The sequence below is a fragment of the Elaeis guineensis genome, chromosome 13, assembly GCF_000442705.2.
Source record: "Elaeis guineensis isolate ETL-2024a chromosome 13, EG11, whole genome shotgun sequence".
In the NCBI taxonomy this organism is placed as follows: domain Eukaryota; kingdom Viridiplantae; phylum Streptophyta; class Magnoliopsida; order Arecales; family Arecaceae; genus Elaeis; species Elaeis guineensis.
In genome coordinates, this window is record NC_026005.2 from 18,797,270 (window position 1) to 18,858,217 (window position 60,948).

Here is a 60,948-nt window from a genome sequence, read left to right on the forward strand (position 1 = left end):
CAAATCTAGCTCTTAGAAGTCAGTCTTAATGGGAAGAAGTCAAGAGAACACAGTAAGAGGACTCTACCAGAAGAATAAAGGAACCTCCACATGCCAAGAAAATAAGGCATTTTAGAGCTTAGTGCTGAAGAGAAAAAAGAAAAGGCCACTTTCATCCTTTCCTTATTGAGCTCTCTTTCTGATGCTCATGCAATATTTTTTGAGATGCAATGGAATGGAAATGAACTGAACTGCAACAACTTTAGAAAGGAGTTTGAACTGGGGAATACAGAATGTCTTAATCTTTATTCTCCTGTTGAATATATTCAATTTCTGCTAATATTTTGAGATCCAATTTCCCTTGAGAAATTAGAGATTCAAGGTTTCAGATTATTTGAATGATAACTTTTTATATTTGGAAGCATGAATGTTATGGTGGACAAGACAGAAGCTCGCTCCAATACTAGGCTTCAAGTTTAGAGCTAATCAAGCGTTCCGATAATTATGACAAACTTTTATTCAAGTTTAGAGCTAATCAAGCATTCTGATAATTATGACAAACTTTTATTGGCCACTAGGGCCTTGACATGGCAAGGGCTGAAAGTCAAAATAAAAGATAGAATAAGCAATGTGTATCTTTTATATGCATTTGGACTTGAATAAAGTAGGGCATACTGGTTGGTAGCATGAAAGAGTTAGGTAGTGCTGTCTTGCAGATCACGAAAGTAGCCTGCATCACCATTCCGGGATCGGCAGCAACAGATAGCTTCCTTTAGGCTACTGAATCTAGAATGCATTCATGGAGTCCTGATTTGCTGAGAAACAAAATTATGCGGCCAAATTTGATAAAGCATTTGACAGCCAATCAAGTAATGCATATTCAACATAATGATTGTTTAGAGTCAAATTAGATTAATACAAAGTAACACTATCTTTTTCACCAAAGCGAGTTTCTTGTCATGCAAACCCTTGAAGAAAAGAGAAAAAGGGTTTATGGTATATGTAGTGGTAGGGGAATGTAGGAATTTTCAAGGCATCCAATAGCAAAGAATGTAGCCAAGAATAGAGCCAGGGAGTGGATGAAAACCTTACTTCTGGTCCTTGGAAAATCAGGAAAATAGGTTTGTGCATCTAAAACCTGCTAAATATTCTCGACTAAATGTGCTTGTTTTATTCTCCTTTCTGTCAAATGGCAGCAAATTTCCTTTCATACCATAATTTTGTAGGTTATATTAGAAAGTTGAGCAAAATGAATATCTTGTTTTAAAATATCCAACAACCATTGGAACTAGATATGCACATGAAATCAAGAGCATAACAAGATATGATCTTTCAAATAGAGCCGGGTGCTCGAGGTGTGCAGCACAGTTATATGTTTTTTTTTTTTTTTTTTCCTGATGAATTGGAAAGCAGCAGAGCTGAATATATTAAATAAAACTGTACATGAGACACAAGGCTACTTCCTCTTTTGAAGAAACAAGCAAAAAGATTAATCAGCAGAGGTGTGACGAAAGGAACAAAAAACAGAAAATAATAAACAAGAAATCGAAGAGCTTAATCAGCAGTCAACACTGAGTTTTCAAAGAAAATAGGGCTTCTTCCTCTTTTTGCTGATAAATGGAGTATGAGACCAACTTCCGTCATGCGGAAAGACATTAGCCGAGCATTCACACAGTCTGCAAGTAGGACTTCCTTTCTAGAGTTGCAATCTAGGATCAATCTATTTTCAGCATCATAATGGAAAGTGACCAAAAAACAGCTTCAACATATTTGCAGCACAGTTATATGATCCAGCTTCTTGACTATATTTGAAATATTCACAAGAAAATTATTTTGAAAAGACAGCAAGCTTTAGGGACATGCATTGCTGGATAGATCAGTCAAGATCCTCTTAAATATGAATTACTTTGATTACAAAACTCGATTATTTGGGCCCATGGTTGAGAGCAGTGTCTATGATAGAGCAACTGATCTATTTATTTATTTATAGGTAGAGAGCTATGAGTATGCGCAGTGACAGCAGGCTATTGGAGCAAAAGAATGAAGAACATTTTGTTGTGCAGTAGAATATAATAATAATAATGATTACAAGATATGGAATTAACATTTTTGCATGATGAGAAATTGCAGCAAGCACCCTTCTGTTCATAAAAAATTAATGAAGCAAGCATCCAATGGCTACAAGTATCATCATCAACAGAGGATGGTTGGTGTGATGTTAATATCAAAAATTGTTCGATTAAATTAAGACTATACTTGTGGTCTGCATCTAAGAGCGATGTGTGCTACAAATAGAGCTTCAGAGTTCATGCACCAACACATTTAGGACAAATGAGCAGAAGTGCCACATGCAGGTGAATTAAATACATCTTAGTTATGCAACAGGAAAAATGAATCATCAACAATGTGGCATAGGATTAATATATCTGCAGGGAAAATGGAAATGTGAAATTACAACACCAAGCACTCAACAACTAGGATCACCAGCTCTGAGAGGAGGCAAGTTGGTGGCAGCTTCCCTAGATTGTTCCTTTGAATCACTCACACACACCATGCACATGTGTATTTATGTCAAGCTTCACATGACTCACATGCAAAACCCTAATCTCCCGGGCGGGCAGCCGGTTTCGAGGAGCAACCTCCTCTTCCAATCCAAAGTCCTACAGCAAACAATTGCCCATCCACAAACAGAAAAACATGCCATTAATAAGAGGATGCCTCCCTAAGTAGAATACCTGTTTCTCCTAGGGAAATGGCCACCATAACTCTCGTCGCCCGTTGCTCCCAACCATCTGATCGGCTGATCGAATGGCTCGTAAGTTCCCGAAGACCGTAAATTCATGGATCCTGTCTGGATGGCTGCCTTATCTCGATTGGGGACTCTTAACTACTATAATTGTATAATCATTAATTGACTCTTGATTTCTGTTATCTTGGTCTTTTTTTATTGCATCTATAAACGTGGCATGGTGGAATTCTAGAGTGCCAATTTTCAAATAAGTAGGAATGATGTGTTGTGCCTCCATGGGGCTCAAAGCAGGCAATGGAAGATTTTAACCCATAACATTTGTTTATGGACAATGATTGATATCCTGCTGGTAGAGTTAAGTGCATGTGCATATATCTGACAAACTTTGGTGCTCTATGTTGAGATTATTTTAATACTAATAAAAAGGAAAGTTGTATTGTGTGAAGGCAATGGTTCTTCAGAGTTCAAACTTCTTGGCTAAGGAGATGGATGAGAGTGCCAGGTAGATAAGTAGCTAAGCCAAGCTGGTGGTACCACTCCCCTCACATGCATTGAATACCTCATTGCCATCTAGCAGACAAAATCACCAGTTCTTTGGTGGGCATATCAAACATAAAGGAATGAGAATCTTCCTTATCATTCTCTTGCCTCCTAAAATGGACCTTTTTTGTAAAAAAAAGACACTGCAGTTAATCATAGTTGGAGCAGACAAGAAGTGCATCAAGAAAAATACAGGCATAATGCATACAAACGCTGCTCGTTAGATGGCTTAGCAGACCCAAAGTCTGGCCTATATATATTTGCAGTGGAAATAAATAAGAGAACGGACATAGAGATCATGGATAACCAATCTACAGTAATTGCATTGGGATGCATGCAAGTGGCAAGAAGATCAAAAGATATCCAAAAACAATATTATTAGCAATAATGCATGCGCAAGTGATTTATATATATAGTTCGCAAAATATTTTATAAATGGTCGTTTAACAATTTGTGAGTAGATCATGTATTTTTCTTGATAATTGAATAGTTCTTGATTATTTGCTTTACAGAGAATGATTCGAAGAAACGTGCAAGCACGCGCGCGCGCACAGAGAGCGAGCGAGCGAGCGTAAACCCAAGGCATGTGGCTTTTATAAGAACATGCATGGTACTTAGCTTCCGTACTTTCCACTATTTTGATTGTATAAGGTACCTATTATTTTATTATTAACAGATCTTATTTCTAATTCCCCGACCATGTGACGGCTTTAACACGGTAGCATGGTTGGAGCTTGTCTTTCCTCCACAAGCCCAAGCTATCACACGGCAATGCACCAGGGGGGCCAAGCCATAAAGAGCTTACCTTCCAATCGCTAATATCTTTTATTTAATCAAAAAAAAAGAAAAAACACTATGTCAGTATCATTCGGGATGTTTCTTTTAATCACCAAAAATAGATTTTATGAAGCACGAACATGCCTACTCATTTGCCACAAAAATAATAGCAAGACCCATATGATGTATGTCAACATGAGCTAATTATTCAGAGAGATTATTAGTTAGAATCGTTCTGTTATGCACGTCTTAAATCATTCCAAAAAAATTATCATATCATTTATTATTAAAAATATATATATTTCTATCCAAATTGATTGGAACTTTTGAATGACAAAAAATTTACTTTAATCACCAGCAATTTTCTGATTTGAATGAAAAAAAAAAAAAATTTTTTTGAATGATATAATAATTTTTTATTAAATGATTCAAATTATATGTGATAGGACAGTTTTAACTAATAATTTATCAATTAATTGTCCGAGTTATTCTGCAGCCGAATAACAAATCCTTGCCAAAGTCTACAATTCAAAAGTTGGCCCACATGCAAGAACGATGATAGTAGAATGCCACGTGGCATTCTGGAGTTTGACCGAGGCCACCAACCACATGGCAACCATCACACGTGGGTGAGACCATTCATCATATTATTTTCTTTTATTTTTTTTTTTCAGAGTACCAATCACACGTCGACGGATGCCTTGGATCATCCTAAACTCCCTCCGCCCTGGTTTGAGCCGCGGTTTCAAGCGGGTGAATGGGGCGGGGCTTGTAGCATTCATTACTCGTTATCATGTTATCTCCTAGTTTGACCCTAAAAGCTCCGGGTATAGGATTCGGACCCAGATCCCATGAACGCACCATTGAGTCATGAGAAGTAGCTAAATCAGAATTTTGACTAGTTCTTGTCAGGTCCCCTTAGTCTCTTAGATCTGATTACTCGGTCTCTGCTGCAATGCTTCAAGGTCTACGCAACGATTAATGGCTCAAGTTGCAAAGGCCTACATCATGATTAATGAATCAACTTGCAGGGTCTACGTCATGATTAATGAATCAAGTTGCCAGGTGTATCATGATCAATGAATCAAGTTGTAACTTTGCATGTGTCCGCATTTTGAAAACCATTAGATTCGTCCATTAGCCATGTCTGTTTAGTTGTGCTGCGCGACCTATCTCCATTTGTATCAGTTATACCTAAGCAAGTAGTCTAAACTTGAAATTTTTGCGTTTTTACTGTGGCTTCTCACTGGTTGATAAACAGCCTGGGGAATCTGGAACACCAAAACAGGCATTTGTTATCGGCTTATCAACCCACCAAATGCCCTTTTTGTAAACTGGGATATCCCTATTTTCTATGATCTACCAATGATTTTTGCCAGTTACCAAAAACATAATCCAAACATGGAGAGCAGAAAAAATGCAGTGCCAGAGTTTTAATGCTTATATTCTGCCTTCTGAGGCTGCTTGTGTCCCTGAAACTGCTTGTGTCCCTGAAACTTTGCAAATATTGGAGAACCCACGGTTGGGCAGTAGCAGCACCCCCGTGGATGAAAACTCAACAGCAATCTATATGCTCATATGCCATGCTAATGATCCATCTGAACCTGCCAAGTGCTAAAGTATCCACATCCCTTGGTATTCTTTAACGTCCACCAGTACAGAGAAGTTCCTGACAAGTTTGGATGTCAGTAAAATGAAACCAAATGGCTTGAAACACATACATAAAAGATAACAGATAAACTGCAAGTTCTTTTGATTGACAAGTTATGCATCGGGTATAGAATGCTTTGTCATCCAGCGATCACAAAGTCAGTTTGTCGCTTCGGAACCGACTCAAAGGAGCATGCCGTTGACATGCATAAAAGCAGCAACACCTAAGAGAAACTTGGTTGTCTTGACTCAAAATTTTAGCGCAGTTGCCCATGTGCCTTGAACACTTGGGTGCTTGGTGACATGCCTCGTCCTAAGCTTCACGACCTTCCTTCCCAAAGCATTCCTTAGCCTGCTTGCATGCAATAGTATGTCCTCTGGTGTCGTATTTTTGACACAGATCACCCGCTGGTTATGATTCTCTGCACATTGATAAAACCATTTATTGAGAATATATCTTATTCTTATTCTTACACCAGAAAAATAGTGTTTTCGGGCCAATCATCCCACTGAGTAGCAAAGATTGTATTGACCGTGAACCATATTGATCCAGATGAAAGTAGTATTCCATGTGAATAACTACATGATACGAACCACATGGTACATTGAATATACAAACAAGAATATTTTTTAGTGCTCATGTAGTTAGTTTCGCAAAAAACCTCTCAATGCGCCAAGCATCATTCAGCGAATATTGCAAAAAACTTATCATGAAAAACTTCTCTTTGCTTTAATGGTAAGTATAATAGTCCATCACTTTCTTTCTAATAAAAATACATAAAAACTCAAAAACTGGGCGTTCCACTCAGTTGCATAATCAGTTTAAAAGGTATTTCAGTTCATACTCAAGTAAATGTGACATGTGTATAAGTACTCAAAAAAAACCAAAGAAAGAAAGAGATCTTACTATAGAGGCCCTTCAAATGAGGGTGCTGACCACGAATAAGCTCTGTTACCACCTCTAGATGTGGATTCTTTTCCTTAAATGTCGGCAGATGAGTTTCCATAAAAGCCCTGGCATTCCATGTTTCTGATTAAATTTGGGGAGGTTAAATCAAAGACATAAGACCTTCTTAAAATGTTTGGAATAAGAGATAACACCAGCATCACAAACCAATGTCCATGTTACATGGACATTGACAACTAACTCCAAGAATTGATATCTAATAAGTATCCAAGTCAAATACACATCAGACAAATGGATACTTATCAAAATTTATTAACTTCAACTTTTAGAAGTTGGTAGAGAGTTGACTCCAATAATTAGTTTAACATGTTATAATAATGCTTAAAATTAGGTTTTGTTCTTCCGTAGAGATAGGATAAGAATGCACCACAAAATAGCTTACAAATTATCATTTTGCTATAATCCTTAAGCTAAATAGGAAGTTTAGATGAGAAACATGTATATTGGAAGACCTTAACAAATAATATCTTGTGAAGTTTTCTTTTATGTCTTTTGAAATTTTCACACACACACACACATCCACCTATCTCCTTTTTCTCTTGCCAAGTTAGACTTGTACACGTCTGAATCTTATCCTCATGTCGAAATCCGTTCAACAATTAGTCTTTTGAGCTAAATTTTGTTGGGTTTGATTGAGTCCATTTGGATCCAATCTGGTAAAGTATAATTCTACAAGATCTATTTGTGACCTGTTTGGGATGGATCTGTATCAGATACCAACCTACATGCACTCACACACATACCCACGTATCTCCTTTTTCTCTTGCCAAGTTTGACATGTACATGTCTGAATCTTATCCTCGTGTTGATATCCATTCAACAATTAGTCTTTTAAGCTAAATTTTGTTGCATCTGATTGAGTCCATTTGGATCCAATCTGGTCAAGTATAATTCTGCAAGATCTATTTCTGACTTGCGAATATGAAGGGTCTGTATCAGATACCAACCTAGATGCACTTTCATTAGGAGCAATAGATCTTTAAAAAGAAAATACATTCCATGGGACTGCAAAGCAGGCATACTTGGACTGTCCTTGCATTGCCTTCACTACATGTGTGTGTTGAGTATACAAATCAGACCACTAGACACAACCTCATGCATACAATGAAAGATCTGCATGACAAAATTTGACGCATAAACACAGAAACAATAGACCATACATGTGGAGAAATAAAACACTAAGTCCTCCAAATAATAGGAAGTGAATTAGGAAGGGTACATGTGGCTCAAGCCCCCAACTTGAGTGTCCTTGTCTTTAGCCTATTCTATGACCGAATAAACTCTTCTCCCAAATTACGCAAGAATTCATATTTGTCTATCAAGTTAGGATTACCTACCTCCCTGAATTACATCAGCTTCCAGATCAGATAGACCTAAAGAAAGTTTTATGAGCTTCCTATCAGTACGATGTATGGCACCAAAGAATACAAAGATTATACCTGATCCCCCTGCTACTTCCTCCCCAGTCACAGTAGCTAACTATCAGTTTCTGAAGTTGCCAAACACCTCGCAGTGCCATTTATTTTCAAGTTGATCCACCAGGATGCTAACTGGGAAAAGAAAAAAAAAAAAAAAACCAAAAAAAAAAAAAAAAATGTATCGTGAGAGACAGTATATAGTGAAAGAGTCATCAGCTCTTTAACAAAGTTCTAAATATCAGCTTGAAAAATTGTGTATAAGGCTGAAAAGTGAAATGAGAGGTCATATGTGACTACACCAGTTTTACTTTTATTACAACTAACAAAACTTTTATGTCTACCATAATTCACAAAAAAAGAATAAAATTCCTTCAGCATAAATTTAGGACTCATTACATGAGTAACTGAATCTTGTTATCATGTCCTCAACTCAATAGCTCAAAGATCTGAATATATGAAATTGGTTTTCTAGCTCCTATGTAACAGTGTCGAAGAAAGAAGTAGGTTTACTATCCATGGATTTAGCAAGATTTTTCTAAATAATACAGATTCAAAAAAAAAAAATAGAAAAGAAAAAACCGCAATTTATACACCATATTTTCAAGCTTTCAGATGAGAATAAAGTTTTTTTATTCAGATTTTTCCAGTACATATAAATTAATTAAAGAGCAAACCCCAAGGATGATCATAAAATATAACATTACTCACCATTCCCATTCTGTCTATCCCATCCTGTCCATCTCCTCTCCACCTCAACATCCAGAGTTTGATATTGACTCATTAAACCCTAAACCTAACCAATCGAAAACCCTAATGATACCATCCAAATCATACAACACTCCTTGAAATAAGTTAGAAAAAGAAGAGAATCCTCGAAGGGATCCGAATTTACTTTTGATTCAGAGCTCTGACGTCGACCCATTAACACCTGGTTATGTGCTTGGTGGAAAGTGGTCAGAGAAATTAGTTATACAAGTTATTTTGTGTTCATCGGTGGCTGGAAGAAGTTTAGAGGGTGAATATATATATATATATATATAGAATGATTATATAGTAAAAAGAAAGAAAATATTCAGTGATTTATATTAATTTTTTCAATTTTCTCTAATATCTCATTGCCATAATTAAATTCATAGTGTTTGTTTTTTGAGACAAATAAATTCATTGATTTATACAATCATGTAACCTATGGTTCTCAATTCTCACACAAAATGTATAGTCACATTCTCAGTTCACACAATTTCACAAATCCACAATGAAAAAACCACTTTACTCATCATTTAAACTTCATGGCCATTCCAAATCTCCCCCTCACGGATCTAAACATCTCTATGCGTGCCACACGATTGGGATTCACACAATCCCATACTGACGAAAAACAACGAAAAATATAGAAAAAATCAACGAAAACAAAAGAAAGGTGGAAAAATTAAAAAGCAAAACCTTTTCCGCATAGATTTTTTTTTTTTTTTCGGAGATGTGGGAAGCACGGCGGAGACCGGTGGGAGGTGGCGGCGAGGAGAGCAGAGAGGAGATCAGCGTTAAAGAGATCTGTACGAAAGAACGCACCTGACGAAGATTGGAGAGGGGATGGCCGACGCCGTAATGATGGGAGGAAGGCGACGACAGAGACCAGCGGGGGGGTGACGGCTAGGAGAGTAGGGAAGAGGTGGGCATTCGCGAGGGCTCTGCAAGGCGGTGGCGGCGAGGAGGTGGGCGTTCGCTAGGGCTTGAGAAGGGTTTGAAGAAAAAGAAAAACCAAAATAAAATACTGCCGCTAAAGAGATCAGTGGGAAAGAACGCACCTGAGGAAGATTGGAGAGGGGATGGCCGACGCCGTAATGATGGAGAGGAAGGCGACGACGGAGACCAGCGGGGGGTGACAGCTAGGAGAGTAGAGAAGAGGTGGGCATTCGCGAGGGCTCTGCAAGGCGGTGGCGGCCAGGAGGTGGGCGTTCGTTAGCGCTCGAGAAGGGTTTGAAGAAAAAACAAAAACCACGACACGTGGCGTTCTAAGAGAGCCCTGGACTCTCATTTATTGTATTGTATAGATTGTATAGATAGATGAGTAATTCTGCATTTTTTTTTCTGTTTTTGTTAGGCATTTACAACAAAAATATTATAGTTTTTGATGGAATATTTATGGCTATGCCTTTCAGTGCTACAATCCAAGATAATGAGTTAGCATGGTTTCTAAATTCTTTTTCACGACTGGGTGCTTGATTGTGCGGCTGAGATCTTATAGAAAGTTCTAAGATCAAAAAATTAGACTTTTCTAGTGCAAGCACAATTTTATGCCTTCATATTTTTCCATTTAAAAATTTTCATTTTTTATTTTTCCCATCTTCATGAATTAATAACTGAGCATCTCTTGAAAATTCAAAAACTTTAAATGTTTTAAATCAGAAAAAAGATGAAAATTTCACTTTTGCAATCAAAAACTTCCAAATGCAGCTGTAGAACTTCAGCTGTAAATGTGTATTGAAGTTTATAGGTGGAATGCAAACCAAAGTTAAATTCTTTAACTTGCAAAAGTGCATTGTAGGAAAACTACCATCCAATCCAAGTAACGGATACCGGATGAACAACAACCCTAACTTCTTAAAAAAGTTACTTTTTAAAAATATAATTTTAGAATATTTGGTTGAGCATAAAAAAAATAATTTATTACAGAATAACTCATATTTAATTGAACATATATTTTTTTAAAAAAATTATATAACATTTTTATTATATTTTTAATAGATATAAAATTATACCTTTTTACTCTCAAATTTTATTTAAATAATAATATTATATTTATATTAATATAAATATAATATTTATTATTATAATATAATATTAAATCATAATTGTTGGGTATAAAATACCCACAGCCGAAATCCTCGGCGGAATCGACTACGAACAGCATGGCTCCGCCCGGACTCCTACGGGAGCCGGGCTCCGCCTTCGACATCAACTGCAGCACGGCTCCGCCCGGACTCCTACGGGAGCCGGGCTCCGCCTCCGACATCAACTGCAGCACGGCTCCGCCCGGACTCCTACGGGAGCCGGGCTCCGCCTCCGACATCAACTGCAGTACAGCTCCGCCCGGACTCCTACGGGAGCCAGGCTCCGCTCTCGGTATCAACTGCAGTACAGCTCCGCCCGGACTCCTACGGGAGCCAGGCTCCGCTCTCGGTATCAACTGCTGGTAAGCTCCGTCCGGACTCCTACGAGAGCCGGACTTCACCTTTAACTTTGATTGCAGAGGACTCCGCCCGGACTCCTACGGGAGCCGGGCTCCGCCTTCGACATCAACTGCAGCACGGCTCCGCCCGAACTCCTACGGGAGCCGAGCTCCGCCTCCGACATCAACTGCAGCACGGCTCCGCCCGGACTCCTACGGGAGCCGGGCTCCGCCTTCGACATCAACTGCAGCACGGCTCCGCCCGGACTCCTACGGGAGCCGGGCTCTGCCTCCGACATCAACTGCAGCACGGCTCCGCCCGGACTCCTACGGGAGCCGGGCTCCGCCTCCGACATCAACTGCAGCACAGCTCCGCCCGGACTCCTACGGGAGCCAGGCTCCGCTCTCAGTATCAACTGCTAGTAAGCTCCGTCCGGACTCCTACGAGAGCCGGACTTCACCTTTAACTTTGATTGCAGAGGACTCCGCTCGGACTCCTACGGGAGCCGGGCTCCGCCTTCGACATCAACTGCAGCACGGCTCCGCCCGGACTCCTACGGGAGCCGGGCTCCGCCTCCGACATCAACTGCAGCACAGCTCCGCCCGGACTCCTACGAGAGCCAGGCTCCGCTCTCAGTGTCAACTGCTGGTAAGCTCCGTCCGGACTCCTACGAGAGCCGGACTTCACCTTTAACTTTGATTGCAGAGGACTCCGCCCGGACTCCTATGGGAGCCGGGCTCCGCCTTCGACATCAACTGCAGCACGGCTCCGCCCGGACTCCTACGGGAGCCGGGCTCCGCCTCCGACATCAACTGCAGCACAACTCCGCCCGGACTCCTACGGGAGCCAGGCTCCGCTCTCAGTATCAACTGCTGGTAAGCTCCGTCCGGACTCCTACGGGAGCCGGACTTCACCTCTAACTTTGATTGCAGAGGACTCCGCCCGGACTCCTACGGGAGCCGGGTTCCGCCCGCAACTTCAGCTCCGAGAGGGTTCCGCCCGGACTCCTACGGAAGTCAGACTCCACCCACGACCCCAGCTGCCAGGAGGACCTCTCCCGGACCTCCATAGAGGCCGGGCTCCGACCGCTGCCGAGTTTCAATCAACAGATCCGCGCCCCCTGGCAGGCCACCATAACGGCCGCGATCCTGCTCCACTTCCTGTGGTGGATTCCGCGCAGCTCCATCATTCCCTGACAGGCCGCAGTAACCACCGCAGCTCTGCTCCACTTCCTGTGGCGGATTCCGCACAGCTCCACTACCCCCTGGCAGGCCACCATAACGGCCACGAACCTGCTCCACCTCCTGCGACGGATACCGGGCGATTCTCCCATCCGCTGGCAAGTCACGACAACGGACGCTGCTCCACCCCTCGTAACAGATTCCACGTGGCGAGCCACGGTGATGGCCACGATTCCGCTCCACTACCTCTCGCAATAAATTTCTCCTGATTACGGACGGCCCACGATCCGACGGTTACAGACGTCACCATCAATCCGTTACCTCCTCCACCTATAAAAAGGGGGGATCCAGATACGTTATTCTCTAAGCTCATTTCTTATCTCAAAACTCTGCTAAATTCTCTGTTCGAGCACTCCATTCTTGTTGAGGCAGAGAACTGACTTGAGCGTCGGAGGGTCTTGCCGGAGCAACCCCACCTCCGGTTTAGACTTCCCTTGCAGGTCCCGGTGGCGACCGCGGCTTCCCCGACTCCAGCTTCTCCGGCGCAAGCAGATTTTTGCACCAACAATAATAATTTATTATATTAATATATTACTAATATGTATATATTAATATTATATTAATATTATAATATAATAATTTTTATTAATATAGATATAAATATTAAAATAAATACTATATTAATATTAATAAAAATATTATATTAGTATAAATATTAAAATAATATTAATATATTATAAATATTAGAATTTTAGTCTCGGATCTTAAAAAGATATTTTTGAAAAAAAAAAAAGAATCATCTATTCCCATGGAAAGTCCCAAAACCCACCTCCTCTATGGATTTTTACTTTCCATAAAATATGGAAAGTATCTTTTCATGAGAAGAGTTTTTTCTATTATCTCTTATCTTAAAACTCCAACCAAATAAGAAAACTCCTCTCTATTACTCAAGAATTATCTTCCCTCCTCCACCTTTCATGAACCAAATGGGTCCTCAATGTTTGCCTTCCATGATTTATTATACATCATTAAGGTTGCATTTGGTAGCCGGTAATCTGTGCAGATTGCTGGTAATTTAATATGATATTTTAGATGACTGCATTTGGTATGCTTTTTGAATGATAATCCAGATTGTCTTAGAAAAAGATGGCTATTCAGATTACCATTTTTTTGACAATATTACAATAAAAATTTTGGACAAAATTATCCTTCAAAAAAATTACACAAAACTCATTTACCTTTGTCTGTCCATGACTCCTCCGCCCTTATCCCCCACCCTCTCCCCCCATGATGACTCCACACCCGTCCCCACCACCCCCACAACTCCACACATGCCCGCCTTTTCCCCACCCCTCCAATGCCCGCAGTTCCCCACACCCTTTGGCCTGTCATTTCTTCGCACCACCACCACATCCACATGACCTCGTTACTTTTCACCAAAAAAAAAAAGAGAAGCACCATGACAAAATTATTGGAATGTTTTGAAAGTTTGATTTCACATTAACGACAATCTGATTGTCATATCAAACATGTCAATTAAGATTTTCAGTAATTCTACTATAATATTACATGTATGTACCAAATACAGTAATTAATATTACTGGCAAATTAATGATGGCAATCTATCCTCAAGGCAATCAACGTTATCTTCTAAGATTGACTGACGATGCACCAAACGCAACCTAACCATTTCCAACTTCTGGAGATGAGAAAAAGTAGTTAGAAAGTTGCATAGGTCCAATAAATATAAAAGAAGAGTCTTGCTATAGTGCTCCATAATATTATTTTACTGTCAAGGGCATTTAAGATATTATACTATTATTATTTATTTTATTTTTTTAAAAAATAATATTTTATTATTTTTAATTATTTTGCTTCTTCTTCTTCGTTTCTTCTGGCCGCCACCCACCTCCCATCGCCGCCCCCCACCCTCCTCCTCCCTCTTCGCTCGCCTCCTATCGCCACCCCCCCACCCCGTGGCAACACCCACAGCTTCTTCATGGCACCACCCACAGCTTCTTCATGGCCACCCCACTGCTCGCCTTCTCATCGCTCATCTCCCCGCCACCGCATGCCGACTCCTCCTCCACCCACCTCTTTGGTGCTCGGCCCCATCGCTACACACCACTCATTTCTCCGTCACTTGGGCCCACCACTACAACCGTCCTCTTTACTCCTCCTCCATGCACCTCTTTGCTACTCAAGCAAGCCGCCGCTACCACCCATTCTCCTCCTCCTCGCTGTAACTACTAGCCTCTCCATCGATTGAGCCTGTTGCTCATCTCCCCACCGTCGTTGATCGCTTCCCCACCCCCTTCCTCCTTCTCCTACGTCGCTTGGGCCTACCATCACCTTCCTCCTCATCTTCCTCCGTCTCTCGTCTTCCAGGAGCCACCTCTCTACCCCCTTCTTCCTCCTCCTCCGTCGTTCGAGGCTACCGCTTACCACCCCACCACCACACACCAACCTCCAGTGGGAAGGGATAGTGCCTTGTCGTAAGGAGGAAAGAGAAAGAAGAAAGAAAGGATATAAGGTGGGACTCACTAATTTTTTTTGTTTATGGACTGCACCTAAATTTTATATTATTTATCGCACCATGCACAAGACTAGTTGTTGATAAACAGATCACTACTATCCATCTTAAAATAGATGATTAGAAAAAAATCTATAATAAAATGACTAAAATAAACTTTGGAGCACCGTAGCAAAACTCATAAGAGAAACAATATACAGCCAATTCCAGAATCATTAGCCTGATGCTACATGGAAATATTACAATATCGCACACTAATCTGCTCATCTAATTTTTTTTTGTTTTGCTTAAGACTTGACATTGTCAGCTGCAGCAGCACCAGATTCTACCAACTTGTCAAAGTCAATTTCAGTCGATCGAAACTTGAACTTGTAGCCACTCTGGATCCATGAATTGATGCACATCACCGCTTGCATACTGCCGTAAGGCAAACAAAACTGTTGTTTGCGTATTTCATTGCCTTTGCTGGTAAACAACTCTACAGGCTCAATTGAAGTCCCCTGAACAGCTAAATAATCACGGGCCATAGTGGAAAGTCGTGGATATCTTGTGCTATTCACCTTCCACCAATCTAGAACATCTGTCGCAATTGGTGCAGGAGGTTCTGATAAATATTGGGATAACTCATCTGTAGCAGTATTCATGCTCACGCGGCGCCTCTTCCGTGCAATCTCCTCGGCAAAAGAAACAACATTGGCTTCTTCAGTAGTATCTTGGGTACCAAAACCATTAGCCATGGCTGGGAATTGGCTGCTGGAGTAGTATCTGGTGAAATGGCTCCTTGCTTCCTCTAAATTCTTCTCAGAGTTGAGGTTCTCAGGGATGAGCTCCTTTTTGATTCTAGGATCAAGAACTGCAGCCATGAAGGTGAAGAGGTTATAAACTTGGGTGCCAAAGCTTCTAGCTCTCTTGGCCATGTCATCAGCAACGGTCTTAAGCCACTCTTGACGACAACTATCCCTGCAAGAACTGATTAACTCGAAGACATGATCCATGAAGAAAAGTACTAGACCAACCGTGGGTACTTTACAAGTGCATAGGTTGGTTGTGATCTTATAGAACGGCTCCAGGTACGAATGTAAAATACTAATAACAGATATCTCTGTCGTGTTCAGCAACAGGTTTCTACCACCAAAAGCTTCTTCATGCTTCTTGATAGTGCTATCCACGGAATTGGGGGCCTGCATGATGCACATAATATTAAGTCAATGATCGAATAGTCTGAAAGAAAAGCATTATATATATATATATATATATATATATATATATATGGGACCATCAATAGAAGATATAGTACCTTCCGCACAATGTCAAGCATTGTGTAATCACCGCTCCAGCTTGTTGAAGCATCAAGTGGGAACTTCCATGAACCTTCTTGATAAACTGCTGTCAGTTGCTTAAAGTCCTCGATGATTTCTGGATACCTATTCAGCTCAAGGACAAATTCTCGAATCTTAGATAGTATTGACTTTGGAGTTCTCAGGCCATCTTCTATTATTTGGTTTAGGGTCCGAGCAGCACAGGGGATATAGCAGAAGGGCAATTTACGAGCATCCAGCTCCTCTTTGAGTGCATGGCAGGCTTGAATTGCATGCTGATTGTTGTCAGTTGTGCAAGATAAGATCTTTGTCTCAATATTAAATGTCGTGAGTACCTTCATTAGAGCATGTAAGATTTCTGAACCAGTGCATGGATAAGGGATTTGACAAACATCAAGAAGTATCTTGTGCAAGGACCAGTTGTCATTGATCCAGTGACATTTAACTGACATATAAAATACTTGCTCATAGGAAGTCCAAAAATCCAGAGTAATGGAAACCTTAGAGTTCACATGTTCTAGTGATGCCCTTACATCCTCCCGCATGCTTCTGAAAACTTCAAGAATGACTGCTTGGACCTTTTCTTTCGGCCAAATTGTAACTGATGAATTGAGAAACTTAAATGAATTCAGAAGTCCTTCATCCTCCAAGGTGGAAGGAGGAAGAGAGGCTCCAATGAGCCATTTAAGCAGCAACCAGTTGAGATGATCCAGATCAATTGAAGGTTTAGCTTGAGGTTGAGGCTTCTTGCTTGCAACAACAGTCTGCGAGACTTGTTGACCAGCATCGCCCAGTCGATCATAGCCTGGATGGCGGTGACTGAGATGCCTACCAAGATTTCCTTCATAAATCACAAGTCAGTAAATTATATATGCATAAAAGAAGTAACTTTTGGAAATTACACAAATGAGATGATTGTATTCTAACATCCAAAGGACCTATCAACTATGAGTAGCTACTCACATCAACGGCTTTTCTTGCGGCAACTGACTTTTTCCCCAAAAAGTCATAGACAACCATAGCCCATTTGATGAATCAAGACGACCAAGAAAGATGCAATGATTGCACACACAAAACAACTCATTGTTTTAGAAAATGGTTGGAGTATACAAGTGATCAAGGGACCATACGGTGCATATATAGTATGCAGGCACATATGCATTTACTATTTTTAACTATTTAAAATAAATACAATATTAAGTACGATAAAAACAAAAAAAATGATAGTAATTTTTATGGATAAATAGTAGTAATATTAATAGTAATAACTAACAATTAGTTCTTATTACTTGGTATCTAATACAAATAGCAATAATTATTATTTTTGCACTATTTATACCTGAATCAAGCCCACCTCAAACCCATATTAACCTAAGCATCAGCTTGAACCCGCTTCACCTACATGGTGTTGCTGCGCTTTCCATCCCATTCTGATGAGCTAGAGAACTCAGCATCCCAACAAACTCAGCCAGGGGAGGACGTGCCACCAAGCTTGTTTGGGCAAAGGGCAAATGCATGCGTAGGCATGCCAATGGTGTTAAACTAGCCAAAAAGATATTAATCAAATGGAGGATAGAGAGTAATAGGGGTCCAGATGCCTTGATCTTTAAAGAAATTCACCACCATCATACCATTCGAAGGAGATAGAACTAAATAGCGGTAGAGCATTAGGTTATGACAAAAGGGTGTAATACTGGGCTACAATAGAAAAACTAAGTTACATCTACTCCTAGGATAAAGAAAAAGTAATATGATTGGATTGATTATCAAAAGATCCCTCGCACATAGTACAATTCTAATATTTATGTAGAAACACGATAACTAAAGCATAATTGAAATAAAATATCCCTGTAACCATCCCTATCACCACGATCTTCAGTGGTCTTGATAGTTCGCTTCCATGATCTCCAACGCAATGTAACCACAACCTAGGACACTCCATGCCTTTTGGCTTCCTGTCTATACCGCCATATGATTTTAAGCCTTCAGCTTGCCAATCTTTGTCTTGGCCAAATCCTATCTGTTCGGTTTTCATCCCATACTTAGCATAATTCGCCACAACCAAACTCCACACTCTCTAGCAAAGGTCTTATGACGTCCACTTGTCTGACTCCATCAAATCTGATCCACATGGACCTTGCTATCGACTGCCATCTGGACTATTGAGATAGGGTGTGAACACATGGGCTCACAAAAAGAGTGAACCATATATGCAGCACCAAAATGCTAAGTGGGCTCGCATGTGCACTTGTACGATACTGTACAGGCCAAGCATGTGGCTGCATAATGCTAGGTTGCCCAGATTTTTAGTACATGTAAGGTATGCTGCACATAGTACTGCATATAGGCAAAAAAATGCAGTTAAGGAACCACATATGCAAATGCAAGCACATATGTGATAGTATGCACCACATTTTATAACACTCAAAACTATATAAAAATCAGGTAAATTGTGCATATCTTCGGTGAGTTTGAATATCTTTTGCCTATGAAGGAACATATATTCATGAAAGCTAGAATCAACTATGAACAAACATATTTTAGGTGATTCCAGAAAATATTACCATAAAAAGCTAGCTTCTCTAGATATTATAATTTAGTAGAACCATTCTTATAAATGACAAGCTCATGTTCAATTCAATTAAAAAGAAAAGCAGTTCAAAATTATTCAAAAGTTGTAAACCCAAAAAAAAAATTCACCTGAATCCTTTTAACTACACAAGGAAAATATAATTTCTATGTTACAAAGAAAGTTCCAAAGAATGGTAATTACCAGTTGCAGTAGCTATAGAGTAACTTTGCTTACAAAATTTGCATCTGCGACTCTTTCCATCAGGAGCAGTTTCAAAAAATTTAAGATACAAGGAAGTCATTGACTTTTTCCTTGGCTTCACCGGTGGACTGGGATTTCCTTTGTCTGAGGAACCCAATCCAGATTCTATAGGTTCTACACTGGGAACAAGTGTCATATCCATCAAGGTTTTTGGTTCCATCTCTGTAATAAACAATACGGGAAAATGAAATCAGAATACCTTGTGACAGCTGAAAAGTAATAAATAGAATACAACAAAGGTTCATGCAAATACGCAAAAAGAAAGATTTAGATAAATATGATCCTCCTTAATTCTAACAACAGTTTGTTTAGAAAGCATTCTAATGATACAGATTTAGAGGCTTAACGTATTTGATAAGCTGGTTTGCGCACAAAGATAAAAAGTGTAATGCAATGATATAAAATATTTTTTCTAATACATAAAGTATTAAGTCACATGACATGTGAAGAAAACATGGTTATTACATCCTCAAAAGCAAAAATTGAAATCCAGAAGATACCTTTCATGCCTTTAAATGTATTATTCCACTCCATCAGTCCCCTGTTTTCAAACAAAGCCCTGCACATCAAAACCATTGAAAAAGTTTATTTGAGAATTTTAATTTTGAGACAGCACGCTGATATTAACTAAAATGTCTGTAGTAATTAAAATTTACAGAGAGATAGAGAGAGAGAAAGGGAAGAGCATTCATGTATTCTAATAAGACCTTAGATATTGGAGGCTAGTTCTCTAAAAGAAGGTGTAAAACCTTGTACCCTGTGATAGAAATCAAACTAAAATCACCCATCACCCAGGATTCCAGAATTAGACATAATACAGGAACCAGAAATATAAAATACAAGCAGTCAATTCTTCATAACTATAAATTTTCCTTCAAAGGTTACCTAAGAAGCCTTAACCTACACCCAACAGGTTATATGAGAGCTTAATAGATCAAAGGATTGTAAATATCATAAAGCATTCACCCCCGGAAAAAAAAAGGAAAAAAAGAGCGCGCACACACACACAAACACCAAAAAAAAAAAAATTAAAAAAAACAAAAAAGGAGAACTGTAAGTACCTTTATTAGAAGTAGACATGTTGAGCAGAATTAAAACTTTCACCCATCAAAACAAATTTAACATCACCAGTAAAGATAAAGACAAGTTGATTGTTGATAAAACAGTCCTAAACATGTGCAATAGAATATATGAAGAAACTTAACATAGAAATTAACATGAAGTAGCATACATTACATCAAATGTGCATAGCAAAGAAAAGAAGCTTAAAAAGATTGGAGAAATTTGCAAGGAAAGAAAAAAGTAATCAGAGTATCAGATTTCCCCAAATAATATATTCACCTTGGGTAGATTTGTCTACACATGTAAAGTCAAACCATGTATTGAGCATATCCGCCTCTAGCACATCATACTGCTAATTTGTAGACTATAGTACAGGTGATACAAAGTCAGTACATACAGACACAAGTTAAAATCAGTAAACACCACCTATATTGTGTTGATTACAAGCAAAATGTCATATATAGTGCAGCAAGATTTGATACAAACAAACCTTTAATCCTCATATATGAATCAAAATGGAAACCATCAATCAACTTCGTAAAGGATTTATGAATTGGCTATCAAACAATTGTCAATCATCTTTGCTTCAGCTTGCAACTACCCCTTTAATATTATGCCCAACCTCATCATCAATAATTTGAGTCCACTTAGATATTTATGTAACTAAAATATATTTAAAAGAAAAGAATAGGAGGAGGAGGAGGAGAAGATGGAGAATATGGAGGAGGAGGAGGAGAAGGAAGAGGAGGACATTAAAATCTCAAAGATTCTCTCAGATCTTCTCAACAAGAACAGAAACAAATACTAGAGGAAGATAGATATAATGGTTAGCTAGACTGAACTTGAGTTTCCCGAAACAAAATCTCTTACACTGATGAGTTTGCCTCAAAAGGGTGGTTTTAATGTAAATTGTAGATGATGAGCCCATAGCTTTTTTGGGCCTTCCTAGGATGCATAACAAGCCTAGCTGAAGGTCCTTTTTGCACAAAGTGGTAAACCACTGCTGGTGGAAGATCAGAATTTATCGAAAATGCTAAAGCTGGTAGCGGTCGGTGGGAACAAGGGTTGCATTAGATGGTGGTGTGAGAGCTAACAGACTTTTAGTCAGATCCTTCCGCAACTTCCTCAATTATGGTAGCACTAACCTCTTGACATCCTTGCACTTGCCTAGCCTCAATGGAAGTCAAATTGTTATCTCTGTTGGCTAATATAATTAATATCATAACCAGGGATTATTTGGTCAACACAGCAAGGAAAGGAGAAATTAACTCTGTGCCCTAACCTCAACAACTAAATCTTGCATCTCCATTAGTGGTCCTTTCTTCGGTTCTTTGAAACATACAAAACTCTTAGAGTAAGAAAAACAAATAATAAGATTCTAATTTGGACAGGAACTTGATAGTTTTTGCTCTTCTCTGGAATCTAAAGTGAGTAAAACAACATCAGTTCAAGAAGAAAAACACTTATCAAAAAGGATGTAAAGGGTGATGCAATATCACTGAATCTGCATTCTACAAGGCAATTACCAATTTGAAATTTCAAACAAGCTAACCAGGTCTTTGGATGTCCAACATGCTATGCAAGGACAAGGACAGCATACACATACAGCAATTATCGCACTATGAGAAAAGCAGCAGCTCTTAGCCAGCGACAAGTGCAGTTGATAAAGGGAGCAAAGGATGGGAGAGATAGATTAGCTAAGTTGAGTATCCCCTAATCCCTACAATATCAGTACACTTCCACTCGGTATAAATTTTCAGTGTCCCCTGTAACAATAAATGTGTGAATACTTTACAAGGACATTCTTTTCCAAAAAAAGAAAAAGGAAAACAAACGCAGCAATTCACAATACAAAGGACAAAATACCAAATTCCAGTGCCAACTTCACAGCCATCAAATATGTTAGGAAAAAAAAAATGAAAAAAAAAAAAAAAACACCTGCGAATTAGATCAACAACAAATGATCATGCGAATTGCTGATCTATTATAATAAAAACTTACAATTACATTCAATACAAGCTTTTTGGTATCTTTCTCATGGCAGTAATTGCATAATAACATTTAAAAGAAGATTTTTTCTTTTTACCTAAAAATGCAAGCTAGAAGCGTAGAGCTTCGAAATCAAGCACCATCCCGAACCAGGGTAACAGATTACTAATTCACTCCAGAAAACGGAAGGATAGGGTTTCAAACGACGAGGAACGCACCGCGCCATCTCCCGCCGGCGAACAACCGTTCCGACCGGATCGGCGGTCAACGAGCATCCGGTTCGTCCGTCGGGAACGGGGAAGAGAGGGACGGCGTGGCGCCGAGGGAAAAGAATCGCGGGAGAACGAGGCGCGCCGGATCGGAGCCGATCGGAGCCGGATCTGAGCCGGATCGGAGCCGAGGAAGGAAAGAGGGGAGGAGAGTCGATGAGAGAGAGGGGGCAGAGCCGACGACGCCGGGGGAAGTGATGCGAGCGAGCGTTTAGCCTTTTCTTGACGCCCTTTGGACGGCTTTAACGGCGTCGCTTCTTCACGCCGTCTCTCTCTCTTTCTCACTCTCTCTCTCGGGCCGGTTGACGGCCACGTTAAACGAACGGTTAGCTCAACGGCTCGGCTACACTGGAGATTTAGATTTCGTGCTAATGATATAAAGATAGCTAAGCTATAGCCAAGAAAGCCGGCCACAATAAATGAAAGCTAAAAATTGAAGCCAGCTGCATAACTGCATGGTGCAGTTCTTGTTACAAGAAGCATATACCCTTTTCTTGCTAGTAGTGACTTTATCTATGATAAAGATGGATGGTTGTACTTAGAAAAATAAATTCTCTTTACTCCATATAATTTTCATCATTATAAACTCAAGAATAAATTGAGAATGGAAATGAAACCCAACTGCACCAATTTGGAAGAGAGATCCATGGCTTCATGCACAAAAATTCAGTGAAACATAACTAATATTTGGCTTATCTTCTGTTACATAAAGGAGTGAATCCTTCCAATTTATTCTTTTAAGTCCACATCTTTATGAGAGAAAGGGGAAAGCTGAGAGTTATTTAGAGTCTAAGGCTTACTTAATTTATTGTAGCTAAATCTTTTTCTTGGAGTCCCATTGCTCTAGTCTAATAAGAATTATTAAATAAACTTAGTCAAAGATCTTCGAAATCTTCATGTGAAAAAATAATCAAGTCTATCATCCCTTAATTTATCTCTTATTGTTTTGAAAAGATGCATTTTGGACTTTGTTTACCAAAAAGAGTTGTGTTTTGGACATTCGCTATTACTCTCTTAAAAAATAACATTTTGAGAATAAATAAAAAATAACTGCAACCTTGATGCATAAGTCAAGATTTAGTGTTTTGTAAGAGAACAAAAACATTACGGGTTTAGACCTTATTCTATGTATGGGATATGAACTCCTTGATTTCTATTAAAATCTCCCAACGCAAGTAACACCACCAGCTAGGCCACCACGGAAGAGAAAAAAAAAAAAGCCTACACAATGCCAATGTGAAGATGCAAACCACTCAAGAAGATGTAGAATAGAAAGAAATCTTTTTTTTTTTTTTTGCTAGAATACATTGATTTTGTTCCATATACATTTTAGGAGCAACACAAAGCTTAATGCACAAATGTTCAATTAGACATGTTGATAATAATAACATATACAATTATTTTTATTAATTTTTGATATTTCAATTATTTTGAGATGGTAAATAATTTGGTGGAATACATATTGCACCTATTGTTTCAATGAATTATTTTCCATCATAAATGCAGCTTTAAGCCATAAATGCAGCCATTGCTTATCATGTTATCCTTCCAATATGAGATCTTCTTCACTCATTAAAATAGATAATGAATATCACTATTTAAAAAAAGAAAAATATCAATAGGCTGGCCCGGCTATGTCAAACCTAGGTCAGATTCAAGCTCCACGTAATAGATTAAGCAAACGTATAGTTTGGCCCAAATCGAAAGGCCAAGGGCCTTATGCCTGGCCAACTGTGCATAATATTTGAGTAATTCTTTATACACTGGCGGCGGTGTAATAAATCCGATGCGGAGCACACCGTATGCTGTGATTGGACAGCGTGGCATCTATATGAAAGATGGGATGGGATCTTATTCTGCGCTAAAAAGATAGAGGCACGCCTGTCTCCAATAGTGACCTCTACTTAATGTCCGTCACAGTCCATTTTTTCAAATTTTTACGAATGAAAATATCCTTTTCCTCTGTAAGAGGATTTTTTTTGGCTTGTCATGCTCTCTCGCTTTGCTATTTCAAATACTCCCCTCTCTCTCCATCCTCTCCGACGCTCTCCTTCCTCTTTGAGCTTCGAAGAGTCCCAAGTCGATCCTGCTCTGACTGTTGAAGGTTTTAGGTAGTATCTTTTTTTCCTTAAATTGCTCGACAATGGCAGCATGTTGGGCCAGTAAATTTTCAAATAGTTTATTTATTAAAGCATCTCCATGGATAGTTAGTTAATGCCTTGGCTAGGTTCCATATCTTCGATTTTGACCTTCGATACCCAACTTTCTAACATCGAAATAATTTTTGATGGTGCATTTTCAGATAAATATGACATCACACCTCTGAATTATGAATTTTCATAAATCGAGTATGACATCATAGAGCTAAGGATGGTTGTACAGCCGATTGTGACGTCCTGTGAGCCGATTATAACTTTTCATGATCCTTCTATGACATCTTAGAGCCCATACATGACATCCAGTATCTTTTTTTTTGTAGGAGAATGATATCCTGTGCTTCCTTCATGACATCTTAGGTGCGGATTATGACTTATTGCAGTCATAAAAATTCTGCCAATATTTTATAATTTTTGATACTATTTTATGATTTTCGACATTGTTTCATGACTTTCTGCACTGTTTCATGACTTCCGACACTGTTTCATCACTTTCTATTCTATTCTATGACATCCAGCACTGTTTCATGACTCTCTGCATTATTTTATGACTTTCGATATTATTTCATGACTTCCTTCACTGTTTCATAACATCCGGCATTTTATGACTTTCGCCACTGCTTTATCAATTTCTCTCCTATTTCCTAACATCCGATATTATTTCATGACATCATGTACTATTTTATGACTTCATCCACTATTTATGACTTTCTACATTATTTTCTATGACTTCCTTCACTATTTTTTGACATTCGATAATGTTTTATGACTTTCACTAATATTTCATGATGTCCAGCACTGTTTCATGACTTCCAGCACTGTTTCGTAATTTTCTACATTATTTTATGACTTTTGAAATTATTTCATATCTTCATGCACTTTTTTATGACTTCCTAAACTATTTTATGACATTCTACACTGTTTTATAACTTTCGATAATATTTTATGACTCTCTACATAATTTTATGACATCCGTCACTATTTTATCAATTCTTCCATTATTTCTTGACATCCAGTACTGTTTTATGACATCATGCACTATTTTATGACTTTCTCTATTGTTTTATGATTTTTTCAACTGTTTTATGATATTATGCACTGTTTTATGACTTCTTATATTTTTCATGACATTTGGCACTGTTTCATATCTTCTGGCGCTATTTTATGACTTTCAGCATTGTTTTATGACTTTTCAAGATATTTTTCATGAGATTTGTGAGGTTTTTATGACTTCAAAATAACTTCCTATGTATAATGAATGATATCTTTTACATAATGTTACATCGTATTATCTGTCTATGCATTCTATTTGCGTTGTCTGACTCCAATGATCCTTGTGTATATCTTCTACAGAGTATGATGCAAATAATAAAGTCGATGAAACTATCGGAGGTGGTTGTCTCGAGAATCCACCTTCTTCTAGTATATCACATACAAATTTGGATAATGTTGACTCTCATGTTGGAATGAAGTTCGATTCAGCAGTCGAAGCATACAATTTCTATAATGGTTATATGATAGGTGTATAAATTTGTTCATAGAAGTATTAATTTATGGATCAAATTATCTTTATTCTTTTAAACTTGATATTTTTTCATATATTTTATAGAAAAAAGCTACACCAACATGAAGAGTCTGATCTACATGCTTAGAGGGATCAAACGAGATAAAAAATAGAGTTAAAATGAAATTAAATTCAAAGCCGGAAGTCAATTCAATCCAATACAAAACTTGTCAGAAGAACCAATTATGTAATTAGAAGTGGATGAAGTCACAAACTTGAAACCTCTCACTTTTGAAGACATCCCACAACTCTTGTATCATTGAAGACTTGTTAGAATTGGATTCAAGTCTAAAGTAAATAACTAGAAGATTTGGGCCCGAGTAAGCAACCACATGCCATCCAACAAAGACAAGGGGGACACATGCGGTATTTGGAAGAAAAGAGGGGGGCCATGTTGGTTCTAGAAGAAGAATCTTTGCGGAGCTTATAGGCTGTTGGGTGGCTGAGAATGCGGTATGCATTCATTTGGAGGTGCAGACACGGAAAGGACGCGAGCAACGAGCGAACGTGATAATAAGGCCCAGGATGCATGGTGAAGATAGAGATGCTTTTAAAATTTTAAAAATAAAAAAATAAAATAAATAAAAATAAAATAATCCTAATCATTCACCTACTCTCTCTTTTTAGTCCCACATCTAAAAACCATAAATACTGTTTCTCCCCTAATAACTATAAATAAAGGTCAATGCCTTTATTCTGGGGGAACTCTCTTCACTCCATAATTATTGTAGGGGGTCTGTGTGACAGGCAGACATACTCACCTTTAAAATTTTTTAGCCATCTTATTTTCACTTTCTTCCACCCTTCTGACACACGAAAAGGAGAGTCAGCCAAGGAAAAGTTGATCTCAAGTCAAGAGAAGGAGAGAAGTCTAGTTCTATAAGAGATTTTATTTTCTGTTCAAACTCCAAGCCTTGTTAATGGCTTAGGAATTAAAAATTTTTATATCAAAATTTTTATTCAAAAATAAATTAGTTATTTTCTTTCTATTTAATTTTTATAATTTTAATTTCTGCAATAGGATAGTTTAAATTTCTGCATCTTTTAATTCTGTAATTTTTAATTTTTGTAAGTTTAATTCCAGCAAGTAGAATTAGTCTTTATTTTATTTTTGACTTTAAATCAACTATGTCTGGCTAAGTAATCCCTCTGGGGTTTGCGATGAAGCTAGATCATGAATAGAAGTCTATTCTATTCATTTTCTCTTTTCAAGCTTTTAAATTTTTAGAATCCTTCTCTCTTCATCTCTCTCTCCAAGAGACTTGATGGGCTATCGTTGGGTCAGAATCCCTTCATAGTCCATGCTTGATTCGGTGTAAGAGGAGATGATTGATCGAAGGATCATAATTTTTTAAATCATTTCTTCTCTTTTCATGTGGAAACCTTGATGGATTATAGTTGGATCAGAATTCCTTCATAGCCTATACTTGGATAACACAAAAGAAGTGAAGAAAGGAAAGGTCTCTTAATTAAGGTGAGAACAAAATATTTGATGGATCATAGTTGAGTTAAATCTTTTCATGATCCATACTTGTTCATATTTTACACCTTGATCAAGGGACATTATAAGAAAAATCATAGGAAGGCTCTCTAATTCATTGGTCTAGCGGATTCAAGAACCCTAGATCTTTTAGATAATTTATCTTCATAATTAATTAGTTTATTACTTTGGTAGTTCATAATTCAACAAACAATCTCTTTCCTTTTTCTCTAAAGCTCGCCTGAACAAGTATTTAAATATAATTCAAAATTTAATTTCTCCTGGGATCGACTCGTACTCGTCGAATGTGCTACATTGCATACCGTGCGCTTGCGATAAATTTAAGACATATCAAGTTATTGACGCCATTGCCGGAGAATTGACGTATTTAAATTGTATTTCAGATTCTTGTTCTTCATATTTTTAGTTTTAGTTTTAGTAATTTCTTTCTATCTTCTAAGTTTAATCAAAATCTGTCCTGACATAAAGTTGCCCTGACGTACTGGAAGTTACGTTGTATGGTTGTCCTAGGATATATTTTGATTTACATAAAAAAAAATTATTACCTTTAATTCTTAGATTTTTCTTTTAAGTGCTGCTTATTTGCTTAGTTAATTTTTCACTTTTAGATTAGAATTATCTCATTATATTTAGATTGCATAAGTCTCATTTTCTTATTAACTAATTTAATTTTTTTTTATTTCTTTCATAACTCACTAATCCAAATATTAACATTTACTTTAATTCTGTAATTAGATCAACATAAAAAAAATACTAATCGCATAAGATTTAATTAATATAAAGAAACAACTAAACTTGAAAAATCTTTCACTTTATTTGGTCACCTTGCTTTCTTTGCATTGTATTTTCGTAATATATCTTAAGGACATCACCCATTAATCAGATAAAATGGAAATTTGATCACCCTTCCTTAGCCCACAAATCACCTTCTTGCATCTACATAACCTAATCCTTAAATAAAATTAATTAAACGTCAGCCTTAGGAACATTCAAGCTCATTAGGACAAAAAAACCTAAGAGTTAGATTGGATTCAAGTGGGTTAGCCTGTCAGTGTCTAGAAAAGTGGTTAAGAACTACGTTCCGAAGAAAGGTTGTTATCTAATTAGGTCCGTTGCGAAAGTATGGAGAACCTTCCACCAATCTTACACTTACCTGACTGATTCGGTTAGTCAATTTTGATCTTGGAGTGCTCGAAGGTGACCTTGACAGTTAGGAGCTGTCTAAAATTAGGAAAACCTTAGTCAGTACTCTTTTTCTTTTTTTTCTTTTCTCTTCTTTTGATTGAAAACTTGATTGAAAAAAAATTAAAATAAAAAAATAAAAAAAAAAATACTTTCTTCACTTCCTTCGTGGAAAAGGGTGTCGGGTCGACTAGTAAGAATTAATTAGATTTTTGTTTCAAACCCAACAACTTCTATAATGGGAGAACCAAATCAACCCCAAACCCTTAGGAATTTATATTATCCAGTCGGTTCCATCCAACCTTCTTGCATCAGGTTGTCCCAACCCACTGCAAACAACTTTGAAATTAAACCTCAAATTATTAACATGCTTCCAAAATTCACGAGAATAGAGGATGGATACATATTCATTAGAGAGTTTGAAGAGGTTTGTGCAACTATGAGGCTGCAACAACTGTCAGAGGATGAGGTTAAACTAAGACTGATCAGTTTTATACTTAAGAACAATGCTAAAAAGTGGCTCTATAGTCTTCCAAATCAATCTGTCACAATTTGGGAGGGTTTTGTAAGAGTGTTCCTAAAGAAGTTCTTTCCCCATCACAAAATAGCTAGGATTAGGAATGAGATAAACCAATTTTACCAACTAGCTGAAAAATCATTCTGAAAATACTTCGATCGCTTTAAGAACCTCTTGACCCAATACCCACACCATGGAATAGAAATCTAGAGGCTATGCCAGATAATTTATGAAGGGCTAGATTCAAATTCTAGAACTATGCTAGAGTTCATGTACCAAGGTCAATTCATGTATAAAGAACCCACTGAAGCCTGACAATTTCTAGAAGACCTAGCTGAGAAAAATTTATGATGGAAAACAACTAGAAAATCTGAGAAACCAACACCTTCAAAAGGAATGCATCAAATTCAAACTTTCCTAGCTGTAGATGCCAAAATAGAAACATTAACACGTAGGTTAGAGGCCTTAGAGCTACAAAAATCAGTCAGTGTGAACCAAATTTTTGCACCCATATGCAATGCATGTAGTGCACCCGATCATGTCCTTGAAGAATGTCCCTTCCTGATGAATCCAATAGAAAATAGATGTGCACAGGTAAATACCACATACCAGAAACCAGTGAACAATTTCTATACACCCACATATAACCCAGGTTGGAGGAATCATCCAAACTTTTCTTGATTACAAAACCAAAATATAGATGGTCCTAGCTACAGCCAGCAAAATCCAAGGCCTAACCCTGTGATAAACAACCCACCAGGCTTCAATAATAATGAAAAGAAACTTAATTCTCTAGAGAAAAGTTTAGAAGTCCTGGCCAAATTCAATACTGACACCAATGCCACACTGAGCAATTTCATGCAAACTACGGGTCAACTCATAAACACTAACTCCCAAGCCATTGTCTGTTTGAAAATGCAAGTGGGTCAGCTAGCTTCTGCTATGAGCGAGCGAGAACGAGGTAAGCTACCAAGCCAACCTGAACCTAACCCAAGAAATCAAAATGGTCCACGACCCCAACAAGGAAACCAAGTCAGTCATATGAATGCTATTCACATCTTAAGATCTGAAAAATAAGTAGACAATAAGGTAGGTACATCTGATGATAGAGAAAATTTAATTGACTCATCTTATAAAAAATCTACCTTACAAATTCAAGCTCCTGAAATTGATAGTACACCAAGCCCAAAATCTAAAATTTCTGAAGCTCCTTTTCCAAATCGACTAAGGCCCAATAAAAAATCAAAATATTTGAATAAAATTTTAAAAGTGTTTAAGTAAGTTCAAGTAAATATTTCTCTTTTAGACATGATTAAATAAGTTCCAACCTATGCTAAATTTCTAAAAGACCTTTGTACCAAGAAAAGAGCCACCAATATACCTAAGAGAGCATTTTTGGCAGCAAGTGTGAGCTCATACTTATCTAGTCATGTGTCAATAAAATATAAGGATCCAAGATCTCCAATAATTTCATGTGATATTGGAGAAATCCATATTAAGAAGGTCTTGCTAGATTTAGGAGCTAGTATAAATATTCTTTCATTTTCAGTTTATAAGCAATTAGGATTAGAAAAACTTCTACCGATAAAAATCATATTGCAATTAGCAGATAGATCTCTTAGGATCCCTAAAGGAATGGTAGAAGATGTTTTAATCAAGATTGGTAATTTTATTTTTTCTGTAGACTTTATCATTTTAGAGACCGAACCAGTTGCGAACCCCAAGGATCATATCCCAGTTATTTTAGGAAGACCATTCTTAGCTACTGTAAATACTGAAATTAACTGTCAGAATGGACTTATGAAGCTATCTTTTGAAAATATGATAATTAAGCTAAATATATTCAACCTAGAATAAGAATCCACCCAGCATGCTGATGTAAATATAATTCAAGAGAAAATTTATGAACCCATTGACATTAACGATGAAAAAGTCAATTTTGAGTCCAGTTTTTGGCCAATAAATGAATCTGAAGAAATCAATAAAATTGCTATAGATAATAGGAATAGCCAGAGACAAGAGCCTTCCATTGAACCAATCATAAAAATAATTAGTCCATCATCCAAACCATCAATAGAGAAGGCAACCAAATTAGAATTGAAACTCCTCCCCAAACACCTTAAATATGTATATTTAGGTCTAGAAGAAATCTTGCCTGTAATTATCGCATCTGACCTAAATTCTAAACAAGAAGAGGAGTTGCTAGAAATTCTGAAAAAGAATCGTGAAGCAATAGGCTGGACCATGGCTGATATTAAGGGAATAAGCCCTTCCATAGTTCAACACAGGATTCACCTAGAGGAAGAGGCCAAACCAACTAGAGATGCTCAGAGAAGACTTAACCCAGCCATAAAGGATGTAGTCAAAAAAGAAATTCTAAAGTTACTTGATAATGGAATCATCTACCCCATCTCTGATAGCTCGTGGATAAGCCCTGTACAAGTGGTACCTAAAAAGTCTGAGATAACAGTGGTCCAGAATGAAGCAAACAAACTTATTCCAACTAGGACACAAATGGGGTGGAGGGTCTGTATAGACTATAAAAAATTGATGTTGTAACAAGAAAAGATCACTTTCTATTATCGTTTATTGATCAAATGGTAGCAAAATTAGCCAGACAAAAATTCTACTATTTTCTCGATGGATATTTCGGCTATAATTAGATCACTATAGCCTCCGAAGATCAGGAAAAGACTACATTCACTTGTCCATTTGGAACCTTTGCTTATAGGCATATGCCCTTTGAATTATGTAATGCGCCGGCAACCTTTCAGAGATGCATGATCAGTATTTTTTCAGATATGGTTGAACGATTTTTGAAAATTTTTATGGATGACTTTTTTGTCTTTGGTCTGACTTTCTCTGAATGCTTAGATCATCTAAGATTAGTTCTAAAAAGATGTAAGGAGAAGCACTTAGTTCTTAACTGGGAAAAGTGCCAATTCATGGTTAGAGAAGGGATAGTTCTTGGCCATGTAGTTTCGAAAAAAAGAATTGAAGTGGACAAAGCCAAAGTAGATCTTATTGCAAGTCTTCCATCATCCAAATCTGTCAAAGAAATTCGTTTATTTTTAGGATATGCTGGATTTTATAGAAGATTCATTGCCAATTTTAGCAAAGTAGCTCGCCCATTAACTAATCTCTTAGCAAAAAAAATCAAATTTGAGTTCACTCATGAATGCCTAGAGTCTTTTGAATTTCTTAAAAAGGTACTCATTTCAGCTCTTATCATTCATCCTCCTATCTGGTCTGAACCTTTTGAACTGATGTGTGATGCATCTGATCACACTGTGGGTGCAGTTTTAGGTCAAAGAATTAATAAGCTTCCTAAAGTTATTTACTATGTGAGCAAAATCTTAAATGATGCGCAGCTTAATTACACTACCACTGAAAAAGAGTTTCTGGCCGTTGTCTTTATCCTAAAAAAATTTAGGTCCTATTTGGTTGGATCACACACATTGTCTATACTGATCACTCAGCCATTAGACATCTTCTAGCAAAGAAAGACACCAAGGCACGCTTGATACGATGGATCTTACTCTTTCAAAAATTTGACCTAGAAATCAGGGATAAAAAAGGTATAAAAAATACAGTAGCGGATCACTTATCCCGAATCATAGTCGCACCATCTAGTGAATCACCTATCAATAAATTTTTTTCTGATGAACAGCTCATGTCTATGTCCACTGAATCATAGTATGCCGATATTGTCAACTATTTAGCCGTTGGTAAAGTTTCTTCTCATTGGACTACTCAAGACAGACACAAATTCTTTGTCCAAGTGAAGTATTTCATTTGGGATGATCCATACGTCTTTAAGCAGTGTCCTGATCAAATAATTAGAAGGTGTGTCCCGAACAATGAGGTTAGAAGTATTTTATCATTCTGTCATGACCAAGCATGTGGTGGTCACTTTGCGTCCAAGAAAATAGCTGCTCAAGTCCTTCAATATGGATTTTATTGGCCCAATCCATTTAAGGATGCATACAAGTACTGTAGAAGTTGTGCTCAATGCCAACAAATTGGATGAATCACTAAGAGAAATACGATGCCTCTCAATCCAATTTTGGTGGTTGAAATTTTTGATGTGTGGGGGATCGATTTTATGGGCCCATTTCCAAACTCATTTGGTAATGAATATATTTTAGTAGCTGTCGATTATGTCTCGAAGTGGGTAGAAGCGCTTCCCTGTAGATCTAATGATAGCAAAGTGATCATAAAATTTTTAAAAGAAAATATTCTCTCTCGCTTCGGTACTCCTAGAGCAATTATTAGTGATCAAGGGATATATTTTTGTAACCGACCCTTTGCCACATTAATAAAAAAATATAATGTCACTCACAAGTTGGCCACACCTTATCACCCTCAGACTAGTGGACAAGTAGAAGTGTCCAACAAACAGATCAAACAAATCTTAGAGAAAACTGTTAATACCAATAGAAAAGATTGGTCCTTGAAATTAGTTGATGCACTATGGGCATATCGAACCGCCTTCAAAACCAATTTAAGAATGTCTCCCGATAGGATTGTATTTGAAAAATCTTATCACTTGCCTGTTGAGCTAGAGCATAAAGCCATATGGGCCATTAAAAATTTAAATATAGATTTGGATGTAGCTGAAAATCATAGGAAGCCTCAAATTAATGAATTAGAAGAACTTAGAAATGAAGCTTACGAGAATGCTAGGGTGTACAAGGAGCGAACCAAAGTATTTCATGATCAGGTAATTATGAGAAAATCATTTGCTCCTGGACAAAAAGTTTTTATATATAATTCTAGATTACATCTATTTTCTGAAAAGCTTAGGTCTAGATGGACAGGACCTTTCTTAGTTAAAGAAGTCTTCCCACATTGAGCTATAGAAATTGAAAATCCAAGTAATGGTGCTGTGTTTAAAGTTAATGATCAAAGATTGAAACCATTTTTGGAACTACCCAAAGAATCTATTGACAAAGCCATGGTTCTCTATGAGCCAATTTATCATGATTAAATTGCTTGAAATATTTTGTCTGACTGAAAATATTAAACTTAGCACTTCTGGGAGGCAATCCAATTTTTTTTTTCCAACTAATATCTTTTCTATTGAATAAATAGAGATACCAGTCTTCAGACTTCGAACTTTCAGACCAACATCATACCAGATCACCTTCAACAAAAAACACATAATCAGGTGATATCTTTCTTTTTCTTACATTCAGTGTGTTTCTTCCTTCATTAGAAATAATGATATTTAAGTTGGGGGGTAAAAAAAAAGTATCTTGAGCAAAATAGATTAAAAATAATAATAATAATAAGAGTTAGAAAGTATTTGCTAATGACTGTGGCGAGTTAAAAAGTAGATTAGTGGGTAGACTTTTAGTAACTTACTTAGATCACCTAAAGGCTATTAGCACTTTTAATTACACATGCACACTGACAATGTAAAATAGGTGCTGATTGTGGAGCCGACTGAGGACTCAATTATAACTTAAAATTGATAATGGATATATACTCCAATTAAAAAATTGAATTTGAGAAAAGAGCTACCTGCCTAAAATAAAAATACAGAGTATATGTAAATTGCCCTAAGCTTAGTAACCGGATCTCTGCACCTAAGTCAAGTGTGAAGGTTCGCGTCAAACAGTGAAGGGAAGGCCAGGATGCTCAGTAAAAAAAAAAAAAAAAAAGCAGTGTGAAAGCTACCTTAAGTTCATTTGGGGGTGTATAGAAAATTAACCAAAATAGGATGATAAGAGAAGATACATTTGTCCTTTACAAGCCAGCACTCAAATGCTAAGTTGGTCATCACAAACACAAATGCTGTAGACCTTTCGATATATTCTAAGGAAGTTTTTAATTGTACTAACTACGAAATTTACTTTTAAAGCTCAATATTTAATTAGTAATACTTGCTAAACTCTTTGACTTTCAATCCTAGATCTATTTTTGTAAAGAGTTATCTTAATGAAATATTATTAAAAAAAATTAAATTAAATTAAAAATTAAAAATTAATATATATATATATATGGCATTGCTAAGAGACTAGCAATAAATAAATTGGGGGGTGTGATAGGTGTATAAATTTGCTCATAGAAGTATTAATTTATGGATCAAATTATCTTTATTCTTTTAAACTTGATACTTTTTCGTATATTTTACAGAAAAAAGCTACACCAATATGAAAAGTCTGATCTGCAGGCTTAGAGAAATCAAACGAGATCAAAAATGAAGTTAAAATGAAATTAAATTAAAAGCCAGAAGTCAATTCAATCTAATACAAAACTTGTCAGAAGAACCAATTATGTAATTAGAAGTGGATGAAGTCACAAACTTGAAACCTCTCACTTTTGAAGGCAGCCCACAACTCATGCACCATTGAAGACTTGTCAGAATTGGATTCAAGTCTAAAGTAAATAACTAGAAGATTTGGGCCCGAGTAAGCAACGCCCACATGCCATCCACCAAAGACAAGGGGGACACATGCGGTATTTGGAAGAAAAGAGGGGGGCCATGTTGGTTCTAGAAGAGGAATCTTTGTGGAGCTTATAGGCTGTTGGGCGGCTGAGAATGCGGTATGCATTCATTTGGAGGTACAGACACGGAAAGGATGCGAGCAACGAGCGAACGTGATAATAAGGCCCAGGATGCACGGTGAAGATAGAGATGCTTTTAAAACTTTTTAAAAAAAAATAAAAATATGAAAAAAAAAAAAATCCTAATCATTCACCTACTCTCTCTTTTTAGTCCCACATCTAAAAATCATAAACACCGTTTCCCCCCTAATAACTATAAATAAAGGTCAATGCCTTTATTCTGGGGGAACTCTCTCCACTCCATAATTATTGTAGGGGGTTTGTGTGACAGGCAGACATATCCACCTTTAAAATTTTTTAGCTACTTTGTTTCCACTTTCTTCCATCCTTCTAACACACGAGAAGGAGAGTCAGCCAGGGGAAGGTTGATCCTAAGCCAAAAGAAGGAGAGAAGTCTGATTCTGTAAGAGATTTTATTTTCTGTTCAAACTCCAAGCCTTATTAATGGCTTAGGAGTTGAAAATTTTTGTATCAGAATTTTTATTCAGAAATAAATTAGTTATTTTCTTTCTATTTAATTTTTATAATTTTAATTTCTACAATAGGATAGTTTAAATTTCTGCATCTTTTAATTCTATAATTTTTAATTTTCGCAAGTTCAACTCCAGCAAGTAGAATTAGTCTTTATTTTATTTTTGACTTTAAATCAACTATGTCTTGCTAAGTAATTCTTCTGAAATTTGTGATGAAGCTAAATCATGAATAGAAGTCTGCTCTATTCAATTTCGCTTTTCAAACTTTTAAATTTTTAGAATCATTCTCTCTTCATCTCTCTTATCAAGAGACTTGACGGGCTATCATTGGATCACAATCCCTTCATAGTCTATGCTTGATTCGGTGTAAAAAGGGATGATTGATAGAAGGATCATAATTTTTTAAATCATTTCTTCTCTTTCTATGTGGAAACCTTGATGGGCTATAGTTGGGTCAGAATCCCTTCATAGCCTTTATTTGGATAACACAAGAGAAGTGAAGAAAGAAAGGGTCTCTTAATTAGGGTGAGAACAAAATATTTGATGGATCATAGTTGAGTTAAATCTCTTCATGATCCATGCTTGTTCATATTTTACACCTTGATCAAGGGACATTATAAGAGAAATCATAGGAAGGCTCTCTAATTCATTAGTCTAGTGGATTCAAGAGCCCTAGATCTTTTAGATAATTTACCTTCATAATTAATTAGTTTACTGCTTTAGTAGTTCATAATTCAACAAACAATCTCTTTCCTTTTTCTCTAAAGCTCGCCTGAGCAAGCATTTAAATATAATTCAAAATTCAATTCCTCGTGACATCGACTCGTACTCGTCAGATGTGTTACATTGCACACCGTACGCTTGCGATAAATTTAAGAATATTATTATACGAGAAAACTCAATTTTAGAATCACAATCATGTGTAGTAGGTCAAACGAGAAAAAAGAATTATATTTTAAGCATCTAGAATGCTAAAAGGAAGAAAAATCCAAAAAAAATTTCAATTTTATGAATCTTATGGACACTGGCAAAATTGACTGCAAGGCCTCAATAAAAACCAGACTTAATTCCATGACTAGTAAGTGGAGATTGGATGTTATTGTTTTAGAGCATAATCATGAGCTCTCCATATCTGCCATCGCTTATCTACGGTCCAACAGGAAGATCAGCATACTTGAAAAGGCTAAGATTTGCAACATATATGTCGTGAATATACCTACAACTCAGATATACTCCGTCATTACAAGAAGAAAAGGTGGTAAAAGACAATTAAAATTCACAGAGAAGGATGCACATAATTTTATTTGTCAAAAATATCAAAGTCAGCTGAAAGAGGAAGATGCACAATCAATGACAATGCGTTTCACAGAAATATAAGCTAAAAATGTAATTTTTTTCTACACGGTGGAGTTGAATGACAGTAGACAACTTAAGACCGTATTCTGAATCCATCCAAGATCAAGAATAGCCTGTAATTACTTTGGAGATATACTAATATTTGACTCTACGTATCTCACAAATACATATCAAATATCATTCTGTTCATTTATCAGAGTTAAACACCATGGATAGTCCACCCTGTTGGGATGTGTGTTATTGTCAGATGAGACGATCGAGATTTTCAAATGGGTATTTAAGTCGTGCCAGGATGAAAATGGAGGTCAAGCATCCAATGCCATTATCACAAATCAAGATAAGGCAATCGAGGCTGCGGTTAGGCATATTTTTCCAAATGTACATCACCGATTTTGTCTTTGGCACATTTTGAAGAAGATCCTTGAGGAAATAGGTTACATACGCATAGCTCATCCCAAATTTATGGTTGAATTCGATGAGGCTGTATATGACACTGTGATGATACAGGCTTTCTAAAAAAAATGGGCACGACTCATAGATAAATATGAAGAATGCAAGGCTGTAGCCTACTTACATGATCTTTGCGAATGCTGGGATAAGTGGGTTTTAGTATACCTTAAGGATACATTCTTTGTGGATGCATATTTTTAATTATAGATTTTAATCTCTAAAAAATTCATTATACTTTGTTCATTGTTTCTGATATCCTTTACAGGAATGTCATCCTCCGAGAGGAGTGAGAGCATTAATCACTTCTTCGATGGGTATGTGAACTCAAAAACTACTCTAAAGGAATTCATCAATAAGTATGGCTAGATGAGGATGGTCTAGAGGAGGATGGCTGAGTAAGAGAAGGCTAACTGAGTTGAGCCTGACTTGGGAGAGGAGGTTGATTGGGTTGAGCGTGACTTGGGAGATTCGGAATAAGGACATTCATCTGCCAACCGATTCGGACAACAGTGTGTAAGATTGTAGCCAACCCAGTAGAGAGAATTTTATGTCTTTCTACCCCACCTATGTCTCTCTGTATAGTAGTTTGGAGGACTCTAAGAATGTAGATCACCTTGGATAGCTGATGTATTATGTCTATATAAGGTGGATTTCTCTCTAATTTCTTAATATGAAATATCAAATTGTGAACGTCTTATCTTATGTCCTGTACTGTTGAAATAAGATTGTCCAACTTCTGATCGACTAAAGAACTATGCATGTCGGTCGGATCCATCCATGTAGAACTCTTCCTTGAAGATTGAGAGGACTAAATAATAGATGTGACCTCCTGAGCCATAGCACTGATCAGATCTTGAGTCATCCTCACTTGATCATCAAAATCTCTTGCTCCATAAATCTAGAAGGTTCTGCTGCTCCACCCCCACTAAAATGAGGTCTCTCTTCTTTAGCTAAAATATTCTTCAGAACATCTTTACTTCTATCCTTCCTAGTCTACTGATCATCAATTTTGAAGAAATGCATTCTGTGGAGAGTTCCTTTATTGATTTTGCTATCTTTACCTAATTTGATTAATTATTCTCTCTAAAGTCTTACTCCAAAATATGGAGGAGTCTCATTTCAACATTTAAGTGTCATCCATAAATTTTACTAAATTGATCGTGGTCCTCTATCTCAAGAACACATTCTATTCTTGCACTTCCATCCTCTATACTGTCTAGTAGATCTCCTTCGGTGAGAAGTTTCAAAATTTTCTTAAGTATTTCATCATTAAAATTAATTTTCTTTTCTTTTACTAAAGTTGATATCCCACCTTCTTCTTCAAATGAGATGTTCTGATAAAATTCTCTAACTAATTTCATAAACATTGGGGCTTGAGCTATGCAAATAAATTTTCATTCCATAAGTCTAATCAAGTTTGCAATCTAGAATCTTTCTGAATCTAAAAAATTCATATCTACAATACGATCAGAAAGAATATTTTTGGTACTTACTGAAGTTCTTGGAGGAGGTGATGAAACTGAAGTTGTTGCTTCTCTTGCTTCTCTTCCCCTTATACTTTCTACACTTTTGATTACTCTTTTGCATTAGAGAAGATGCATCTTCAGAGCCATTTGATCCCAAAGTTAGCCAATCACCAAGATCAGAGGGGAGGAGATTTTCGGCTTGAGATTTGAGAGAAAACAGTGAGATGGATTTGGAGATGGGAGCTAGATCTAGGGATTATGGCCTTGGTTTTAATTCACACGCGGTGTGGCCAACCAGATTCCAAAGTTTGATGAACCTAGATCTAGGTTGAATGGAATTGAAATCAGACTAGCCTTGATCGCAGCGCCTTAAACCCATTTCGCTGGGGCATCTTCAGCACTGTAGCCACTACAGTGCTGAAGGCACCTTCTGAAGGAGTAGCAGCTACAGTGCTGAAGGTGCCTTCAGCACTGTAGCTAGCATTGTGGGTTTAGATTCTGGGAGGATTTAGTCTGGATCATTGCAGTCATCTTGTTCAAAGGGTTTAGTCTTGTTGTAGATCTATGCCTTAGCCTCGGCCAGCACAACCTCGGTCAGGGCTGAGGTATGGGAGATGGTGTTTACCAGATGATAACCTATGAAATTCACCTAGTATGACCTACCAAATTGGTGGTAGCAACCTCTATTCCTCAACCTGATCCTACTTTATCTCATCCCCGATGATCTACTGAAGTTCGTATACCACCGACCTATCTCGACTATAAAGAGGACAAATATCAGCTCCACGAACTCATGTACCTCGGTCAGACGACCTACTATAGATCGACTTGGATGACCTATTGAAGATCGGCTGTGGCCAAGCTAAGTTCTTCACCATATACGACTCCTCTTCAAATTAAGAAAGTCCGGATAAGATAGAATTCCTCCGCGACCAAACTCCTATTTCATGACTTTCATCATTTTAAAAAACAAACATCATCAATAGGGAATCATCAACAGAGAATTAAAAGAAATGAAATGAAAAATAAACATTCATTAATGATGTTTGAATATATATGTCATCAAATAAAAAACAATCATAATTTCAAAAAATCATCAACAAGTTTTTGGAGTTTCTGGGCAAGCCCATCCCTTAATATCGAGGCTCCAAGCTCCCCACGATATCGAAAAATATCTTCTTGTGTAAAATCCCATTGCTCTAGCATGTCCTTCCAAGCGAGATAATCCATATACTTAAGATAATACAGACCACAATCCAGGGATCCAACAGGCTGAGATGGGCAGGCATCATCATCTAAAATTTTTTAATTTATAACATCTACATTGTCACAAAAAATATGCATTATGCTACCAACAATCTGTTGCCACTTTCTGGCACTAGTTTTGTGCTTGGCATTGCACTTTAAAAAATTCAAGTGGATGAACTCCTTCCACTGCATGTCAAGAATCAACAAGTGCCAGTGCACATTCTCGATGTTAATGATATTGAAAAAAAATCTGAAATCATCTTTTTTTTTTCATCACTAACTGTATCGAAAATCATTCCACCTGTGGTGCTAGCAAGCTCATGAATAGGTGAATTGGATGTTATGCACATGCCGGTTGTCATAACGGATGAAACAATGCATTTGTGATACAGCTCTAGTCGTTCCTTCTATTTTCTTATGATGAAATCTTGCCCAGCATGAATGATCTGAGAAAAAAAAAAATTGATAAAAAAATGACTGGATAATCGTACAAAGTCAATGTAGGGGATATGAACAACACGAAGATCAGAATGACTTACATCATCAATGATCATTTTTTCAAATATCAAATCATAGAGATGAGACCTTGTAATGCTGCCTCCACGATCATTGATGAAAATAACGTTGCTGCAATTTCAAATTCATAAAACAATACCAAACATCATAAAATAGTACAGGTAGTCATAGAATAGGAAGTCATGAAAAATTATTGAAAGTCATGAAATAGTGGAGGAAATTGTAAAAGAATGTTGGAAGTCATAAAATACGGCTGAAAGTCATAAAATATTGAAGGATGTCATGAAATATTGAAGGAAGTTATGAAATAGTCTAGGATGTCATGAAAAAGGTTATGAAACTTTATGAATCAGTGGAGAAAATCAGAGAAAATTATGGAGGAAGTCATGAAATGGAATATGAAGTTATAAAACAATGCTAGATGACTGAAGTCATAAAATACTTACGAAGTCACTCTTTCATCCATGAAATCATTGATGAGGTATCATCTTCTTCCATTTAAAGATCTTTGCTATGATATTTGCGATCAACAATGATGAATCCCTACATCATTGAGTCGACGGGCACAGATTCTTCCTTGACTACTGTCTTTTTTTTTCAAATAGAGACAATCCTGGACTTCTTCTTTGTAGCTGGACCAATTAAAAATGATGGATCTTCCGTCAAATACGAGGTCTTGTAAATTCTGTGTTCCTTTTTAACCCTCTTTTCAAGTGAAAATGTCATTGTCTTTTGCTTGCCCCCCTCCTTCTGCTCTCTCTTCTTTTTCTTCTCCTCCACCTCCTTCTTGTTCTTCTCCTCTTTCTTCTTTCTCTCCTCCTCATCCTCCCTGTTCTTCTCTATCTCCTCCTACTCTTCCTTATTATCCTTCTCCTCCTCTTGCTTCCACTCCGCCTCCTCCTCCTCCCTCTCGACCTTTATCATCTTATTCTCCTCCTCTTCCTTCTTATTCTTCTCCTCATCCTTCTTCCTCTCCTCCTCTTCCTCCTTGTTCTTCTCCCCCTCCTGCTCACTCACCTCCTCTATAATCTTCTTCTCTTCTTTCTTATTCTTCTCTACCTTCTTCTTAGTCCCCTCTTCTTTCCTCCTTTTCCTCTCCTCCTCCTCCTTATTCATCTGCAGAAGCTTCTTTTTTTCATATGCTTCCTTCCTTTTCCTTCTATCATCCTCTTCCTTCCTCCTCTCCTCCACTAAAATCTTTCTCTTTTTCGCTTCTGTCTTCTTCCTATCCTCTTGTATAAATTTAACAAGTGCTTTCCATGCACTTCCTCCTCTTCTGATCTTCCTCCTCCACATATCTCTTCTTTTTTTCGACATGAACACTAGTGTGCTTGACTTCCTTTTCAAGCAAAGCTCTGACAAGCTTCTCTTGAACGAGGAGCTTTTTTCTAAGTTCCTCAATCTCTTTCCTTAACTGTGCACATCTTGTACAGTAAAATTGCTTGGATGAACTTTCAAGGGGTATCTCTTTAGCAAGATGAAGGAGCCACTGCTCCTGTGGTACTGGTGTAATATAATCCAAAACCTGCTAACAAGCAACATACAAGAGACTGTGAGTTATATATCTATTTTATGACATCTTGAAAGCAAATTATAATATCTTACAAAAATGATATGGCTTCCTGTAATCACCATTGCTCCCCCTTATCTCCTCGAAGTTGATCATATCGAAAAGACTGTCATGGATCTTCTTTCTACATGAATGCCACTGATGCAGCCTTGGTAATACTGATAAATCTATTGGGACTCGGAGGTTGGTGTGCTCGAGAAATCATACCTGCAGATGAAAAAATAATCAAAATAGGTAATGAATGACAAATAACTAACATAAAGCAGGATGATTCTTTTTTTTTAGAATTATCATTACCATTAGAGCAACTGAACAGCTAAAGAGGTAAGGCTGCCTTGACCCTTGTCGATCCTTTTTGCCTAGCATGGCTCTTCTGACTTTAAACATTCAACAATCTCTGGGAGCACCTGTAAAATCAAGATCTTGATGGCATCAGATCAGGCGAAAGCTCCCAACTCTGAAAGGTCATCTAAGTAGGGGATAAGGAATCTTGGACACGTGTCGTATAACCTTGAAAACAAGAACATCACAAACATATACGCTATCCAAACCCTCACAGTGTCCTCCATATCCTCTTCCTCTTTCGAATCCTTCAGACGATCAATCAACCTCTCAATTCCTTTATGATGCAGATCCATGTTAGTCTTGAATCTATCAAAATGCCTCCCCTTCCCCTTCAAGACTTTGGAGGCTGTAACCTTCTTTTCATGGCAGGAAAGGCCGATAATAAGTGCCACTTCTTCCACACTAAAATTAATTACTTTCTTGCAAAACAAAATTTATCTCCATCCTCATAACATTTTTATGATATCCGAAAGGAGTACCCCATCAACTATAAATGGCTTCATGTCGACAAAGGCTCCAAATTAGGTCTGCTTGATAAGCTCTACATGAGTAGCAGAAAACTCCATTTTGCAGATATTGTGTACATACACAGAGGGCTTGCATGAGTTTTTAAAAATTTGAGGGGTCCTATCTCTCGAAATCATGGAGACCTCTGAAAATTTTACTGCAACAAAAATAATGAAAATAAATAATCATCCTACACATGGAGTCAAATTTTGACAATACGATATCATCTTATACATCAAGCAGTCATACTGGGCACAAAGGAAATCATAAAAACTTTGCAAGGATCACTGTTTGGCTAGACGAAGATGTCGACGGTTAATGGAAGGAGTAAAAGTGAGGAGATCCGTCACCTTTCTGGCTCAGACTTAACCCTCCTCTTTCACCAAAAAAAAGAAGAGGCACCCTCTTTCTGTAAACAACTACTGAAATACTTTCTTTCTCCTCCATCTAATGGTTGTCTGGGCCTTCTTGTCCTGAACGCCTTCTAATCAAGTACTTTCTAGTCGACATCAAACAGAAAAGGGAGTGAAGGGAGCAAACGGAGCGAAGGGAGAGCATATGATGGAGCAAAGGGACACCTCTCTTATCCTGGATGCCTCTCTCGTCTCCTCCACCTCCTAGCTTCTTTTTTTCTTTCCGCTTGCTGGGAAGGGAGCGAAGGGAGAGCAAATGATGGAGCAAAGGGATTGTTGGGGAGATGAACTTCCTTTTTTTTTTTACTGCCCAAGGGCAAATTTGATATCTTAACCCTTGAAAAAATGGTTATTAGTAGTTCCTGATCAACACCTAAGGCACTTGAGTCGATTAGTGGGAATCATCTTGTCGCATCATGAAAATAGTATCGAAAGTCAAAAAAATTGGTGGAAGACATAAAAAATTACTACAGGTCTTGAAATAGTATCAAAAATCATAAAATGGTGTCAGAAGTCATAAAAAATTACAAGAAGTCATAAAATAAATCTGGAAGTCATAAAAAAGTGTAGGATATAATGAGACATTTTTGGGAAACATGAATTAAGGCCAAAAGTCAAAAAAAATATTATCGAAAATCATGAAAATGTGTCAGAAGTCATAAAAAATTGATAGAAGTCATAAAAACAGCATCGAAAGTCATAAAACAACACTGAAAGTTAGTGGTACCAGAAATTATGAAATAGTGCAGGATATCATAAAAAAATACTCAAATTCATGAAATAATGCCGAAATTCATATAACAGTGCACAATGTCATAAAATATTGCCAAAAGTCATAAACAATGTCGGAAGGCATAATTTATATAAAAAGTCATAAAACAGTGCAGAAAGTCATCAAACAGTGACGGAAGTCATCAAACAGCGACGAAAATCATAAAATACTGGCAGAAGTCAAAAAATAGTACCGAAAGTCATAAAATAGCGCAGGATGCCATGAAATATTTTTAGAAGATATGAAACAACGACAAAAATCATAAAATATTATTGGAAGTCATGAAATAGTGAAGGAGATATAAAACAGAACAGAAAGTCATGAAACAATACCGAAAGTCATAAAATAATGCAGATATCTGGATGTCGTAGAATGTCCTGAAGCAATACTGAAGGTTATAAAACAGTGCCAGAAATCATAAAATAGTACAAAAAGTCATAAAACAGTATCAGAAGTCATACAACAGTACACGATGACATAACACATTGGAGGAAGTTATAAAACAGTGTCAAAAGCCATGAAACAGTATAGGAAGTCAAAAAATAATAAATGAAGTCATTAAAACAATGCCGGATGTCATGAAACAGTAGAAATAGTAAAGAAAGTTATAAAATAATCCAAAATATCATAAAACAGTCCAGGATATCGTGAAACAATAGATGAAATTATAAAATAGTATAGTCATAAAACAGCGAAGAAAGTTATAAAATAGTGTAGGATATCCTGAAATATTACTGGAAGTCACAAAATAGTGTAGGATATCATAAAACAGTTCAAAAAGTTATAAAAAAAATACATGGAGTCATAAAATAATGTCGAAAGTTATAAAACAGTGCAGGAAGTCATGAAACAGTGTCGGAAGTCATCAAACAGTGCTGGACGTCATGAAATATTGATGAAAGTCATAAAATATTATCGGATGTCAAAAAATAGTGGAGAAAGTCATAAAATACTGTAGAAAGATATCAAACATTGCTAAAAGTCATAAAACAATGCAAAAAGTCATAAAATAGTACAGAAAGTGATAAAACAATGTAAAAAATCTTAAATAATAAAAGAAGTCATAAAACAGTGCACGATGTAGAAAAATTGATAAAGTAGTGGCGGAAGTCATAAAATAGTGCAGGGAGTCATGAAACAATGTCGGATGTCATGAAATAATGAAAAAAGTTATAAAACAAAATAGAAAGTCTTGAAACAATGTTGGATGTCATGAAACAGTAAAAGAAGTCATAAAACAAAATAAAAAGTTATGAAACAATATCAGAAGTGATAAAACAATGTAGAGAATCATGAAACAGTGCTGGATGTTATAAAACAGAATAGAAAGTGATGAAACAGAGCAAAAAATCATGAAATAATGTAGAAAGTCATAAAATAGTACAAGATGTCATGAAATATTGATGGAATTCATTAAACAATGTCAGGAGTCATGAAACAGTGCAAGAAGACATGAAATAATATCAAAAATCATGAAACAGTATCGAAAATCATGAAATATTGATGGAACTCCTACGACTATAATAAGTCATAATTCACACCCAGGATGTCATGAAGTGGGTGATGTCGTTCTCTTACCAAAAAAAGTACCGTCGATTGTTATGTATGAGCCCATAGGAAGTTATAAATAAGGCCGTAGATGTAATAAATCAACAAAAAAAAGGCACCATCGAAAATTATTTCGATACTAGAAAGTTGTGATCGGATATTGGACGTGAAATCTAGCCAAAGCATTAACTCATCTAATTATCCACAGAGATGTGATAAATAAACTACTTGAAAAAAAAAAAAAAAAGACCACGGGGTTTTTACTTTCTGACTGGCCCGACATGCTGCTGTCAATTTAAAGAAAAAAAATACTGTCCAAAACCTTCTAAGACATAAAACAGTCAGAGCAGGATCGATCTGGAATGCCCTAGAGCTCAAAGAGGAAGGAGAGCATCGGAGAGGGTGGAGAGAGAGAGGAGCGTTTGAAATGGCAAAGCAAGAGAGCATGATAAGCCAAAAAAATCCTCTCATGGAGAGAAAGGGCATTTTCATCCGTAAAAATTTAAAAAAAAATCCCGTCTCATTTTCCACATAGATGCCACACAGCCCAATCGCAGCATATGGTGTGCTCTATGTCAGATTTATTACACCGCCCCTGGTGTACAAAGAATTACTCTTTGAACCCGGCCAAAAAAAAAGGACCCCTATTTATTTCAGCTAAGAACTCAACCCAAATCTGGATATATCTGGCTTTCTTAATTTAAAACCGACTCAAAGGGCTCAAGTCCAATTACAAGCCAGATTTTTCTCAGGCCAAGTAATCAGGCCATTCAAACCAACCCAGCCCACCAACAGCCCTATATTTTTCTTTTTTTTTTTTTAAAGGTGTGAAAGCAAGCTACACCCATAATGTTATTCATGGAGCCAGATCATATAAGTAGAAGTTAGACGACCAAAGACATATCGGTATCAAAAAAAGAGCAAAGGAAAAACTACATACAAAATAAACCTATCGAGCAAAGACAAAGCTGTTATTAGTACGGAACGAGTAGCAAATCCACCCAGAAAGAGCGAAGAGCATTCTATAACCAGAGACATGAAAAGGCAAATCCATAAATACCAGACAACCCACATAAGTGTTAGATCAATATAATATGAGTTCAAGATAGCAAACCCTGATGATGTTGGGGGTGGGCAAATAATAGGTTAAATAAAACTCCCAAAGAACCAGTAAACCCATCCTAGGATGCCACCATCATCGATAAGTCCAACTATATAGACAGCAAAAGTTATGATGTTTGCCGCTGGTGGACCAGCTGTATTATAGAAATGTATATTTAGTCTCGTATAATTTGTAAGTCAAGAGAGAATATGGCTTATATGAAAGGAGATCTTTTTCCCCTCATGAGGCATCTTTTAAAGAACAAAACCATAAGACTCAAAATGGTCAAAGTCCATTGAAGTTCAAAAATGACTAGAGCCGAAGCAGACAATATTTCATACATACGAGAGTGGAGATCGATCCAAAGATGCACTAATGGCTACCTTCAACTTGGCAACAGTCACAACATGTGCAATCTTGTGAATGTTAGGGAACCCAGTCATAGCAGTCAAAGATTGAATTTTGTCCATAAATAAGGTCTGATGGTCATCCACCTAGGCCATGACTGGCTTTAACCTCCTGACCATAGCCATAGGGAACCCAGTCGTAGTAGTCAGAGATTGAATTTTGTCCGTAAATAGGGTCTGATGGCCGTCCACCTAGCCCATGACCGGCTTTAACCTCCTGACCAAGAAACCATTGCAGGACTGAAGTCAATGGCCATGTCAATAGAAAGCCGTTGGTTGTTGCTCCCCCCGCTACCTATTAGATCTCCGTTGATCAATGATGGACAATTGAACAAAACTACATAATGCAATTTATTTAGGAAATCACAGTTCCACCGTATCATTTAGTCATACAAACAGACAATTGTGGGTGAATAATCATACTTTCCACTTCTAGTTGTTATACAAACTAGAGGGGATCTAAACCCTTACAACCCTCCACCCCACTCCAAGAAAAAAGAAAAAAGAAAAAGAAAAGAAGAGAACCACGTCACAATCAGGATTATCATAGGATATAAATTTTGGAACAAAAATTTTTTTCATCATCAATGAGATGAAACCAGAAGAGCAAAGTCAGCAAAAATCATCATCAAAACAACACAACAAAATAGCAAAGCCTCGAAAATTCTGAGACAGATATTATCTTTGATCCAAGTAAATTTCCACAAAATTTTGGTGTCTAGCATCCCTCTCTTAAAAGCTTGATCAAGTGGGAGGCCTAGAGCAGCTCATGGAGAGTAAACCAAATTACATTCCCGGCCTTGGCTACTTCCAAATGCTTTTAACTCGCAGTCCCTACGTTCCTATAATGCGATCCAAATCCCTCTCTTTGGATGGTTTTAACTATCAAGAGGCTCTTTTTGGAACAGATCCTTGGTTTTTAGCACTCATCTTATCCCTTCAACTTGTCTAAAAAAATATGTACATATTTTCCACCAAACCAAAGTTCTAACAACAGCATAATATTAATTGTGAATTATTTCATTGCTGCACTACAACAACCATGGTGATGCCGTGGCACGTTTCATAACAAAGCATGCCTGCATCATAAATATTTTATAATTAAATAATAATTGAATAACAAACATTAATATAAAAATAATGTCAAATACCACAGACAGTGATAGTGCTGAAAAACGCCTGTTATGACCATCATGTAACATCACTATAATTATAATAACATGTTTGCAAGGCAAGTATTAGTATCGTAATCTTGTTGTTGTTAAAACAACGCTTACAAGGATCGTTCTAGTGGGATTCGTGCGGACCACAAACATCTCATTTTACCAAGGTTTAATCATGCTGTACCAATCATGCCACGTAATCGTAAAGGACCGAGACAAAGATCAAGACAAGAAACTTGCATAAAATTATATGAGCTGTGGTGGGTATCTTCAACTCGATCAAGTTAAAAATACATCACAAATTGTAAAAAATAACAAAATGGCTGACGCTGTATACAAGTGAATCTCAACACGCAAGACAAATGTCAGCACAACTTTCTGTTCTTTAATCGATGGATTGACGCGCTTTAATCCTCTGCTATTTGTCAAAAGACTATTCCATTGAAATCAAAAATATGATCCATTTAAGCATACTTGATTAATTCTAACTCTGTTTGGGTGTGGCTGCAGGTTAGATATCAACTAAAAAAAGGCCAACTGTCGCTTTTGACCATATTTTTGCACCTGGCTAATAAAAAAGCACCTCTTAATTGGAGGCTCATTGCTTTCGCCTTTTTGATCTTCTACATAAAAACCCCAAGGAAAGAGGGAAGATTGGAAATGGGTTCTTGGGTTCTGCCATGCTGTGAATCAAAAGGAAAATAGTATCATATCAGTATAATTAAGATTTGAAGAATTAGACAATGAAGATTAAGGGTGAAATAGGAGTGTCATAGATAAGTTCCAAGGACTCACCATATCCTTGTAATTTCAACTTGAGAGAATTCCGCATTCACAACACCTTCACGAGTTTTTGTGTGCTCTTTAATAGCAAGAATGCGACAATTGAAGTTTCTTGCACCAAGATTTGGAATGGGGGGGCTGAAAATTAGAACAAAATTTATACCAATATTGTCGGTTTAAGAGGATCGGCTGTGCCTTGAGTTTTACTTAACTTGCTTGATTCTTAAAGTAGTGTTTCAACAAAGTTAATTGAAAGATATGTTTTAAAAACTTTTGCTGGTTGAAAAAGAATGGCTCCTATATTAACTGCATATGCCTTCACCCTTGTTCGGCTAACAAAATCTTATACTTGAATTGATCTTGTCCAGGAGTGGGATGTACCTAAACAACTTTTTGCAAGATGTCAAAGAACAGCTTAAGTTTTGTATCTTGACAAAAAATTTTGATATGGCGTGGTTAACCCAATCTAATGACGGAGTTTATTACTAAAATCTGCTCTAAATTTAGATGTAGAAAATACAAAAGCTGGGCCAAAGAAAGATAAGAAAAATGATTTTGATGAAGATTATTGAAGATATGAAAGAAAATTACTTGTAAAGGAAGCTCTGCTCATGAAGCCCAACTACAAGGGTAGAGGCTCCAAGCTTGTTCACCGTAGAAACAACCGACGCCCCTTGATCACCTTCAGTCACTATGATCTCCACCTTTGCCTGCAATCAAATATTATCATCCCTTAGATCACCGAATTTTAGTAACCAAATCTCCAACTACAACAAAGCCAAACCCCTCCTGCTCATCACCCTCTTTGTTAGGTGTTGATTAGAATACTAGGTGCTGATTAAAACAAGATTAGTATCATAAGCTCTGCAAAGACCACTACAAGCAGCAGGTGGCTCAAAGAGGAACTTGCACAAAAGAAAACTAAAAACACATGGTGCCTTATCAAATCACACTCAAAATTGGTAGCTTATCATTATTTGTATCATGAAACATGCCATCCATCAAAAAAACTAGTGATTAAAGCTTTTGAAAGAGCTGAAACTTATGATTGAGCTTCTTCAACTCACATGGTTCACAGTGTTGATGATGATTACACCTATGCCTAAAGTTATATCTTCTGACAATAAAAATCCACATAGAGAAACGCACCTCGGCGATGCCGTTGCAGAGATCCTTGAAAGAGAGGGCCAGTTGGAAGCCCTTGAGCCTTAGCTTTCTCTGCTTCTTCTTGGATCGTGTCAAGGGGCAGACGTAGAGGAGAGTGACGGAGTCGGTGCTGCGAAGGAAGTTGCGGACCGCCCACTGGAGGGCAGCTCGGGCGGCGTTGGCCTCCTCCACCACCACAACCACCTTTTGGCTCTCCATCTCTATGACTTGCTTCTCTCTCCTGCTCCAAACCAAATATTATTCCAAAATCTACTCATATTCTTTCTATTTCTTTCTCCAGACTTGGCATGGCTCTCCGTTTTTTTTTTTTTTCTTTTCAATGCTAAGCTTGAGGGGCAGATGACCTGGTGGGAGAACTGCAGTGGGTGACGGGCCAAAAAAAAAGCACCAATAAAGGAAGAAATAACCTTATGGATGGGAGAGAATTTGTGGACCTTGTCTATGTTTGTCTATGTCAAAGAGACCAAGGTGTCAAAGACCAGCATTGTACCGCACCACCTATGCGTGTAATGTTTTATTAGGCCTGGGAGTCCCATAAAGGTAATACAGTCATCCGATAAATGAGGAGGACAATTATTTGATGACATTGTCGTTCCTATGAATAGGGTAATTTAATCGATATGTTTTTATAGCTCTATTTATCTTGACAAGTAACAATCTAAGTCATGATCTTAGAGCTTACTAGATTTCAATTTATCTTGAACACAAGATCTAGAATAATGTCTAGAGCTAATTGCCTGGCACAGATCTTACTACTCAACCACGCTAGGCCCAGATCAAGTAATTATTAGACCGTTATTACATGATGTATTCATTTAACATCCTAGTCTCCTTATCAATAATAACTGAAAAGACCATATATTTGTAGGAGCCAAGTGTAGCACAAATAACAGAATACGTGATGGATTATTTTCCTTGATAAAACATAATTTATTTTTTTTTATCTCCATTGAGATGATAGATTCTTTCATTCAATTCCATCATTTTGATCACATAAACAAATCCATCAAACACTTTTCAATGAAGAAAAGCCAAGTGCAGATCATAAAATTCAGAACTAGTGGAAACAATACCAGATCAAACTTCAGGCCCACATCCTAGAAGAAGAACAAATTCTGCCCTCAACTTAATTAGAGACTCATCACCATCACTAATCCATGTGGGTCTCATGCTTACTGGTAGTGTAACAATATTCTGGTCTGAGTTTGGGTCACTTTTTGCGTCCCATTAATTCTCCACTCATATGCGCGATGGCGCATTTAACTTCTCACTTGCCGGTGGCAGCTGTTGAGGCTTTATGTTCCCGGTACGCGTTGGGCCAACTATAGGGACACAGTTACCTAAATGCCCAACCTCTTTTAGTTATTGACCAACGTATTCTCTCCACCGTCATGATCATCTCCCTTCAGTATAACTGAATCAGAACCGTTGGATCGGTTCAGGGTGGCCGGAGCACATGAAGCACTCCGTGTATCGGGTTGCATAAATCAAGTAAAAGGAGCGCGATGACACCTTGGGGGTGAATGGCACCAAATGAGTCGGACAGCAGAAACGACGTCATCCACCGTCTGATGTGGGTCCCACTCACCCACGATGGGCACGATTGTCGAAGCTGATCCGATCACCACCATTAATGTGGCAGTGAGCTGCGCCGTATGATCTATCGAGAGGAGCTGTACTTCAATTATAACCGTCCGATGACAGGCTGCAGAAGCTTCGAGGATCGACGTACATCTGATGGTCCCCTTTAATGGGTTCTGGGTCCGAGACCGGGAGGGTCGATCTAAGGTGGTCCAAGTACACCTTATGATAGCTGTACCGATGTTTCCAGCGTTTCTTGGTCTTGCTATGGACTCATGGGTGTGGTACCTGAAACTGGGTAGAGCAGTTTGAGAAGTAAAAGCCTTTTTTTGAAGGGAAAGTGACGCAGCACCTAATCACTACATTAAAAGGAAAACTAAGTACAACTTGCAACCAAAGAAGGTGATCAAAAAGGAAAAAACGTGAAGGATTGATAGTGATGGTAGTGAAGAGAATAGAAGGTAAAAGACAACATTAAGTCTCAAATTAAGATACAACATCTTGGTACTGGATTTCGTATCAGTGCCATCTTATTTTTATATTATATGTCTGGTACCAAAGCCAATTCAGCCTATTGGGCATTGGTACATCCTCCCATAGCGTGTATCATTTTACAGTACGGTGCATCTTGCCCCAAACAAGCAAACGAGGAAAGGCTAGCGGAAGATGTTGGCGATCCAAATTTTGTCCAATTTGTAACAAGAACGAGATTTCCTTCAATAATTTAGGCACAGATTTCACTTCACCGTTCAAGAGTCTTCCGTCCTTTGGAGTCCAAATAGTTCAGTAAACTACTGCTGCCAATGTAAACCAGGCAATTCTGAAGTCTTGCTGGACACAAAACTAGGCCTCTTCAAACCAGAGAGAATAATTACTTGATGGCCATAATGCGATTCCTAGCTCTGCAAGAAAGAACTCCCAGGTAGGTTGACAAAAAGACAGTTGATGTTCTCCTCGGCAGATTGACAAAACACACATGCACTTGGTTCCAGACAATTATGTTTCCCATGCTTTTCCCCAGTTAAAAATTTTTTTCCTTTATTTAAAAGTGCTCAAAAAACTTTAATGTTGATAAGTAGTGGGCATTTCCAAATTAGTTTTGGTGTTGGTGCAGTGACCCAGCTATCAATAATCATACTGTAGTAGCTCTCTGTTGAGGGATACCGACCGATCCCACTCACAACGGCTTATGATCGGACATATCCGACCGACCGACCGACCGACCGATCGACTAACGGACCGATCGACCGACCGGTCGACCAACGGACCGACCGACCGAACGCCATCACCGATCGATTAACGGCCCTTTACCGACTGAGGATATGTCGGTCGGGCAGACCTTTTCCACTCTCCCGACTGACCGAACTAGGAAGTCTGATGGCCGACTCTAGCAACATGCCCGACTGACCGTCGGAGGGGCCCGAATCTCCACCCGACGCCACACAGCTGGCCACCGATCTAGGGTCGGTCGATTCCTCCGATCGCCGTACAGCGGCCAGAGACTGTCAGCCCTGACAGCAGCATGCGGCACTGCCACCTAAGGGCGTTATCCCACCTAGGGCATTGTCAACCCTAGTGATTTGACAGCCCTCCGGCGATGTGACACTTTCACGGTGACTCTGACAGTCTACAGTGAGTTGACAATTCCTCAATTGTCCGCGCCATTAATGACGGCGCCGTACCACGCTCCACTATATATATCGGGGAAGGCAACAGTGCAAGGGGCCCTTCGAAACAACAGGCTTGCACTCTCTCTCTCTCTCTCGATTGAGCTCTTTGTCTTCATTTCACTGTTGTCCAGTCACCTCTCTGACTTGACCGTCGGAGGGTCCTCGCCGGAGCCGCCTTCGGTCAGTGTGGACTTCCCTTTTTGCAGGCGCTCGTTCCCGGCGACCAGGAGATGAGGGGATTGGCCGCAACAGATTGGCGCGCCAGGTAGGGGGGAGAGGCGGCACCAAGCCTTCTCAAGCAGAAGATACTAATGACAAAGACAAGAGCCCAACGATCGAGGGTCACAGGGTCGGCGAGGCGCTCTCCCCGTCGGGAAGAGGCCTCTCCACCACCCTCCGCGGCGGAACCCAGCTCTCCGCACCCCGCGGTGACCACGGAGGCGCAGATCGCGGCAATCATACGGCAGATGACCGTGCTGACGGATGCGGTCAAGAGTCTCCAGCAACAACCGGCGGCACGTCCGATGCCCTCCAGGAGCAGCCGCCGACGCCCGCGTCGATCTCCGTCGTCTCCGCGCGAGCGCCTGCCACAGCGCTCCCACGGAGAGGAGGAGGGGCGGCCACGGCGCGATGCCCGTCAGTCCCAGCAGCTCTCTCCTTCCCTATTGGAACGGGCGAGGAAGGAGAAGCGACCGCGAACGCCGTCCGCCTCCCTCTCGGAATCTTCTGAAGACTCCACTCCTGGGGTCTCCCAGCACCGACGGACGGACGACTACGAGCGCAGGTTCGAGAAAATCGACCGTCGGCTTGCGCAGTTGCAGGTGGACGGACGGAAGTCTTCGAACGACGTCGACTTCCAGACTGCCCAACCTCTCTCCCGACTCATTCTCGACGAACCGATCCCCAGTCGGTTCAAGATGCCGCACGTGGAGCCCTACGACGGCTCCACCGACCCAATCGACCATCTGGAGAGCTATAAAGCTCTCATGACGATTCAGAGGGCAACCGACGCTCTCTTTTGCATCGGCTTCCTTGCCACACTCCGCAAGGCTGCCAGGGCCTGGTACTCCGATCTTCGATCGGAAAGTATCTACTCCTTCGGGCAGCTCGAGCACTCTTTCGTGGCTCACTTCAGCACCAGCTGGAAGCCGCCGCGAACGTCGGACAGCCTTTTCTCCCTCAAACAGGGAGAAAATGAGACGCTCCGACACTTCGTGGCGCGGTTCAATACGGCCACGCTTGAGGTCCGAGACCTCAACGAAGACATGGCTATCTCAGCCATGAAACGGGGGCTGAGGGCGTCCCGATTCACCTACTCCCTGGACAAAACCCTCCCCCGTACATATGCCGAATTGCTGGAGCGCGCGTACAAGTATATGCGCGCGGACTAAGGAGCCTCCGACCGGCGCTCAACCGAGTTCAAGGGTCCGAAGGAAAAATGAAGGAAGGGTCGGGACCCAGCCGAACCTAGCAGGCCCCCGACTGATGGTCGGGTCTCGCCCCCGCGACGAAACCAAAAGTCGCCCCGACGGCGGACTCCAAGGCCGATGCACCCCAGGTATGACTCTTACACTCCTCTCTCCGCTCCTCGTGCGCAGATTTTAATGGAGATCGAGGGGGAAGAATACCTGCGACGGTCTCCGCCTCTGAAGGCAAAAGGCCTCGACCGACGGAAGTACTGCCGATTCCACCGGGGCCACGACCACAATACCGAGCAATGCATCCAGCTTAAGGATGAGATCGAAGCTCTCATCCACCGAGGGTATCTCGATAAATTTCAGAGGAACCCGCCGACTCGACCTGTGGCCGACCGACGACCCCCGCCGACTGAGGAAGCGACCACCAATCAGCCGACGGTCGGGGTCATCAATATGATTTCCAAACGACTTGGCCCGGGGACGTCTACTGAAGGGGAGCCCATGAAGAAGTTGCACCCGGACGACGTGATTACTTTTACAGAGGAGGACGTTCGGGGCATCCAAACTCCCCACGACGATGCTGTTGTTGTTTCGGCAACAATAGCAAACTATGATGTAAAAAAATTTTTTGTAGATAATGGAAGTTCGACAAATGTTTTGTTTTACTCGACCTTCTCCCGGATGCGACTATCTACCGACCGACTCAAGGGGATCTCTACGCCCTTGATAGGCTTTGCCGGGGACGCCGTCTCAACGGAAGGTGAAGTTACCCTGCCCGTGACGGTCAGCACCGAACCACGATAAAGCACGATTCATTTGACTTTTGCGGTCGTCCAAGTGCCTTCGGCCTACAACGCATACTCGAAAGACCCGGACTTAACGCCCTCAAGGCGATTGTCTCGACGTACCATCTCCTCGTTCGATTTTCGACAAGGAACGGGGTCGGAGAGATGCACGGGGACCAACAGCTCGCTCGTCGATGCTTCCAGATCTCTGCTCAGAACGACGAGTTGAGGGGTTCCCTGACGATCGACAAACTAGACCAACGGGAGGAGGAAGAACGGGGCTCGCCGGCCGAACACTCGTGTCAATCCCGATTGCAGGAGACCCCGACCGGAAGGTATGGGTCGGGTCTCAACTGCCAGAACCCGAACGGCGACGGTTGACGGAGCTGCTAACGGCCAATGCCGACGTATTTGCTTGGTCGGCAGCAGATATGTCGGGCATCCCCCCAGAGACAATAACCCACCGAATCAACATCGACCCGACGATGAGGCCGGTGAGGCAGAAGAAAAGGTCCTTTGCTCCCGAAAGACAGAGGGCCATCGACGAAGAAGTGGACAAGCTGCTCGAGGCGGGCTTCATCAGAGAAGCCACGTATCCCGATTGGCTCGCCAATGTTGTCATGGTCAAGAAAGCCAACGGGAAGTGGAAAATTTGCATCGACTATACCGACCTGAATCGGACATGTCCAAAAGATAGCTTTCCACTTCCAAAGATCGACCAGCTGGTGGATGCGACGTCCGGATTTCGACTGCTCAGCTTCATGGACGCCTTTATCGGGTACAATCAGATCCGGATGGCGCCTGAAGACGAGGAACACACTGCCTTCGTGACCCCCAAGGGCCTCTACTGTTATCGAGTGATGCCCTTCGGGCTGAAGAACGCCGGCGCCACCTACCAACGACTTGTCAATAAGGTCTTTAAAGATCAGATCGGGCGCAACATGGAGGTATACGTAGACGACATGCTGGTAAAAAGTGCGCGGATTCCGGATCACGTTCAGGACCTCGAAGAGACCTTCCGCACTCTACGACAACATCGAATGAAGCTGAATCCGACTAAGTGTGCTTTTGGGGTAACCTCGGGGAAGTTCCTCGGATTCCTCGTTTCTCAGAGAGGGATCGAGGCTAACCCTGAGAAAATAAAGGCGATCATCGACATGCGTCATCCGAACACCAAGAAGGAGGTCCAGCAGCTGAATGGAAAAATCGTCGCTCTCAGCCGGTTCATTTCTCGATCAGCTGAGAGGTGCCTTCCGTTTTTCAAAACTTTGTGACAGGCGAAGGGTTTTTCTTGGTCGGATGAGTGCCAACGGGCCTTCAAAGATCTGAAGAAGTACTTGGCTTCCCCGCCGCTGCTCGTGAAGCCGCAGGTCGGGGAGACCTTGTATCTCTATTTGGCCACCTCCTCTGAGGCGGTCAGTTCGGTGCTCGTCCGAGAAAACGAGAGCCGAACCCATCAGCCTATCTACTATACCAGCAAAGTGCTCCGCGGCACTGAAGCCCAAAATTTGGAGACGGAAAAGATGATTTTCGCCTTGACCGTCTCCACACAGCGACTCCGCCCATACTTCCAGGCTCATGCCATAGTGGTTCTCACCAACCAGCCCCTGAGGGCGATATTGCGCCGACCGGACACATCGGAATGACTGACGAAGTGGGCGATGAAGCTCAGCGAGTTCGACATACAGTACCGACCGCGGCCTGCCTTAAAGGCTCAGGTCCTGGCCGACTTCATCGTCGAATGCCCGACCACCGACCAATGGTCAAGAGCTGCGGACCCGGGACGAGACGCGGTCTCCGAGCCAGACCCGATCTCCACCTGGGTACTGCACATCGACGGAGCTTCAAACGCTCAGGGGAGCGGGGCTGGGTTCCTGCTCACCAATTCGAATAGGGTAGTCACCGAATACGCCCTCCGATTCGACTTCAAAGCCTCCAATAACCAAGCCGAGTATGAAACGCTCCTCGCCGGCTTGAGGATGGCGAGGGAACTGGGCATCGACAGCCTCCAGGCATTCTCCGATTCTCAGCTGATCGTGGGGCAAGTCAAAGGTGAATTCGAGGCACGAGATCCGGCCATGGCCAAATATCTCCAGAAAGTGAAGGACCTCATAGCGCACCTCAGGTATTTTGAAATTTCCCACATCCCTAGGTCGGAGAACGCCCGTGCCGACGCACTCTCCAGACTGGCGACTTCGGCTTTCGACTCTTTGGGTCGGACGTTCGTGGAGAACCTCGAGCAGCCGAGCATCGATCGGGTCGAAGAAGTACTACAACTAACAGCCGAACCAAGCTGGATGGATCCGATTGTCCGATTCCTGACTGACGGGACCGGCCCTGAAGACCCCAAGGAGGCCAGGCGGCTCTGATGGTAGGCCTCCCAATATGTGATCATGGATGGCCGACTCTACAAAAGGTCATTCTCCCTTCCCTTGCTTAAGTGCTTGGGACCGACCGACGCAGACTATGCTCTCCGAGAAGTACACGAAGGGATCTGCGGGAATCACTTGGGGGGCAAGTCTCTAGCCTACAAAGTCCTGCGACAGGGTTACTACTGGCCCACCATGAGGAAGGACGCGGCTGAGTTGATCCGGAGGTGCGAACCTTGTCATAAGTATGCTAACGTGCAGCACCGACCGGCCAGCCAAATCGCTCCTATTGTCGCTCCGTGGCCCTTCGCCCAGTGGGGGGTCGACATTCTCAGTCTTTTCCCTCCAGTATCGGGTCAAAGAAAGTTCATAGTTGTCGCCATCGGCTACTTCACCAAGTGGGTGGAGGTCGAACCTCTGGCGCAGATTATCGAACGAAAGATGGAGGATTTTGTCCAAAAATCCATCATCTTCAGGTTCGGGTTGCCGCATACCATTATCACCGACAATGGGCGGCAATTCGACAACCAGGACTTCAGAGATTTCTGCGCAAGGTTTCACATCACGCACCGACTGACTTCAGTCGGGCACCCACAGTCCAACGGTGAAGTCGAGGTGACCAATCGGACCATACTACACGGGCTCAAAACCCGATTAAATGAAGCCAAAGGCCTCTGGGTCGACGAGCTAGGCTCCATTCTGTGGGCTTACCGAACAAACCCCCGCGTACCGACAGGGGAGTCGCCTTTCGGTTTGGCCTATGGGACGGAGGCGATGATCCCACTTGAGATTGGACTGCCGTCTATAAGGGTCGAGCGGTATCAAGAGCCGGACAACTCTGATTGTCGGAGGGCCGACCTAGACCTCCTCCCCGAACTGCGAAACGAGGCTCAACTTCGCATGGCTTCATACCGACAGAAGGTGGCCCGGTTTTACAACGCCAAAGTCAGACCGAAGCTTTTCAGACCTGGTGACTTAGTCCTGAGAAAGGCGGAGGTCTCGAAGCCCCTGGACCAAGGAAAACTGGCTCCGAACTGGGAAGGGCCCTACACGGTAGCAGACACCTATGGTCCGAGAGCCTACCGACTGGAGACTCTGGAAGGGAAACCCATTCCCCGAATATGGAACGTCGATAACCTGAAGTTGTATCATCAATGAACTTTGTACTTGTTCATTCGGAATACGAATCCAGTTTGAAATCTCGGAGTTTTAACTCTTCGACTGACGATCGGCGCTCACCAAGGTTGAGCCCTGACGTGCCGACTCGGACTTGGTATCCGCCTGAGACCGACGGCACCATCGTCGATGATACATCGGACTCTTACAAAGACCGATATATCTACATGGACGGGAGTCACACTCCTTCGACGGTCAACGAAACATCGGACTCTTACAAAGACCGATATATCTACATGGACGGGAGTCACACTCCTTCAACGATCGACGAAACATCGGACCCTTACAAGGACCGATATATCTATATTAACGGGAGTTGACACTCCTTCTACGGTCGTGCTTTCGGGCCAGACAATCGGCTAACCTACCGACTGAGCCCCGACCAAAGAAAGGCGGAATGCCTACGCGACCGCCCTCGCGACTTACCGACCTAGCTACGGCCGGTCGAAGGATATTCGGCTTGCCACCGTCTATCGTACGATGCGACTTCAGTCGCATCCATGACTCACCGACCGAGCTACGGTCGGTCGGGAGATATTCGGTTTACCACCGTATATCATGAGGTGCAGTATAGATACCCGACACAAGGGTATCGGGATCCGACTTATCGGCGCTCCCCCGACTAAATGCACCGGACGATATTCGGCTGAACGCGTCGGAAGAGACCCGACTACCGAACCTTTATCCGGCGATCGGTCGACTTCCGACTCAACGAATGCGCCCGACTCACGGCC

At 39.7% G+C, this 60,948-nt stretch overlaps 4 protein-coding genes and 1 long non-coding RNA gene across 8 annotated transcripts in view; 1 reads left to right on the plus strand and 4 right to left on the minus strand.

Moving 5' to 3' along the window:
- The window catches only part of LOC105056358 (uncharacterized), a 2,871-nt gene extending 2,504 nt beyond the window's left edge, over positions 1-367 (plus strand). For both annotated transcript variants that reach the window (XM_073247408.1, XM_029268044.2), the window contains exon 6: positions 1-367. This exon is cut by the window's left edge and continues 104 nt beyond it. In XM_073247408.1, the coding sequence (XP_073103509.1) occupies positions 1-16 (16 nt within the window). In that variant the 3' untranslated portion in view covers positions 17-367.
- A 5,363-nt stretch (positions 368-5,730) lies between these two features.
- On the minus strand, positions 5,731-10,077 carry LOC105056337 (large ribosomal subunit protein mL43). Of its 2 annotated transcripts, XM_073247926.1 has the most exons (5): positions 9,886-10,048; positions 9,650-9,768; positions 8,102-8,212; positions 6,603-6,709; positions 5,731-6,117 (listed from the first exon to the last, which is right to left on the minus strand). In XM_073247926.1, exons 3-5 carry the CDS (start codon positions 8,179-8,181, stop codon positions 5,945-5,947), a joined length of 360 nt encoding a protein of 119 aa, XP_073104027.1. In that variant the 5' UTR covers positions 8,182-8,212; positions 9,650-9,768; positions 9,886-10,048; the 3' UTR covers positions 5,731-5,944. The 2 variants fall into 2 exon arrangements, with proteins under 2 accessions (XP_073104027.1, XP_010936801.1); XM_010938499.4 differs by lacking the exon at positions 9,650-9,768 and having other exon boundaries at positions 9,886-10,077.
- Positions 10,078-15,097: 5,020 nt separating this feature from the next.
- On the minus strand, positions 15,098-22,660 carry LOC105056336 (zinc finger BED domain-containing protein DAYSLEEPER). Of its 2 annotated transcripts, none has more exons than XM_010938498.4 (5): positions 22,386-22,660; positions 19,617-19,675; positions 19,057-19,278; positions 16,262-17,124; positions 15,098-16,145 (listed from the first exon to the last, which is right to left on the minus strand). In XM_010938498.4, the coding sequence occupies exons 1-5, from the start codon at positions 22,391-22,393 to the stop codon at positions 15,252-15,254; spliced, it is 2,046 nt and encodes a 681-aa protein (XP_010936800.1). In that variant the 5' UTR covers positions 22,394-22,660; the 3' UTR covers positions 15,098-15,251. The 2 variants fall into 2 exon arrangements, with proteins under 2 accessions (XP_010936800.1, XP_019710155.1); XM_019854596.3 differs by having other exon boundaries at positions 22,265-22,656.
- Positions 22,661-40,893: 18,233 nt separating this feature from the next.
- On the minus strand, positions 40,894-44,175 carry LOC140853391 (uncharacterized). The gene is made up of 5 exons (XR_012136435.1): positions 43,306-44,175; positions 43,071-43,215; positions 41,885-42,963; positions 41,462-41,549; positions 40,894-41,368 (listed from the first exon to the last, which is right to left on the minus strand). It is a non-coding gene; the product is annotated as an uncharacterized lncRNA (long non-coding RNA).
- A 5,312-nt stretch (positions 44,176-49,487) lies between these two features.
- Positions 49,488-51,592, minus strand: LOC105056335 (uncharacterized). Its single transcript, XM_010938497.4, has 4 exons — positions 51,198-51,592; positions 50,640-50,758; positions 50,061-50,186; positions 49,488-49,948 (listed from the first exon to the last, which is right to left on the minus strand). Exons 1-4 carry the CDS (start codon positions 51,411-51,413, stop codon positions 49,864-49,866), a joined length of 546 nt encoding a protein of 181 aa, XP_010936799.1. The 5' UTR covers positions 51,414-51,592; the 3' UTR covers positions 49,488-49,863.
- Positions 51,593-60,948: the final 9,356 nt, after the last annotated feature.

Bases quoted from the DNA above. Each gene is read 5' to 3' on its own strand.
- LOC105056337 (XM_010938499.4), bottom strand. From the start codon at position 8,181: ATGGCACTGCGAGGTGTTTGGCAACTTCAGAAACTGATAGTTAGCTAC. The intron at 6,710-8,101 runs GTATAATCTTTG...ATGGAATGCCAG, and splicing joins GGAAGTAGCAGGGGGATCAG to GGCTTTTATGGAAACTCATC. The intron at 6,118-6,602 runs GTAAGATCTCTT...ATCAATGTGCAG, and splicing joins TCATTTGAAGGGCCTCTATA to AGAATCATAACCAGCGGGTG.
- LOC105056336 (XM_010938498.4), bottom strand. The intron at 17,125-19,056 runs GTAATTACCATT...TGATTTATGAAG, and splicing joins CTCTATAGCTACTGCAACTG to GAAATCTTGGTAGGCATCTC. The intron at 16,146-16,261 runs GTACTATATCTT...TGCATCATGCAG, and splicing joins TGCTTGACATTGTGCGGAAG to GCCCCCAATTCCGTGGATAG.
- LOC105056335 (XM_010938497.4), bottom strand. From the start codon at position 51,413: ATGGAGAGCCAAAAGGTGGTTGTGGTGGTGGAGGAGGCCAACGCCGCC. The intron at 50,187-50,639 runs GTAATTTTCTTT...TCTAATTTTCAG, and splicing joins GAGCAGAGCTTCCTTTACAA to CCCCCCCATTCCAAATCTTG. The intron at 49,949-50,060 runs GTGAGTCCTTGG...TTTGATTCACAG, and splicing joins GTTGAAATTACAAGGATATG to CATGGCAGAACCCAAGAACC.